This window comes from Lithobates pipiens, unplaced genomic scaffold (assembly GCF_037356315.1).
Source record: "Lithobates pipiens isolate NorthernLeopardFrog02 unplaced genomic scaffold, aLitPip1_a1.2 Scaffold_28, whole genome shotgun sequence".
NCBI lineage: Eukaryota > Metazoa > Chordata > Amphibia > Anura > Ranidae > Lithobates > Lithobates pipiens.
Window position 1 is genome coordinate 37,414,245 of NW_027507789.1, and position 72,089 is coordinate 37,486,333.

The 72,089-nt window shown below is 45.5% G+C and overlaps 2 long non-coding RNA genes across 4 annotated transcripts; one reads left to right on the plus strand and one right to left on the minus strand.

Annotated features, from left to right (window-relative positions):
- Window positions 1-24,509: 24,509 nt before the first annotated feature.
- On the minus strand, window positions 24,510-26,456 carry LOC143935317 (uncharacterized). Of its 2 annotated transcripts, XR_013263490.1 has the most exons (4): window positions 26,134-26,456; window positions 25,898-26,019; window positions 24,939-25,197; window positions 24,510-24,851 (listed from the first exon to the last, which is right to left on the minus strand). It is a non-coding gene; the product is annotated as an uncharacterized LOC143935317 (long non-coding RNA). The 2 variants fall into 2 exon arrangements; XR_013263489.1 differs by having other exon boundaries at window positions 24,510-25,197.
- A 58-nt stretch (window positions 26,457-26,514) lies between these two features.
- Window positions 26,515-28,381, plus strand: LOC143935318 (uncharacterized). 2 transcript variants are annotated; one of them, XR_013263492.1, is made up of 4 exons: window positions 26,515-26,837; window positions 26,952-27,073; window positions 27,749-28,025; window positions 28,113-28,381. It is a non-coding gene; the product is annotated as an uncharacterized LOC143935318 (long non-coding RNA). The 2 variants fall into 2 exon arrangements; XR_013263491.1 differs by having other exon boundaries at window positions 27,749-28,381.
- The last annotated feature ends 43,708 nt before the right edge of the window (window positions 28,382-72,089 follow it).

Sequence of the window (72,089 nt, forward strand, 5' to 3'; positions counted from 1 at the left end):
TATATGGTGATCACTGGTGAAAGGGTTAACTAGGGGGCAATCAGGGGGCTTTATGGGGTAGTATATGGGGGTCCCTGGCGCTATAAAAAGCTGCGGCGAACCTAAATACCTACCTGCCTAACTAGCGTCACCTGTGACACTAATACAGCGATCAGAAAAACGATCGCTTATTAGGCTGGGTTCACACTGGAGCGATGCGGGAACGCCACGAATCCACGGCGGGTTCCCGCATCGCATGCCTCCCGGTGGCAGTTCACACTGCCCTATGCGAACTGCTGGGAGTGTCAGTGAAATGTTAATGACACCCCCAGATCAGTTCGCATATCGCAGTGCGATCTGCAAACTTGGATCGCATGGTGTGAACACCCATGCGATCCGATTCTGCTGCGGACCAAAAAAAGGGTCCCGTGCGAATTTGCGGCGGGTGCGGCGAATGGCTGAACTCGAATCGCACAGAGATCGGATGTGATTTGCACTGCAGTGCGGTGCGAATCACATCCGTTCTCATAAACCGCTGCAATGTGAACCCAGCCTTAGTGACACTGGCGACGGGGGGTGATCACGGGGTTAAACCTTTATTGGGGGGGTTAGGGGGGTACCTTAGAACTAAAGGGGGCTAACCCTAACTGCCCTAACAGTTATTACAGTCACAAATGACACCCGCCGGGTGATCAGGGGGTTAAACCTTTATTAGGTAATAAATGGCGGGTGCCCTGAAACTATAAAAAAATAACTAACCAACCAGCGTCACCTGTAACAGTTATATGGTGATCCCTGGTGAAAGGGTTAACTAGGGGGCAATCCGGGGGCTTTATGCGGTAGTATATGGGGGTCCCTGGCGCTATAAAAAGCTGCGGCGAACCTAAATACCTACCTGCCTAACTAGCGTCACCTGTGACACTAATACAGCGATCAGAAAAATGATCGCTTATTAGGCTGGGTTCACACTGGAGCGATGCAGGAACGCCACGAATCCGCCGCGGGTTCCTGCATCGCATGCCTCCCGGCGGCAGTTCACACTGCCCTATGCGAACTGCTGGGAGTGTCAGTGAAATGTTAATGACACCCCCAGATCAGTTCTCATATCGCAGTGAGATCTGCAAACTCGGAACGCATGGTGTGAACACCCATGCGATCCGATTCTGCTGCGGACCAAAAAAAGGGTCCCGTGCGAATTTGCGGCGGGTGCGGCGAATGGCTGAACTCGAATCGCACAGAGATCGGATGTGATTTGCACTGCAGTGCGGTGCGAATCACATCCGTTCTCATAAACCGCTGCAATGTGAACCCAGCCTTAGTGACACTGGCGACGGGGGGTGATCACGGGGTTAAACCTTTATTGGGGGGGTTAGGGGGGTACATTAGAACTAAAGGGGGCTAACCCTAACTGCCCTAACAGTTATTACAGTCACAAATGACACCAATGCAAAAAAATAAAAAAAAATTAAAAAATGCAATTGGTGTCACTGTGACTGGGGGGGCAGGGGTAATTGGGGGGTGATCGGGGGGTAAAGGGGGGGTGTGAGTGTGCCTGGCATGTTCTACTGTGAAGTGTCGTGTTGGTGCAACTCACCGATCCTCTCTCCTCGGTGCCGGAACGAAAAATACCGACACGGAGGAGAGATTACATCACTTCCTCTCCTGTGTTTACATTACAGGAGAGGAAGTGATGCAATGCTTTACTCCCATTCGTCAGGAGCGATCGCGAGGGGGTGGCCATGAATGAATGGCCGCCCCCTCATCCCGGATCGCTCCTGCACGGATACCGACCGCCGCTGGCACCGGGGGGGGGCCCAATCGGGCCCCCCACCCGCGGGAAGGCAGGGACGTACAGGTACGCCCATATGCCTGCCCGTGCCATTCTGTTGACGTACATCGTCGTGCGGCGGTCGGCAAGTGGTTAAACACATTTTTTATCTGTAAAAAATCATAATACTATATATATATATATATATATATATATATATATATATATATATATATATATATATATTTATATTTATATATATTTACAGATATCCACTGAAATTAAGTCTGAATATCTGAATGACTTCAGAAGTGCTCCAAACTTACGTCAAAAATAATTTGCAGATCACAGTCAATTAACCATGACCCCCCCAAATCTGTCTTAAATTGAGCCTCCTGTGACCCCCCTCCACAGCAACACTTGGAGAGAGAAGGGTAACAGTCTGAGCCAACCATGCTTTATAGTAGTGGTCTCCAAACTGAGGCTCTTGGGCTCTTTGCTCATCTTTATCCGGCTCTTGGGGCTTTATTCCTCTTACTGACACCAACAATGAGGCACCATTTCTACCATTGACACCAACAATGGGGCATAATTCCTCCCATTGGCATAAATAATGGCGCACTATTCTTCCCACTGACATTAACGATGGGGCATTCCCCCCACTAATACCAATGATGGGCGCTATTCCTCCCACTGACAACAATTATGGTGCACTATTCCTCCCACTGACACCAACGTTTGGTGCCATTTCTTCCACTCACACCAGCAACGAGGCACTATTCTTCCCACTTATACTAATGATGGGACACTATTCTTCCCACTGACACCAGTTATGGGACACTATTCCTAACACTAACACCAATGTTAGGAACTATTCTTTCCACGGACACCAATGATGGGACACTTTTCTCCCCACTAATACCATTGATGGGGCACTATTTATTTTCCTACTAACCATAAGTGCTACATATTTTTTTTACTCCCAATGACCACCAAGCCTGAGGCACTGTTTGCTCAAACTGATGCAGGGGCATTTTGTAACCCCACTGGCCACAGCCCCTAAAGTCTGAAGGATAGTGAACCCTTCCTTTTCTTAGAAAGTTTAGAGACCCCTGCTCTACAGCATTCTACTGTCCTGGAAGTTTCTGATCCTATTCAAACTCAAAGTGGAGTTCCACTCACTTTTCCAACTTTGTCTTAAAGGAAAGACAACTCCTACGCCACTCGATTTTGGATAATTTTTTTCTTCTTTTTTTCTTACCTACCTTTTATAAAGTATCTTTCATACTTCTGTCCCAGCCTTGCCGCGCCCCAGTGCGTCACGTCCTCTTCTCCCCCGCTACCATCTGGGACCTGTGTGTGTCCCAGAAGACTGCTGGTTTCCCTTAGTTGGAATGGCTGTGCCTGCACCTGATCCAATGGATGGCCTCGGAGGGAGGGGGGCGACATTGCGGGCTCCCTAGAAACACAAAAGGGAGGTGCCTCTAAGTGCAGAATTGATAGCTATTTATTTTCCCCAAAAAGATTAAAAACACTTACAAAATCTGGCAAATTAAAAAGTCTATAATCATTAATGGTGCAGATGGTCTGGCAGGCAAGGGGGTCCTCAGTATGTGGATACTCTCACGATTATAGCATATGATGTGCCAAAAGCATGGAACTACTGGTAAGCCAATGAGTAGACACAGAGACCAAGTCCATGATGGATGGAGATACCAGAAGTGACGTCAGCAGTGATAGACGGGAGCCAGCGTGGACCGCAAACCAGATGTAGTCATCAGTAAGGGACGTGTTTCGGAACATATAGTATGTTCCTTTTTCAACCAGTTTGCGAGAGCCTCTACATGCCGGGGACCCCCTTGCCCGCTGGACCATCTGCACTATTAATGATTATACGCTTTTTAATTCGCCAGATTTTGTAAGTGTTTTTAATCTTTTTGTGGAAAATAAATAGCTATCAATTTTGCACTTAGAGGCGTCTCTCTTTTCTGTTTTATTTCCTGTTAGCCCTTGTACACACGGTCAGAGATTCCGACGGAATGTGTCCGATCGGACCGTTTTGTCAGATATTCCGACTGTGTGTGGTCTCCATCGGACTGTTTCCGTCTGAGTATCCGACGGACCAAGTTTTCCAACTTGTTGGTAAAATTTTCTGACAAAATGCTCAGATCGGACATACTCCGATCATGTGTAGAGAATTCCGATCGGACAAAGTGCCACGCATGCTCAGATCGAATTCCCACACCAAAGCTATTGGCTACTAGCCTGAACGTAGTCCCGTCGTAATGAAATAACGTCATCACGTTCTGAACGATAGTATTTTCCGACAACTTTGTCTGACCGTGTGTATGCAACAGTTTCGGACAAAATCCGTCGGACAAAATCTGACGGACAAAATCCGACGGGTTTGGTTGTTGGAATGTCCGACCGTGTGTACGTGGGCTTAGAGATTGCTTCTCATTGTGAGTGCAGCCCTCAGTGTTGGAGGTACATCATTGGACATCCGCTTTTTATAGATACTGTCTGCTTGGTCCTCACGCTCAGAGCACCCTTATATACTGTCCCTGGACAGGTAAGTGTCCTTATTAAAAGTCAGCAGCTACAGTGTATGTAAAAAAATAAAAAATGTTGCGGCTGGAACAATGCTTTAAGGGAGAAGAGAGCAGAAGGATGATCTCATCAGTGTACTGTAGCTGGGGAAGACTTTGACCAAATGTATTATTACTGCAGGTGTGGAAAAGTGAGGTCACTACTCTGACTATGCTGTCTGGCAGGAATCTCTAAATTAGCTAACTGATTTACCAGGATTACTAATATTTTGGTAGGTAAGCCGTAGGTGTATTTATACTGTTTGGCAAGAGTTCAGATTCAAGAAGAAAAAAAACTAGATGAATGATTAATGACTATGGTTATACATTTGTAGATATCTGGATGCTTACAAATTGCCTTCCTTGTAGCAAATTTAGCTTGCCAGATTTGCTTTCTATTGTTTGTTTGGCTTTTGTATCTCAGAGGGATAATGGAAGTAGTTGTAAGATCATTGGGCAGATTCTGCATCCTGTGCATTTGCTCTGTTCGTGGTGCATTCATAAGCTGATTGTTAAAGAATATCTTAAAGTGGTACTGGATTTGGGAACACAACACCCCACCCTTCCCAAACCATACTGTAATTAGAGATGCAGACCATAGATAAGAAGCTTGTATTTTGGCAGCCGCCAGACCCACAGTGCTTTGGCTTTGTTTACTAGAGTTTCCCCGAGCTGGCACAGTTGCAATGTTTGCTCACTGATTGGTTTGTTTCACTTGTTTTCTGGAATTGTTCGTTGGCACCCCTGTTACTTTGGAAGCCTCATTACACATAAAACAGCTGCTACCTTCTGATGGAGTTTAGGCTGTCAGGAGTCTTGTACTTGGTTTAGTAAGATAAAGAGAGTCTGTTACTTTGCTCATTCAGGGCACAGTGACAGCCGCAGTGTAAATCTACCTTCAACCACTTTATGCTTTCCTCTCCAGTGCCTCCTCCCAGCTGTCACTAAAATACCCAATTTTGGCCAGTGTTGGACAGGTGACATCACCCTCTGTGTCATGAGTTAGTGCTTCAGCCATTGGGTGCTAGGCTAGGGTGACCAGACATCCTCGGTTTCCAGGGCCAGTCCCCGGATTGAGGATACTGTCCCTGGACCAAGTCTGTCCCCCGTTTTGTCCCCGGATGGTATTTAAACAGTGGCTGGGGCAATTTCAAAGACAGTCAGTGCAGAATAAAAACAAAAATCTGAATTACAACCCCCCCCACCTCCGTTGCTCCTACTAGCTTGGGGAAGTGTACTTCTTTCCATTATCTGTGCCCCTTTCTGATGATCATGTGCTGGTCAGAACAGAGGGAATATTTCTTCAGTTTCAGGTGCCTGCCCATCCAGCTCCACTCACATGTTTTTCTGCCTTGGCTCAAGTTCCGGTCAGCCGCCTGCCTGCTTATCTCCTTGCCTTCTCCGGTGGAGTGATCTTCCTCCGCTCCCCACCCAGTAGTACCCGGGGCCCCGAAGAGTAAGACTTGACAGGCTGTGAGGTGGGCGGCGATGGGTAGAGAGTCGCTGATTTCCACCATTACTAGTAAAAAAAAAAATATGTCCTGGATTTCATTTAAAAAATCTGGTCACTTTATGCTAGGCTCAAGCACTGCATATTGGAGGACGTTAATGCAATACAAAAATAAATAGATAAATAAAAGGGCTCCACTCTAAACGCAATTAAATGATGTACATAACCACCCATATACCGAAAAAAAATTTGACAGCCACTCAGGAGTATATAAACATCAAGTACTAATTGAGGGTAATACTGGCAGTTACAAACAGAAGTCAATAAAAGTTAGTGACACAGATAGCCCCAGACACTAGACACATGGCTACCACAACTCAGAGACAGTCCTTTGCAGAATGGACAGAAAAGCAATTAATTCTGGGTACATGTAAATGTAGCGCTACGCCCGAAGAAGCTGTTGTAATTTAACAGATTCTTTCCCAAGATTTGTGCAGAGGCAGCCAGGCACACAGCAACAAGTAGAATCTTCCCATGTTAGGAGTTAACACCTTGCTGCCCGATTGAAAATACTCGAGAACTGACAGCAATTTCCTTGAAACAAGCACTTCCACTATAAAAAGGAATGCAGCAATGCTCTCCTGCATAACATACACCAGACAGTTCACAGAAACACCCCAGTTCTTGATCCTCTCGTTGGCTGCTACTGGCAACAGCCACATGCTCATGATGGAAATCCCGGATGAGCCCCCACATGTATCACTACCCAATCTGTTCTTTCTCCAAGATTAGTGCAAAGACAGGCAGGCATTCAGCAACAAGCAGAATCTTCCTGTGTTGAGAGTTAACGCCTTGCTGCGCAATTGAAAATACTCCTGAATTGGCAGCATTTTCTTCAGTGAAACAAGCACTTTCACTGTAATAAGCACAGCAGCAATGCTCTCCTGCATAACACGCACCAAACAGTTTACAGAATCACCCCAGTTCTTGATCCTCTCATCGGCTGCCACTGGGAACTGCTGCCTGCTCATAAGGGAAATCCCAGATAAGACCCCACATTTATCACTACCCCAGAAAAGTAATTTAACCAGTTCTTTACCAAGACTAGTGCAAAGATAGCCAGGCATACAGCAACAAGCAGAATCTTCCCGTGTTGGGAGCTGACTCCTTGCAGCCTGATTGAAAATGCTCCTAAACTGGCAGCAATTTCCTCAGTGAAACAAGCACTTCCACTGTAATAAGCATCGCAGCATAACATGCACAAGACAGTACACGGAAACACCCCAGTTCTTGTTCGCTGCTACTGGGAATGTCTGCATGCCCATAAGGGGAATCCCGGATGAGCCCCCACATGTATTGCTAACCCTGAAGGAGCCACTGTAATTTAATTGGTTCTTTACCAAAACTAGTGCAAAGACAGCCAGGCATACAGCAACATGCAGAATCTTCCCATTCCAGGAGTTAAGTCCTTGCTACCTGATTGAAAATGGTTCTGCACTGGCAGCAATTTCCTCAGTGAAACGATCACTTCCACTGTAATAAGCACTGCAGCAATGTATAACACGCACTAGCCAGTTCACAGAACGACCCCAGTTCTTGATTTTCTAGTTGGATACTACAGGCAATTGCCACATGCATGTAATAAAAATCCCGGATGAGCCCCCACATGTATCACTACCCCTGAAGGAGCAGCTGTAATTTAAAGCGGGATTCCACCCTAAAGTGGAACCTCCGCTGATCGGATCCCTCCCCCCTCCGGTGTCACAATTGACACCTTTCAGGGGGGAGGGGGGTGGAGATACCTGTCAAAGACAGGTATTTTCACCCACTTCCGGGCATAGACTCCCGTGGGAGTCTACGCCATTTCCTGCCCTGCCACGCTGTCTGCTGGGACACACACGGGTCCCAGTGACAGCGCGGAGATTTCCTATTGCGCGGCGCGGCTCGCGCATGCGCAGTAGGGAACCGGGAAGTGAAGCCGATTCGCTTCACTTCCTGATTCCCTCACCTAGAATGGTGACTGCAGCAGCCGAGAGCCGAGCGATCGATCAGCCTCGGCTGCCGGCATCGCTGGAACCCGGGACAGGTGAGTGTCCATTTATTAAAAGTCAGCAGCTGTAGTATTTATAGCTGCTGGCTTTTAATATTTTTTTTTTTGGTGGAATCCCTCTTTAACTGATTCTTTCCCAAGATTAGTGCAGAGGCAGCCAGTCACTTATTCAGTAATCAGTCTAGGGGATGTTGTTTTAGAACTTTCTTTTTATTGCTGAAGAAAGTGGATGGGGTGTAGGGTGATATAGGATACTACAGATTTACCAAGTATTTTATCATCTCATATAACCTGATAGGGTTATGCATATTTGGTTGTATTTAGGCCCCCTTGCATTGCTACAGCTTCTGTACTATTATTATTAAGCCTTATTGAATTGTCCTTCACCTTTTCCCACAGTGGCTTTCATGTGATATTGTCACATCCTCACACTTGTTGTTTGGCTTTTATTGATTGGCGCCCCTGTACCAACATTTTTCCTATAGCAGAGTCTGTGTAAGTATATTATGAGGTTATGTTAGCCTATAACACTGATGGCGAACCTTGGCACCCCAGATGTTTTGGAACTACATTTCCCATGATGCTCCACTACACTGCAGAGTGCATGAGCATCATGGGAAATGTAGTTCCAAAACATCTGGGGTGCCAAGGTTTGCCATTATTGGCCTATAACAATGGACTGTATTGTGTCCAATAATGTATATTACCTTCTTTTTCTCTTTTGACTGTTTTTTGTAGCCTGGTCCCTGTATGCCCTCTGTGGCCACACAGAACCCCCTCCTCTGTGGTTTGTGGACCGTCTTGGTGTGTGCTCCTTGTGGGGTCTCCCTGATAAGTTTGGTGGGAGTCATGGGATGGGGGAGCTTTGAACCGTGACACATGATTTGTTTTTGTTTCATTTAATTTAACCATATGACTATTAAATCCCTGTTATGTATTTACTACTATTACAGCCTTTCCTTTGAACACTGGTGACCTATACATTTCCCTGAAGAAGCCATTGATGGCGAAACATGTAAGGAAGTGATATTCCTCAGTGATCATTTCATGTACATGGATACCTTGGCCAGTTCCAAAGTCTGTATATTTTTTATGAACCCTATTTTGTATTGTACCTTTGTAATAAAACATATATATTTTAGCTTGTAATCTTTCTCCAAATGTGGCACCCTTATAATCCCCAAAAAAACCTTTGTCATCAATTCCCCCATACAAAGGTGACAATGTATTCTTAAAGTAATGACAAAGGCTAAACTATAAACCAGAAGTTGCCTGCTCATTGCTCCCCATTGCCCCACATAATTTTTTTAATAAATTGCTAAATATCTTTTTAATCATTTTACTATGCATTCACATGACGTCAGGTTTTTACTGCCTCTTACACCCTCTTCTATTTGTCCTGATGACCATTATATTTGGAACTGAATGTGATGGAAAGTCCATCATTTGGGGATTGGTGCCAGAAAATAAATAGAAGGGAGAACTTCCAATGAGGATACCCGTTTTGGTAACAATTATCTAAGAGGGGTTTCCCCATGCATTAATGAGATTTTCTCTCACTTCCTGTTGTGCAACCAGAATAGGGTTTTTAATCATGTATGGGGTATTGTCCAATTTTAGGCCTAACCAAAAACCCATTACCCTGAAATAAACAATACCAGACACCTGTATTTGGGTTTAAATGGCCATAGCAGCCTTTTATTAACCAAACATAACAAAACACTTTAAAACATTAAACTCAAAATTACCAGAAACCATATATATATATATATTGCCGAGGGTTTTTGAAGGCACCAATGACATTTCTTTTCTGTATCCGGCACACCCTTTTGCCTTTTACCCGGCCCCTAGCCGTGACTTACGCCAGCACAGAGACAATAATTGGCAAAATTCACCCAGCCGGTACAGCCACCTCTCACTTCTGCCCTCCTTAGGGCAGATCCACTTGTTTCAGTGATGGGCCCAGCCCATCTTCCCCGAATACCTTTTACATCCCCGCCTTCAAAAACCCTCCGACCACCGCCAAAGCCGGCAGGCGTGACACCTTAGGCCCGGCCGGCCCGCCACACTGCTATGGCCCGTTGAATGCCTTCCTCCAAACTCAAAAACCACATATCAATTCCTACAGCATTCAAATGTACCCCGTCCCCCCGAAGGAACAGCCAAGGCTCCTTCTCCAATTCCCGGTGTCTAACTGCCAGACCCCCATTACGGACAACGAACTTAGCAACTGCTTTATTGACCTTTATGCGGGCCCTATTCACACCTTCCACTGACACTGCCAGCCTCCAAGTCGCTCTAGCTATCATGTCGGACCACACCACCACTGTGTCAGGGAACACGGTCCGTAATCGCAGGAAATCATACTTAATATCCCTACACAATTCCCGGGATGCCCGCAACCCAAGGTCATTACCCCCCACATGCAGAACTAGGACATCGGGGGGCCTATCCAGCCTGGCATAACGGTGAACCTCCGGGAGCACCCGTGACCATAACATCCCAGGAACTCCGATCCACCGAACCTTCACCTGGTCCCTCGGGAAACCCAACTGGCGCCCTTCAGGCCTAACATCTGCCCGCTTGGCTCCCCAGAAAACAAATGAGTGGCCCAGGATCCACACCAAACATTCCGTACCTGCAAAAGAAAACGGACATTCCAGAACAAAAGGCCCTGACACGAACAAACCACAACATCAATAACACAAAACACTGAGACAAACATAGAAACAATAACAACCACCATCACCCCTGTATAAAAAACCAGAGCCAACACCAATCACTAAGCTCACAACAACTGCGGCCGTACGTACGACCGAAAACGATTTGACTCCCAACGCCCTATGCGTTTAACCAGCTCCTCCTCAGCCCCCCAGCGGCACGCCTCCGTGGCCGCGCCAATCCGGAAGGAATGTGAAGAGTAGTTCTGCACATCTATACCGGCCGCTCGTAAGCATTTGTGAAACACCGCCCCGAATTGGAAACGAGACAAGGCCGACCCATCCTGGTGAACCAACAACGGCCCAGGCCCCAACCCTCTAACTCCCAACCAATGGCGCAAAACCTGAACCGGGCATAAATGCGACCCCGGGACCAACGCCAAAACCACCCACTTACCTTTTCCGTCCCGATCAGTCTTGGAAAAGGGGATACGCATGGACAACACCTCCCCTCTGATACGCACATCATCCAAAGCCATACCCCCACCCCCTTTCTTGGATGCACTAACCAATTCCCCCAAGCGAAACGCACCAAAAAACGCCAAAACAAAAGCCGTCCGAAAAAGAGTAGTCTCATAAGCCGAAGAGCAAACCCTTTCCAGGGCATTATCAACTGTGTCCAGCAACTGAAAGGACACAGGGCGGCGCCGGTCCCGGGCCACCCTGCCCCTGCGGTATCCCCGCAGAACCTTCTTCACCAAGGCACGCTTGGTCACGTCCTCGACCCCCGACACCTGAAAAAGAAAAGCCAAACCCGCTATTTTCTTCCCTAAGGCGGATAAAGAAATTCCGGCTTCCGCATTCTTTCCAATGAAGTCCAACAGCAAACATAATCGCTCTGTATCCGAAAAACAACCCCCTTTCTCAAAGTCCAAATTGTTCCATTCGACCCAAACCTTCTCATAAGCAGAAAAAGTAGCTGCACACACCGACCTTTTCAGCAAACCCGCTACCGTTCGAAAACGACGTCCCACAAGAATGCCGGGCAAGGAATTCCGTGCCGCTCCGCTGCCGGTGCCAACACTCGAAATCTGTCCCACTGTTGACGAGACAACGCATCAGCCACAGTATTACGGACACCTGGCACATGTACAGCACTGACAAAACAATTAAAACACAAACACTGGAACACCAATTGCCTAAGCAGCCTGACTACCGGAGGTGAAGAGGCCGACACTTTGTTGACCGCCTGCACCACGCCCAAATTGTCGCAATGAAAACGCACCCGCTTATTCCTGAATTCAGTTTGCCAAATCTCCACTGCCAAAACAATCGGGAACAGTTCCAAAAGCACGAGATTACCCAACAAACCTGCCTCCCTCCATGAATCAGGCCAACTAGTAGCACTCCAGTGCGTACCCAAAATGGCCCCATAACCCACTGCCCCCGCAGCGTCTGTGTACAGTTCCAAGTCCCAAGCCGAGACCCATTTGTCCATCCATACCGACCGCCCATTAAACTGTTCCAGGAACAACAACCACACCCGAAGGTCGGCCTTGAGCTCCTTGGACAGCCGCACGAAGTGATGTGGCGCCCGAATCCCAGACGTGGCCGCCGCCAGACGCCTACAAAAAACCCTGCCCATGGGCATAATTCGGCACGCAAAATTCAATTTACCCAACAGAGACTGAAGGGCACGCAATTGAATCTTGGGGCCTTTTAGAGCCAGCGCCACGGAGGCCTGCAACTCCTCCACCTTATCCAGTGGTAACCTGCACTCCATCCGGAGCGTGTCAATGACAATTCCCAGGAATTTGATCGTCGTAACCGGGCCTTCCGTTTTTTCGATCGCGAGCGGCACACCAAACGAACGAAAAATGTACTGCAAAGAAGCCAAGAGGGTCTGACAAACCCTGCTCCCCGCAGGGCCGATCACCAAAAAATCGTCAAGATAATGGATTATGGAGTGCAACCCGGACACGTCCGTCACCACCCATTCCAGAAATGAGCTAAAAGCTTCAAAGAAAGAGCACGAAACGGAACAGCCCATTGGCAAACACAAATCCACAAAATACTGGCCCTGCCACTTGCATCCCAGCAGCCTCCAGCTACTGGGATGCACCGGAAGAAGGCGGAAAGCCGACTCGATGTCAGTTTTTGCCAAAAGCGCCCCTTTACCAAACCTGCGGACCCATGCCACAGCTTTGTCAAAAGAGGCGTAGGAAACTGCACAAGACTCCCGGTCAATGCCAGCATTGACCGATGAGCCTCTTGGATGGGAAAGATGGTGAATCAACCGGAAGGAATTAGGTTCCTTCTTCGGAACCACCCCCAGCGGCGAAACGACCAGGTCCACCAGGGGGGGCTCCCCAAACGGACCAGCCATCCTACCCAAGGCTACTTCTTTCGCCAGCTTCGCCGACACCACCGCTGGGTGTTGCCGCGCAGACATCAAATTCTTGGGAACAGGCGGGACCGCCGCTATCTCGCTAGGGATGACAAAACCAAAAGAAAAACCCCGCCACAACAAATCCGCCGCCACCCTATCCGGATATCTACTTAGGAAGGGGGCCAATCTTTCCACTTTCACCGGCGTCCTCCCTCTTTCCAGTTTCACCTGCTCTACCTTTCGCTTTGCTAAAACACTTGGAGAATGGGTGCGAACCCCCGCAGCCGGAGCATTCATGCCGGAATCGGCAGGTACCTCCAAATTTGCAAGTCCCGTCGTTAAACTGCCAGCAGTAACCTTTCCGCTTTCCGGCCGATGACGACGAGGTTCCTGCAGCGCCACCAGCCCCCCCTGAAAAGGGGGGACCGGCCGGTCTCGCCTGCGTCATCAAACGCATCCACAAGCTAATATCCTTGTGGTCCCACCGAATAGAAGGCCTCACAGCCTTCCGTTGTCAGAATTGCTCGTCATAGCGCAACCACGACAACCCCCCATACACACGATGCGCCTCCCCGATAGCATCGGCGTAGCAGAAAAGGGCCGAGCATTGCTCCGGCGCCTTTTCGCCAATCACACTGGCCAAAATATTAAACGCCTGTAACCAAATCCCAAACGTGCGTGGAATCAGTCGGAAACGCCATTTTTCCTCTTCCTCCCGTTTGCTCTCCTCCGGTCTAACCTTATCCAGGTTAAACTTTTCCAGAGGCAAGAGGGAGAAAATCTCAACATACTCACCCCGCCAAATCCGTTCCTTCACGTCCTGCTTCAGGTGAGCACCCAGCGGGCCCTCGAAGCACACATATACTTCGCACCTGGCCGCATCCGCCAAACGTAAACCCTCCGCCTCGCAGGACCCTCTCACCACTGGCTCCTGACCCTGGTCCACGGCCTGACCCGAGCCCTCTTGCGCCACACCACCCACGACCTGCTGCCCCATCCCACCCGGGGAAAGTGAGCACAATCTCTCCCCCTCCCCAAGGCCCGCAGCAGACTGGGCGCCGAAGACTGCAGCCCCTCTACCCCTTGGAGCAACCGTGGGCACCACCCCCCAGGCCCCCGCAGGGCAAACTCCACTCGCGGTACCCCCAGGCGCCTCACAGCGAGCCAACGCTTCGCTGAAACTTGCCAAGAAAGTACGCAAAAGCCCCATTGCACCCCCCTCAGCAGCAGCCGTCCCCGGCAGCGCCTGCTGTGAAACCCCCCGGAAAGCTACCTCGGACCCCCCGTGTCCAGGTGACCCCTCGGCTGACACACCGCCATGAGAGCCTCCCTGTACCGCCTGCTCCCCCCTCCCCAACACTGACATAACAGGCAGCACATTAGACAATGAATTAACAGGCAGCACAGTAGACAAGGAAGTAACAGGCAGCACATCAGACAAAGACATACAAGACATTGCACACTCACCAGGCTGCCCCTCCTCCGCAGCCGCAGATCCTGAGCCATGCCGACCGTCTGCACCGCTGGGCTGAATGTCCTCTTCAGACGAAAGCTCCCCTTCCGACCGTTTCTCCGGATCAGCTGGAGCGCCCCGGGCACAGCGCATGCGCGGCGAATGTCTCCGGTTGATGACGTCACTCCCCGCCGTCGCTCCATCCACGGCGCGTCCTCTCCTCTCCCGCTGCGCTCTCTGCATCCGCTCCCCACAGGTAGACGCCGTAGGCACATCCCGGGCCACAGCACGATCGGCGGCCTTGCTTCCAACCGCACCTCCGCTTCTCCGCTGGCCAGCCCCGGCCGCCCCAGGTAACAGGCCGGCGCTGGGTGACCTTCTCCTCCTCCGCTGGGCACCGCTGCTGACGGGTAAGGGGTCAGCAGCGACCGGCTGGTCCGGGACTGCAGAAGAGGGGGGGCACGAGCGGGCCAACGATCCACTGCGCCCCCCAGGGGCACGCCTCAGATGGGGATTCCTCCCAGCCCCCCCGGCCTGCGAGGGCGTCCTCTTAGGCGCGGAGGCTGAAGGGTCCTGAACAGGGCTCCCAGCGCGGCGACAACCCCTTGGGGTCAATTGTGGGCTTAGACGCTCAGGAGGCCTTGACCTCCTAGCACGTTGTCGGACAGGGGCAGACGGGTTAGCCACCTGACCTGACCCCGGCAGCATACCCTGTAATTGGGCACGCAGCCACTGCGGCCCGTTTGCGACCGCAGCCTCTCTAAAAGTTGACAGCATGGCCTCCAAATCCTCCATACCGAAAGTCTAACTACTGGCTGAGGAGAATGTCCCTGGATGGCTGTCCTGACTGCAACTGCCTCAGTCTCCCCTCACCCCACATAGCAACCCCTTAGGGACCACCCTGCCCCACCCTCCCACACCCTATCCTCCACCAATGACCTTTTACTTAAGATCACCCCACCTTTTTAACCTCCCCTTACTCCTACTACTTGATTAACCCTTATCTTGCTGCCTTTTCTGTCCAAACCCCATCATGCAGGCCCTCCCCTACGTTTCACTACAGTTCCTGGCCTATACTTTCCTTCTCTATTGAAATCTGGAAAAAATATTTTAACTGGAAAATTGTGCCTTTAGTACAGTTGTCTTATATCGAATCATCCTACCTACCTGAGTTTGCCTTAGTCTGAGCATGCATGCAACGGCCCTATTCATTCTTATGGGCGAACCTTAATCCAGTGGAGTACGACTCACCCATAGGACTGAATAGGAATGTGACATGCATTTGCAGTAATGCCGCGTACACACGACTGGACTTTTTGACAGCAAAGGTCCGACGGAACGATTCTGTCAGACAATTCGATCGTGTGTCGGCTCCATCGGACCTTTGCTTGCCAAAAATCCGGCGGACTTTAGAAATAGAACATGTTTTAAATTTTTCCACTCCGGACCGAGAAATCCGTTCGTGTGTATGCTAGTCTGACGGACAAAAACCAAGGCTAGGGCAGCTATTGGCTACTGGCTATGAACTTCCTTATTCTAGTCCAGTCGTACGTCATCACGTTCGAATCCGTCGGACTTTGGTGTGATTGTGTGTGGCCAAGTCCGTTCATTCGGAAAGTCCGTCGAAAGTCCGTCGGAAACACTGTCAGACCTAGTCCCTCGAAAAGTCTGGTCGTGTGTACACGGCATAAGAAGTGAAGTCAACCAGGATGTTTTTATTGCAAAGGATGTTTTGCACTGTGAGGATTGCACAAATGGGGAGAAAAGTAAGTATTTTGCCAGGCCGGCTGCACTCTGGTGGTGGGGTTATTCTAGGTTGACTATACCAAAGTCATTTCAGAAAGAAAATATTAAAGTGGTTGTAAACCCTTACAAACCACTTTGATCTACAGGTAAGCCTAGATTAAGGCTCACCTGTAGGTCCAAGAAATATCTCCTAAACCTACACAGTTTAGGAGATATTTGCCGAAAGACAGGCACCGCTGTCCACAGTGCATGCGCCGTAGACAGCGGCGCGCAGGCGCACTGATCGCGCTGCTGTCAACGGTGATATGCCGCGAGTGGCGGCTCCCGTGCACATGCACGGGAGTGACGTCATCGCAGCTTCGCCGAATGACAGCGGCGGAGCAGCGAGACCCACCGAGAAGATGGACTACAGGGGACAGCGGGGACTTCGCTGGCTCCTGTGTCAGGTAAGTGACACATCGCATAGTAGTCCATTATGCTTTACCTTTGCAGGGAATCAAAGAGGAAGTAAACTCATCAGGGTTTACTTCCTCTTTAAAGCTCAATATGCAGGGTTGATGTACATGGGTGTCATACCTAAACGTGATCTCTGGCACAGAGAAATTTTTATTTTCCTCAATAGCCACATAGGATGTAAATCCACTTTGTGTGCACCAAACGCCTTTGCAAACCTACTTATAAACTTGTACATGAAGTGGTGACATCATCACAATGCTGTACATAGCCTGTACAGAGAGAAGAACTATGGGAGTGGCTCAGCTGGCCCCACCCACTAAAGGCTGCCTGCAGAAAACGGCAGGAGGGGGGTGGAGACGAGACCAGTCATCGTGCACAAAGAGAGAGAGCTGCAGTCTTTATTGCTCCTGCACAGAGGCAGTTTCACAGTGGATTACTGCACAGTAATAAAACACATTACTCCAGAAATAAAACACAAAATGCATTTAAATGTCTGAGAATTTTCTTCTTTTATGCAATTTCGTTGTGAATTTTTTATTCCCAATGACAATAAATCTGATCTATCTATCAAAGTACTCCACGATTCAAGTAAGAATACACGTCTCTTGGATTTAAACGGAGTTCAGCTTTAAAAGCAACAAAAATGCAGCATGTTTTTCGTTTTTAGTTTTTTGAGAAAAAATAACTGTTTGTATTTAAGATGATTTTAGACATGTTTGGGACGTGTTCACAATGACTAATACCATGAAAAAAAAAAATGAAACAATATATTTACGTGTACACTGCCGCATTCTTTTCAATACAAAATGTACACTCCGCATGGTGGATGCTTCAAAAATGCTTTAAAAATGCATGTCAGAAACAAAACAATGCAGCAGGAATCTGAAGGAAAGTCTGACAGGAGGAGGTCTGGCAGACCTAAGGATTTTGAGTCAGAATCATAAAACAAGTTTCTGAAACAAAAATGTGTTTGGCTGGTATGGTAACTTTTATGAGGTCAAATTGAGGATTACATTTTATAAAACTATTTTTTTTTCTTTTAACCACTTGCTTACTGGGCACTTAAACCCCCCTTCTGCCCAGACCAATTTTCAGCTTTCAGAGCTGACGCACTTTGAATGACAATTGCACGGTCATACAACACTGTACCCAAATTACATTTTTTTTATTTTTTTCACACACATAGAGCTTTCTTTTGGTGGTATTTAATCACAGCTTGGGTTTTTATTTTTTGCTAAGAAAACTAAAAAGATGGAAAATTTTGAAAAAAAAAAAAAAGTTTCATAGTTTAGCCTAAAATTTTGCAAACAGGTAATTTTTCTCCTTCATTGATATGCACTGATGAGGCAGCACTGGTGGGCACTGATAGGCTGCACTGATGGGCACTGATAGGTACAGATAAGGTGCCATTGATAAGCATAGGTAAGGCGGCACTGATGGGGACAGATAAGGTGGTACTGATGGCCACTGATAATGTGGCACTGATGGGACCTGGTGGGTGGCACTGATGGGCACTGATAGGTGTTACTGATAGGTACCACTGATAGATGGCACTGATAGGTGGCACTGATGGGCACTGGTAGGTGACATTGATGGGCAGCACTGTTTATGAGGCACTGATTGGTGACACTGATGGGTGGCACTGTGGGCACTGATGGGTGGCACTGGTAGGTGGTGCTGGTGGGCACTGGTAGGCGGTACTGTTGTGCACTGATAGGTGACACTGGCACGGTGGCACGGGTGGGCACAGATGAGCTGGCGAGAGCTCTCCTTGATGTCCCTCTGAGAGCCTCCGGTGATCAGCTTTTTTTTCTCCTCGCGCTACTGGCTCTGTTTACATCACATGATCAGATGTCATTGGCTGACAGTCGATGACATGGTAAGGTATCGGGATCGACCCCCTACTCCGATCTGTGATCAGCCAAGTCTCATAGACTTGCTGATCACAGGGCACGCAGGCCATTCGGGCACATGAGGACAATAGACGTCCTCCCAGAAAAGTATGTCTGCGCTTCAGCCGTCATTCGGTTATAGTGCGGATCTGAAGCAATTCATCGTAAATTGTTTATTTGCTGTGTTTCAATTTCAGACTACATTGACTACGTAAAAGTATACCTAAAGGAAAAACTTTTTTAGGTTTTGTGGCTAGAGTGGATACATTTTTAAGAAAAAAATAAATAAATTATTTTTACATACTGTCACCAGTCAATATAACGGGGGAAGGGTAGAAAATTGGAACTTACAATGAGATATACACATGGTAATGTGTGCCTCCATTACTGGTTCAAGGGAACATAAAAAGAAAGTTGGGACTTTGTGTGAGGCAAGTGGCAACTGAATAAGGTAATGTGTACATAGTAACTTAATTAAATTATTGTCATAAAGAGGGTATAAAATCAAAATCAGTCTGAAATACTGAATAGTTCATATGTGTATAACCTTAAAAACAGTGTAGCAGCCCATTCCAGTTAGCACTCCGTGTAAGGGAATAAGGAATGTGGCAAAGATTATGAATAATTGCAATGATGATAGGTTAAAACAAGCTTGCATCCTGTCAATGCTCAATGCGTTTCGTGTAAAGACACTTCATCAGGAGAGGATGCATCCGTTGGTCTGTAAAAATATATATATAGATATCGATAAGCATGAAGCGTCCGGCGGGACGCCAATGCCTCTATACTTCACTGGTGACCGAATGTAAAAAAATAAATACATTTGAAAAAAAAAAAATGTTATTTCAATTCTTTATTTTCCAAAAAAAAGTGTGACAAAAAATTGCAACTTCAACTTTTACATTTTAGAAAATAAATGTATTTGATTTTTATCAGCACATGGATTATCAGCACAGCCCCACGTGAGAGGTGCCCACCACAGCTGCCAGTCAGTGCCCACCACAGTGCCAATCAGTGCCCATCAGTAACACCTGTCAGTAATTCATCATCAGTGCTGCACATCAGTGCCATCTATAAGTGACCATCAGTGCCACCTGTCAATGACAATCAGTGCCGCTTGTCAGTGCACATCAGTGCCGCCTATCAGTGCTGTGTATCAGTGGCCATCAGTGCTGCATATCAGTGCCACCTATCGGTGCCCATCAGTGCTGCATATCAGTGCCACCTATCAGTGCCCATCAATTCTACATATTAGTGCCTCCTCATCAGTGTCACCCTATCAGTGCCACCTCATCAGTGTCCATCAGTGCCCGTCAGTGAAGGAGAAAACAACATTTTATAACAAAGAAAACCCTTTTTTTTTCAAAAAAAGGCCATTTTTAGTTTGTTTAGCAAAAAATAAAAAACGCAGAGGTGATCAATTGCCACCAAAAGAAAGCTATATTTGTGGGAAGAAAATGATAAAAATGTTTATCAGAGCCCATCATCAGTGCCCATTAGTGCAGCCATATCAGTGCCCATCAGGGGCGTACCTAGAGCATTTGGCACCCGGGCGGATCCTATATCTGGCACCCCCCACCTTAAAATGTAAAAACACCCCACTGTGCCCCCTGCATACCTCTGCATCCTTCAATATCTTTTTGTCACTACTGTGTACCCCCCCTCTCCACAACTGCACCTCTGGACCCCTTTAAATTACACATCACCCTGCACCTCTGGACCCCTTTACATTACACAGCACCCTGCACCTCTGGACCCCTTTACATTACACAGGACCTTGCACCTAAGGACCTCTTTACATTACACAGCATCCTGTACCTCTGGACCCCTTTACATTACACAGCCCTTGTACCTCTGGACCCCTTTACATAACACAGTACCCCGAACCTCCTGACCCCTTTACATTACACAGCCCTTGTACCTCTGGACCCCTTTACATTACACAGCTCCCTGCACCTCTGGACCCCTTTACATTAGACAGCACCCTGAACCTCTGGACCCCTTTACATCACACAGCCCTTGTACCTCTGGACCCCTTTACATTACACAGCACCCTGCACCTCTGCACCCCCTGCATGTTACACAGACCCCCTACAGTGCAGACCTCCCTACCGTACAGGCCCCCCATCTACAGTGTAGAACCCCCTACAGTACAAAATCCTCACCTACAGTGCAGACCCTCCTACATTACAGACCCCTACACCCTACAGCGCCGGCCCCCCTCTACAGCACAGACCCCCCTACAGTACAGAATCCTCCCCTACAGTGCAAACCCTCCTGCAGTACAGACCCCTCCACCCTACAGCGCAGACCCCCCTACAGTACAGACTTCCCTACCCCCTACTGTACAGAATCCTCCCCTACAGTAAGAACTCCCCTACAGTAAGAACTCCCCTACAGTACAGACCCCCTTACAGTGCAGGCCCCTCCCCTGCAGTACAGACCCCCCTACAGTGCAGAATCCTCCCCTACAGTACAGACCCCCCCTACAGTGCTTACCCCCCTACACTGCAGACCCCCCTACAGTGCCAAATCTTCCCCTACTGTACAGAACTCTCCCCCTATAGTGCAGACCCCCTATAGTACATACCCCCCTACAGTTAAGGACCCCCCTACAGTGCAGGACACCCCCCCTACAGTGCAGGACCCCCCCTACAGTGCAGACCTCCCTACAGTGCAGGACCCCCCTACAGTGCAGGACCCCCCCCCACAGTGCAGACCCCCCCCCCCCACAGTGCAGACCTCCCTACAGTGCAGACCCCTCCTACAGTGCAGACCCTCCTACAGTGCAGACCCCCCCTACAGTGCAGGACTCCCCTACAGTGCAGGACCCCCCTACAGTGCAGGACCCCCCCCCCCCCCCCCACAGTGCAGACCCCCCCACAGTGCAGACCCCCCCCCCCACAGTGCAGACCCCCTACAGTGCAGGACTCCCCTACAGTGCAGACCCCCCTACAGTGCAGACCCCCTACAGTGCAGACCCCCCTACAGTGTAGGACCCCCCTACAGTGCAGGACTCCCCTACAGTGCAGGACCCCCCTACAGTAAAGAACCCCCCTACAGTGTCAAATCTTCCCCTACTGTACAGACCCCTCCCCCTATAGTGCAGACCCCCCTACAGTACAGGACCCCCCTACAGTGCAGGACCCCCCTTACAGTGCAGGACCCCCCTACAGTGCAGACTACCCTACAGTGCAGACCCCCCCACAGTGCACAGACCCCCCCTACAGTGCAGAACCCCCCCCACACAGTGCAGACCCCCCCACAGTGCTCAGACCCCCCTAACAATACAGCCCCCCCCCCCACAGGCCCATAATGTACCTGAACACACATGAAGAGCCCAAGGCAGTGACATTGTAGGGAGGAGGTGCGAACAGCACCCGAGTGGAGTGACACCTGACGGCTCAGTGATCCGGGACCCGGCACAATAATCCCCGTCTCTCTGTGGTCGCGTGACTCACATCGCGCCGTTCTGATCAGTCTCAGCAGCGGCTGTCACTCACAGCCGAGCAGAGTGAAGCCGCCTCCCCCTCCTCCTTTACGTCTACACAGTGCTGTGCATGGAGGAGGAGGGGGGAGGCGGCTTCACTCTGCTCGACTGTAAATGACAGCCGCTGTTGAGACTGATCAGAACGGCGCGACGTGAGTCACGCGACCACAGAGAGACGGGGATTATTGCGCCGGGTCCCGGATCACTAAGCCGACAGGTGTCACTCCACTCGGGTGCTGTTCGCACCTCCCCCCTGCAATGCCGCCCACTGCCAGTGCCTCGGGCTCTCTGTGTGGGCTGCGAACCCACGGCGCTGTCTCCTCTTCACTTGCGGAGGGGGAGGGCGCTGGCCTGACACCCCCCCCAATGTGTGGCACCCGGGCCGGCCCGCCCCCCCGCCCCCCACTTAGTCCGCCTCTGGTTCCCGTCATTGAAGAAGAAAACATACTTATTTGCAAAAGATTTTAGATTTTTTCAAAAAAAATTTTTTATTTGTTGCACAAAAAAGTAAAATCGTAGAGGTGATCAAATACCACCAAAAGAAAGCTCTATTTGTGGGAACAAACTGATAAAAAATGTGTTTGGGTAAAGTGTTGCATGACCGCACAATTGTCATTCAAAGTGCGACAGCGCTGAAAGCTGAAAATTGTCCTGGGAAGGAAGGGGCGAAAGTCCTCGGTATTGAAGTGGTTGAAGTATAACTAAAGGCAAACCAATTATTTTGTTTTTGTGGTTAGAGTAAAAAAAAAAAAAAAAAAGGATGAATTTTTTATTTATTTTTTTACATACTGTCACAAGTCAGTATACCTGATCACCGCCACATCAGTTATATGATGACACTGTAATGCACTGGTGACATTATGTATAAAAAACAAATGTTATTTAATTTCGTCTGGAATTTTAGGGCCTCAATTTTAGGGCCCCATAGTTTGTAGGTGCTATACATTTCACACAGACTAAATAATATACACTGATTTGGGTCATTCTAACCAGACATGTAACAGACTACATTTTGGCCTAAATTTATGAAGAAAGATTGTTTATTTACACAATTTTAAAACAGAAACTCAGAAAAACATGGCTGAAAACAAGTTTAGCGCGGCTGTGTGTCCATGTGGCTCAGTGTGGTGGTTGATCATTTGTATTCCAGCTCAGCAGCGATCAAAGTGAAAGCCGTTTAAATGATTCTATTTTAGAACACTGCGCTTTCTTGCATATAAACAAAAGGATCTATTTTATGATTTCGCTGAAATCTGTAGATGTTGTTTTCGGAACTCGTATCTCCAAGACGGACATGTTGCCTGTTCATAACAAGAAACAAGTCTGTACTCAGTTAAGACGTGTCCTCGTATTCCTATGTGTGTCCTTATAGGTGCTCAAACATGCATTTGTTTCCCCGTCAGTATCTGCATAATTAGAGTAAATGTCTTAGGCTTTTATCTGGCTCGTTAGTGAAACATCTGCAATTAGTAAGTGGAGGGTCTGACGGCCGACCTTATTTTTCACTCTTAATGAGTATTTTAATTTAACAAACGAGGTTCGGTATCAGCTGCCTGCCCCAAGGATGAGAGACTCTTCGGGGATGTTGGGAAAGGATCCCTGAAGGACAGGAAAAGGCAATGTGCTGAGAGCGGATAATGTTGAGGAGTAAAGAGGCGAGAGAGATAGAGAAAAGTAAGACAGAGAGGACTAGGACAGAAAGAGTGTGGCAGAAAAAAGCATGCAAAAAACAAGTTAGCCAAAGGAGGATAACTATATCACTGGGATACAGGAATGCTCTTTATTGAATAGAGTAAACTTGAGTACAAGCGCCTAGCCTTTTTGCGCTGCTCCTACCACTTTCTCAAAGAGCAAAACGTGCAAGAGCATTTTTGTATCATCCTCCTTTACATGCTGGTAAAGAAAAAAAAAAGCCATATGAAAGGCGGAAGAGCTACTGAAAGTCTAAAATTGATGCTGTTACTGGACTCCATCCAGTTAGCCTGCTAGTTAGGCTGAGATTGGAATCCCAACTAATGCACCTCCATCCTCAGGATTCTTTTGCAGCCTAGGAGGATTCTGCCACCATGGACTCAGCCAGATATGGACTTTTTCCTTTGCAGGTACGCAGGGACAACCACAAGCTTGAGTTAGGGATTCGTTTAGGGAAAGACTGTTGCCTTTGTTTAAAGTGGTTGTAAAGTCACAAGCAGGAGCGGATTGATCATTCGGGCACTCGGGCACTGCCGAGGGCCCCATGCCACTAAGGGGCCCCATCAGGGTTTCCAGCCTCAATAAAATCAGGGACAGTATGTAAAAATCTGTGTTTATTTAAAAAATCCCAAGATTATAGCTGTCCCGCCTCCGCAGTACCTTTTCAGTGTGTGTATGTGTATTCTGTGTGTGCATACTGTGTGTGTATATTGTGTGTCTGTGTGTGTATACTGTATGTGTGTGTGTGTGTATACTGTGTGGCCCCATAATCTATTGCCTGGGAGCCCCATAATCTCCTATTGCTCGGGTCCCCATAATCTCCTATTACCCAGGGGCCCCATAATCTTTTCCTATTGCCCGGGGGCCCCATAATCTCCTATAGTATTGGAAGGAACACACTGCTAACAAGAGCAAAAAGGGTGCTGCTCACCCCTATGAATCAGAAAAATAAAACGAATTCCCCCACCAACGGGATTTTTAGGCAGCAATAAACAGTAAGCGTAGCATACTATATAAAAAAGATTACTTTATTGTGTGGTAAAAACATGAGCTTCACCCAGGTATTTAAAATAAAAAGATATAAATAGAACCAAGCTTGTACATACAAAAATTGCAATGACAATTGGGCATACACTAAGCAGACCTAACTATAAATATACTGTATAAGATTAGTAACAGCAAAAATAAATTTATAGTTCTAACGCGTTTCAACCACTAGGGTCTTCTTCAGAGAAAGTCTGTTGATAGAGAGACAAGATACAACTTAATAAATCTATCGAATAGGATTAGTATTAAACATATTCTAGATTTGTCAGTGTAATTACCCAGTATGGTATTGCCGAGAGGTTCATACAAATTATAGTGCTTAATGGTGGAGTTTACCCAGGTTCATGCTTAGACGTCCTTCACAGGTTACAAAAGATATATGGTCCATACATCTCGCCACAGAATCCAGCAGTGGGGTGAGGGTCGGAAGCCCAGAGGCGCGGCTCACGAGCGGTCACACGACAAAACCCTATGCCCCACAAAGGTTGTAGGGAATAGGTGCAAGCGTAGGCAGTCTGCCTGTATGGTAAGTCACGCCTGTGATGAAAATCCCAACATAGTCGCAATTAGACATATATATTTATATATTTGTTTTTTATATTCTATATTATATATATATAGACCCACATATGGGGTATGGAGATATCTTATATATGATTTGTGTGCATATAAAGGGAATATCCCCAGATATCTGTATTCACATCCAAAAAAAAGAAAAAAAAAAAAAAAAAAAAAAAAAAAAAAGGGGGGGGGGGGGGGGGGGAAGGGGAGGGAAGGGGGGGAAGGGGAGGGAAGGGGGGGAAAGAAAAACAAAACTCAAAAGGCAAACACGTATTAAAAAGAAGGAACAGAAACAGCAAACGTGGTTGAAATCAAAAGAAAACAAACGTGAGATGACATGTGATAGGAACAGTGTGTGTGATGACAACCCGATATTGGGTGACTATAGTGAATGAGTGAGTGAATGATGTGCAGGTGAAGTGAATAATGAGGTGAGAAGTGTGGGTGTTGGTGTGATGAAAAAAATTAGAGGGATAACATGTTAGGAAATCAGAGTGACAATGGGAGGAGTGCATAGGGGTGCTAGTGACGGATAGAGGTAAAAATGAAAATGCATGGAAATGCTAATGTTGAACTGGTGAAAGGTGACAGAAAAGAAAAAAAAAAAAAAAAAAAAAAAAAAAAAAACCATTCAGATGTGATAAACCATGTTTATACTGAAAGTGATAACAGTTACCTGGATTGCTGGGCTGAACAAAAGATTCCCAAAATGGAAAAGGAGAGACAGTAGCTGGGAAACTATCCCGGGAAGAGTGCCAGATACGGTCAATGACTCCTAGTCCATAGGGGCACCCCCATCTAAGAATAAATAGAATGATAAAGCGAGCTAGCTGTTAGAAAAGCTAGTTTTTCAGAAGTTTATTTAAGTAAAATGGGGGCATGTCAGCCAGGTTAGCAAATAGTCAAACTTACCAACCAGGGATTCAAAGGTACGAGAGTCCTTGTTTGTGTACAGGAGCTGATGTTTGCTGCCAAGTGTACTGTGTTATATAGTGCCCCGGGATTGCATCACAGGCATGGCCGCCCACCCATTGGCTGGAACCGCCTATTATTGCTTGGCCGCCTAAACAGGTCGACCTCGTGTGAACGCCCCGGCGTCCCGGAAGGTCGTAAAGCGACCCCGAAACGACGTCACTTCCGACGCAAATGCACGACGTGATTGCGTCACGTCCGTCCGTACGAAGGGTCAGACGAACGTGAGGCACGTCCGGAAGTGTTCAGGGACGCCACCGACAAGGAAATACGTGTCTCCAATGGCTGGGCGGGACCAGCCATTGGAGACACGTATTTCCTTGTCGGTGGCGTCCCTGAACACTTCCGGACGTGCCTCACGTTCGTCTGACCCTTCGTACGGACGGACGTGACGCAATCACGTCGTGCATTTGCGTCGGAAGTGACGTCGTTTCGGGGTCGCTTTACGACCTTCCGGGACGCCGGGGCGTTCACACGAGGTCGACCTGTTTAGGCGGCCAAGCAATAATAGGCGGTTCCAGCCAATGGGTGGGCGGCCATGCCTGTGATGCAATCCCGGGGCACTATATAACACAGTACACTTGGCAGCAAACATCAGCTCCTGTACACAAACAAGGACTCTCGTACCTTTGAATCCCTGGTTGGTAAGTTTGACTATTTGCTAACCTGGCTGACATGCCCCCATTTTACTTAAATAAACTTCTGAAAAACTAGCTTTTCTAACAGCTAGCTCGCTTTATCATTCTATTTATTCTTAGATGGGGGTGCCCCTATGGACTAGGAGTCATTGACCGTATCTGGCACTCTTCCCGGGATAGTTTCCCAGCTACTGTCTCTCCTTTTCCATTTTGGGAATCTTTTGTTCAGCCCAGCAATCCAGGTAACTGTTATCACTTTCAGTATAAACATGGTTTATCACATCTGAATGGTTTTTATTTTTTTTTTTTTTTTTTTTTTTTTTCTTTTCTGTCACCTTTCACCAGTTCAACATTAGCATTTCCATGCATTTTCATTTTTACCTCTATCCGTCACTAGCACCCCTATGCACTCCTCCCATTGTCACTCTGATTTCCTAACATGTTATCCCTCTAATTTTTTTCATCACACCAACACCCACACTTCTCACCTCATTATTCACTTCACCTGCACATCATTCACTCACTCATTCACTATAGTCACCCAATATCGGGTTGTCATCACACACACTGTTCCTATCACATGTCATCTCACGTTTGTTTTCTTTTGATTTCAACCACGTTTGCTGTTTCTGTTCCTTCTTTTTAATACGTGTTTGCCTTTTGAGTTTTGTTTTTCTTTCCCCCCCTTCCCTCCCCTTCCCCCCCCCCCCTTTTTTTTTTTTTTTTTTTTTTTTTTTTTTCTTTTTTTTGGATGTGAATACAGATATCTGGGGATATTCCCTTTATATGCACACAAATCATATATAAGATATCTCCATACCCCATATGTGGGTCTATATATATATAATATAGAATATAAAAAACAAATATATAAATATATATGTCTAATTGCGACTATGTTGGGATTTTCATCACAGGCGTGACTTACCATACAGGCAGACTGCCTACGCTTGCACCTATTCCCTACAACCTTTGTGGGGCATAGAACCTTTGTGGGGCATAGGGTTTTGTCGTGTGACCGCTCGTGAGCCGCGCCTCTGGGCTTCCGACCCTCACCCCACTGCTGGATTCTGTGGCGAGATGTATGGACCATATATCTTTTGTAACCTGTGAAGGACGTCTAAGCATGAACCTGGGTAAACTCCACCATTAAGCACTATAATTTGTATGAACCTCTCGGCAATACCATACTGGGTAATTACACTGACAAATCTAGAATATGTTTAATACTAATCCTATTCGATAGATTTATTAAGTTGTATCTTGTCTCTCTATCAACAGACTTTCTCTGAAGAAGACCCTAGTGGTTGAAACGCGTTAGAACTATAAATTTATTTTTGCTGTTACTAATCTTATACAGTATATTTATAGTTAGGTCTGCTTAGTGTATGCCCAATTGTCATTGCAATTTTTGTATGTACAAGCTTGGTTCTATTTATATCTTTTTATTTTAAATACCTGGGTGAAGCTCATGTTTTTACCACACAATAAAGTAATCTTTTTTATATAGTATGCTACGCTTACTGTTTATTGCTGCCTAAAAATCCCGTTGGTGGGGGAATTCGTTTTATTTTTCCATAATCTCCTATTGCCCGGGGGCCCCATGAGTTGTCAGTCCGCCCCTGGTCACAAGGTTTTTCACCCTAATGCATTCTATGCAATAAGGTGAAAAACCTTCTGTGCTGCAGCTCCCTCCCCCCCAGACCCCTTAGGCTTTCACACTGGAGTGAAAGGAGACACTTTTTTTCAGGCGCCATAGTGCCGGAAAAACGCTGGAAGTGTGAAAGGGCTCTTCTAAATCTGACTTGGTAACAGCCTTTGACAGGTCTTATACAGAAGGGCTCCATATCTGTCATCATATCTTTCAGTATTGTTCATATCGTGTTGACCCTTCCCCTCATGACTGTGTCCAGGCCCGACATTTGGCTGCTTAGGCTCAGGCACTGCACCTGGGAAGGAAGGAAAAAGGTCCCCTTACCCACCCATACCTAGAAGTATTGTGCTGCAGGTAAGCAGAGGAAAGTTTTATCAAATGGATCAATATACGAGAATTTTTGTGGTCTCTATAATTAGATTCCTAAAAGTAAATATAGATAAACTTGTACCATCATCCAGAATTTCTTGAGATAAAAGGATGGGAACCTGGTCCCTGGCCAGGTCACCACAGAGTATATGTGGGCAATTTGGACTATCGTGGTACAGTAAAACAATAAAATGTAAATCAATAGCGAGTATAAAATAAAAAAGAAATTTTATTAATACAAAAATAGTGGTCAGTAAAAACATGACAATAATTCATATATGTCACCAAAACAATTAACCCCGAATTGGGGGGATCACAGTGGGACAATTCATCGCAGAATACAGCTCAACTAGTTTCGTGGACCATAGCCGCTTCATCAGGAAAGTATCTGTGAATTAATTAACAAATAGTCAAGAAACAATATAAATGCCCACATATCCTCTGTGGTGACCTGGCCGGGGACCAGGTTCCCATCCTTTTATCTCTATCAAATGGATCAGATGAAATGACCACATGTGAGATATATTTTAAAGTTTGTGGCAATTGTGTAAAAGACAAATTTGCAAAAATTATAGTACAGTAAAAATACCTCTTCGTATTGTGTGTTAGAAGTGGGTTTTTACTAGGTGTCTATTGAGGAGAGCTACCGGTAGAAAAGGTACTATGTAAAAAACAGAGAGAGGGTCTATTACATTAACTTTAAACTTTGTTTTTTAAAAGGAAAATAGGTTATCATACTCACGAACCAATAAAAATGACTTGCTCATCTTAAATATCTACATGGAAAACCTCCAGGACCACTATATAAGCTTCTTATATGTTGTAAATAATGATGCGTTTCGAGGGGCATCCCCTCTTCCTCAGAGCTTTGATGACTAGGGGACTCTCCTTGAAAAGTACTATTAAAATAGTACTCTTTAATGTTAAAAAAAAATTATTTCACACAATAATAATTGTTTTTGTGTACCCAACAAGACTTAAAAAAGAGAACTCTTCTCTTAGACAGTTGTTACTAAAATAAGCGTCTCCATTGACTGATTTCCCCTCTATTCAGTCCTGGTGAAAGTCAGTAAACAGAGGAGTGAACCGTCCCAGCAGAGACACAGGCAACAGTAAGGGCCCAACATTGGATTTAACCTTTCAGTGCGCAATGCAAAAAAATAAAAAAAATGGCTTTAGATACAATCATCAGCAAGACATTCTCTAACATGGCAACTCCTCTAATGGGGCAACATGATGATCTCTAAATAAGCATACTTTAGTAACATGGCGGTCTACATAGCAGCACTCCCTTAAAGGAGACAAATCCTTTACTTCAGAGATAAAATGATAATCCTGCAACTTTATAAAACTCTGGTACGGCCACATCTGGAGTATTCTGTCCAGTTCTGGTCACCAGTCCTCAGGAAGGATGTGCTGGAACTAGAAAGTGCAGAGAAGGGCAACAAAGTTAATAAGGGGTTTGGAGGACCTCAATTATGAGGAACGGCTACAAGCCCTAAATGTATTCTTCCTGGAGAAGAGACGCTTGAGAGGAGATATAATAGCGTTATACAAATACCTCAATGGTGATCCCAGATAGGAAAAAAATAATTGAGTATCAGGAAATGTAAGAGGACACGTGGACAGTTTTTCACTGTCAGAGCAATAAGGATGTGGAACTCTTGTCCACAATTGGTGGTGTCAGCAGGAAGTATTGAGGGTGTTCTTGGACTTGCACCATACAGGGATATGAACACAACATACAGGGATATGGGAAATGATTATTGACACTGACACATGTACACCTATACAGGTTCAACTGGATGGACTATTGTCTTTATTCAACCTTACCAACTATGAAACCACCCCCCTTTATTCTATTATTCTCATCTTTGACTTCTGTGATTTTCTAATAAATCCGGACTTTCAAAGTGGGAGAAAAATAAATACTGAGATAGGGAAAGAGATGGAGAAAGGAAAAAATAGAAAGGAGAAAAAGAAAGAAATTAGAATGAGAGAAGGACAGAGAGAGGGGAGAAAGGGAGAGAGAGAGAGAGAGAAAGGAAAGAACAAAAGAAAAAGAGAGGAAGGGGGAGCAAGAGAAAGGAGAGAGAGAAATTGTGAAGGAGAAGACAGCTAAAGAAAAGGAGAAGGAGCAAAAGGAGAGAGAGAAGAAGGAAAGCAAAAGGAAGAGAAAAGAGTGATAGACAGTGAGGGTAAAGACAGCTAGAGAGACATGGAGGAGGGAGTAGGCAAGAGAAAGAGAGAAAGGGGAAGAATAAGAGGGGGAAAGAAAGACAGTGAGAGAAGGGTTGGGGGGACGTATATAATATAGCGGTAGAGCTTGGGTATAAAACTTTTATATTTGTCAGTAATATGGAGTTGTCCCGTCTCTTCAAAACCATGACCATTAATATGAAGCTGTCCCCTCTATCCAAAAAAGCATGAGCCTTATCATGGAGTTGTCTCCTCTTTTCCATTGTGGCTCCACTCTTCTGGGGAGACTTTTCAAAAATGTTGGAGTGTCTTTGGAAATGTGGGCTCATACAGTTAGAAATGCATTTGGAAGGTCAGATATTGATGTTGGACAAGAAGACCTGGGTCATAGGCAGTATTCAACTTTCTCCTGAAGGTGTTCAATAGGGTAGGGGTCAGGTGTCTGTTCAGGCTCGTCAAGTTCTCAGATTCACCAAGCCATGTCTTTATGAAGTGGACTTTGTGCACAGGGACAGTCACACTGGAACAGAAAAAGGCCTTCCCCAAACTGTTGCTATAATTACCTAAAATGTTTCTGTGTGCTGCAGCACTTAGACCTCATACACACGATTAGATTGTTGGCCAACAAAACCGTGAAATTTTGTCCAAAGGGCATTGGCCCAAACTTGTCTTGCATACACATGGCCACACAATTGTTGGCCAACAATTACAAATGTAGTGATGTACTAGACGTACTACATGGTTTTTCAGCTCTTTAGCGCCATCCTTTGGGCTCCTTCTGCTAATTTCGTGTTAGTAGAAGTTTGATGAGTGTTGATTTGCGCTTTTCTTTTTGCGTTTTTCATTTAGCGCTTTTCATTGCACGCTTTTCAGTTTGTTTCTGAACGGCCGTTCATCAACCAGACATGTTGCGGAATCGGAGGAGAAAACATGTTATTTATTATTGGCCTTGGAGTTATTGCTTTGACATTATTTTTTTGGTTGAATATTGATGTGATTTGGTATATTTTTGGATGCATAGAATGCACTTTTTGGTTAAGTTCTATTGGCAAATAGCATGTCTACTTTTATTTATTTTCTTTTTTTAATGCACAAAAAAAAAAATTGTGTAGAATAATACTTGGCTATGTGTTTAACTTCGAATGACAGTTTGGGAGTAGGCAGTTACATTTTAAAAAAATACAATGTAAAATTAACAAGGGACAGCAACATAGTTTGATCTTAAAAACTACGGGATAATGGTGTTGTGGTAACTTGCCCCCCCCCCCAAAAAAAAAGAAGCAAAATAATATTATTCTTGATACCACTAGAAAAAAAAAGTCTTTGAAAATGAGTTTGCAATAACTCCATCAGTATCACCAGCAAAGCAGCTTCATTATTACCCCATTAAAGAAGAAGAGAATTGTGCTCTGCATTTGGAGATTTCATAATTTCATAATCCGACAACACACATTTGTCCGCGCAAAATTTGAAAACCTGCTAGCCAACATTTGTTGGCGGAAAGTCCCACAACAATTGTCCAATGGAGCATACACACAGTTGGATTTACCACCAACAGCCTGACATTGAACATTTCCCATCGGAAAGTCCGATCGTGTGTACGAGGCTTACTGGGAAATACCGGAACTCAAAGGGTTAGCTCACAAAGGCTTTCCATGCGTTCAGAGAGAAAGGAGAAAGTAACAGAAAGTGGATAGATGAGAGAAAGGTAGCACATAAAAGAACAAGAGAAAGGAGAGGAAAAAAAAAAAGGAGAATTTTGAATGAGAGATAAAGAATGATAAATTAAGGTAAAAGCACAGAAGAAGGACAGCGAGAATGGCAGAGAAAGGAGAATTATGCCTGGTTCATTGAGCCCCCCTCCTTTACTTTCAGCAGTGTGTGCGCAGGGCAGAAGAGGTGACTCCGAGCTGTGTTCACTATTACACAGGGATTAGAAGCTTAATGGCCAGCAGTTTTACAGGCTCTGTGGGGAGCAGCAGAATCAATAGCTAATCCAGTGCACTACCGAGCTCTTACACTGCCTGATACCAATACACTCTCTGCCAAAGAGGCCGACACATCGCCTGCACTGCCAGAGAGGCCAGAAAATTAAATATCTGTCCTGGCAGGATGCTATAACACATGAGCTATAATAATACTTAAAAGCTCTATATGTATATAAATAAACAGAGATCTCAGAAGCAGTCACAGTCTGACATACTCAGTCTTAAAAATGAACTCCATGCAGATATTAAAAAATGACAAATGAATACATTTGCATATTTATAAAAGTAAGTAATCAGATCTACTTCTTAAGATCAACTATTGTATGTACCTAAACTTGGATTGACCTTCACTTTGTTGAAAGGGAGGAACCTGTTCCTTGGCAGCAAATGGGCGTGCAGGACCCCTGAATGGCTCAAGTACTGTCCTTCCATTTCTTATGCCGCGTATACACGGATTTTCCGGCAGACTAGGTCCGACGCTCTTCCCGACTGACTTTTTGGCGGAGTTCTGTCTGACTTCTGAACGAACGGACTTGGCCACGCACGAGCGGACTAAGTCTGTTCAAAAGTCCGTTTGTTTTGAATGTGATGATGTAAGACGGGACTAAAAAGGGAAGTTCAATAGCCAGTAGCCAATAGTTCCCCTTGCGTCGTATTTGGTCCGTTGGACCAGCACACAGAAGAACAGTTTTCCCAATAGGGATTGAGTCCGTCGGACAGATTTGAAACATGTTCTATTTCTAGGTCCGTCTGATTTTTTTTTTTTATGAAAAATTATCGTATTAGCCCACACACGATCGGATTGTCCGATGGACTGATTTCGTCAGACCTAGTCTGCCGAAAAGTCCGGTCGTGTGTGCGCGGCATGAGTCTAATGCCGCGTACACACGATCGGAAATTTCAGCCAGCAAAAGACCAATGAGAGCTTTTCATCAGAAAATGCGACCGTGTGTATGCTCCATCGGAATTTAGCTGGCCAAATTCCCGCCAGCAAAAATTTGATGTTTGATGTTCATGTTTTTAATTTTCCTGATGGAAAAACTTTCTATCGGAAATTCCGATCGTGTGTATGCAATTCCAACGCGCAAAAACTCACGCATGCTCAGAATCAACTACGTGATGGAAGCTATTGGTTACTAGGTATTGAACTTTCGTTTTTCTAGTCCCGTCATACGCGTTGTACGTCATGTGTTCTTAGTGGTGGGAATTTGGCATGACCCTGTGTAGGCAAGACAGTTTGAGTGGAAAACCATCAGAGCTATTTCCCACGAGAATTCCGTGTGTACGCGGCATAAGTGCTGCTGTACAGGGGATTAAAAAAGGATGAAATCAAGTCAAATACAGTTGTTTATAAGAGTGGCATTTAAAATGCATGAAATACTTTTATTGATACGTAATTGAATTTGATTGTAAATCTGTCTGAAGTTCAGCTTTGTATGTATGTTGTTGTGAATGCGTGGTATAAAACTGAAACATGATAAATATGGAGAATATTTAATTAAATAAAAATGAGGGACTTGGCGAATTGTAAATTATAAATAAAAGGGTGGTGCCTGAATTATAAATATAGTTGATAGACAGTGCCTCCAGCCGATTGTGGCAATTAATAAATAATTTAATAACAATATGAATTTTTGTTCAGAGACTCAATAGTATACCACAACAATTTCCTGAGTTCTTTAATCTATAGTGATTTCTTACCAATGTAAAAATATCTCCCAATTAAATTAATAATTAAATATAAATTTATTAAAATACAAGTATAATTATACAATTACATACAAAACTGGGATTACTGGTGATTAATATGATATAATATAACAATCAAATACATTAATACAATAGTAAGGTCATTTCTATTAAATTTCAAAGACAAAACCCGGAACAGCAACGACTAACTATAAAAGGGTGATCAACTGAGCTTTAAAATATGAAAAAATAAGAACCCTGAACACTCTTAAGACAGTTTCTTACTCTCCATGGCTGGAGCAGGGAAAGAAACATATATTGAAGACCAAAAATCCCTACACATGATCAGATTTTCCGACAACAAGATGTGAGCTTGTTGGCGGAAAGTCCGACTGTGTGTATGCTCCATCAGACATTTGCTAGCAGACTTTCCACCGACAAATGTTGGCTAGCAGGTTCTCAAATTTTTAGCCATCAGATTTTTGTTGTCGGACTTTCCGATCGCGTGTACACAAGTCCGTCGGACCAAAGGTCCACACATGCTCGGAATCAAGTATGAGCCAGAAACGCGCTCGGTCTTGTAAAACTAGCATTCATAATGGAGATATCATGTACGTCTTGTTGGCCAACATGTGTGTGACCGTTTGTATGCAAGACAAGTTGGAGCCAACAACCAACAGCTGAACAAAAATCCACGGTTTTGTTGTCGGAAAGTCTGATCATGTATACGAGGCATAAGTCGAAGAGTTGAAGCAGTTATAGCTGCAAAGGGTGGGCCAACTCAGTATTGAACCCTACGGACAAAAACTGGGATGCCATTAAAGGGGTCGTAAACCCTCTTTTTTTTTTTTTTCTTAAATAACAAACAGGTCATACTTACCTCCACTGGGCAGTTTGTTTTGCACAGAGTGGCCTCGATCCTCGGCTTCTGTAGTCCCACCGGTGGCGCTGGTAGCTCCTCCCCGCATTGAGTGTCCACATTGGAGAAGACTCTCGTAAGGAGGACACCCGTGCAGGCATGCTTCCGATTCCTGTGTACAATCACCCCCTAGTGCCTGCGTCATTGGATTTGATTGACAGCAGCAGGAGCCAATGGCTGCTATCAATCTATCTAATCAAGAACCGAGACAATGGGCAGGGAGGAAGAGCGTGCCTCCCCGCCAAGGGAACAAACAAGCTCAAGTGAGTAAAACAGGGGGGCTAGGGGACCAGTGAGTGGCAGAAGTTTTTTCACCTTAATGCATAGGATGCATTAAGGTGAAAAAACAGGAGGGTTTATAACCCCTTTAACCACTTGACCACTGGGCACTTAAACCCCCTTCCTAACCAGACCAATTTTCAGCTTTCTGTGCTCTCACACTTTGAATGACAATTACTCAGTCATTTCTTTTGGTGGAATTTAATCACTGATGGTTTTTTGATTTTTTTCTATAAATCAAAAAAGACTGAAAATTCGGTAACAAAAAAAAAATGTTTCTGTTAAAATATATTGCAGAGTATTGGGGAGTATTGGGGAGTATTGGCAGAGTATTGGCGAGTATTGGCAGAGTATTGCAGAGTATTGGCAAAGTACTGGCAGAGTATTGGCAGAGTGTTGCAGAGTATTGCACAGTGTTGCAGAGTATTGGCAGAGTATGGGCAGAGTACTGCAGAGCATTGTCACAGAGCAGCGGTGTGGGCACTACACATCCAGTCCACAGCGCTGCTGCAACCTCTCCCCCTCCCCTCTCACACTGTACTGATTGGTACAGAGAAGGGAGGAAGGAACCGGCGTCACATTACGCCGGTTTGATTACAAGTGATCGCTCCGTCATTTACCGCGATATGTGATGCGTCGGGTCTTCTGGACCCGGCGGTCACAGATGTTTGTGGGCGCGCAAGAGCAAGATTCTGGGAGGACGTCCTCCCAGAAAAACCTGACTGTGCTATAGCTGTCTTTCGGCTATGGCCCAATCGGCAAGTGGTTAAAGTTCATGTGCGTGTAAAGGCAGGCGTCCCAATACTTTTGGCAATACAGTAGTGTATATTTGAAAATCTGTGTAATTAAGCCTTCTACTTTTAACGTGTATTGTTAGACAGGGTCAATTTGTTTTTTTTTGCAGACTTTGCTGTTAAGTGTGCAGGGGAATTTTCTGTTGGTTGTGATGCCAAAAACAGGCATACATTGCTGGTATCATTGTCTACATCCCATGCAACCCACAAAAAAGACAAGAATTGCCTACAATCAAGTACCTGTGCACTAAGCCATACGCATCTGTTTTACCGTGATTTAATAGATACAAGCAAGAAAATGTTCTTGACATATTGCAGTATGTAATAAAATTAACTGTTTGCTGTCGTCCTTGTAAGCAGACAAGTCAGGCTTCCACACGGCTGAAGTCAATATGAATTATAGGCAAGATTACACCAGAGCTAAATTACATGGCGATCAATTCCAATTTACAGATAGTGGCAATGCATTTCCTACATCTGTCATTATATTATTATTGAAACGTTTCTCATTGTGCAGCAATAAGGTTAGCCACTCAAACTGGGTAAAATAGCATTTTTTTCTTACATACAACACATGGTGGGAATAATTATGATTCATTAAGGGAAACTGAAACAGTTGATGTCAAATTAGGGATATGATACATAAATGATGCAAGGGAATCAGATGTTCTCTGCAACAGTTAAAGGGGTTGTAAAGGTTTGTTTTTTATTTTCTAAATTGGTTCCTTTAAGCTAGTGCATTGTTGGTTCACTTAAGTTTTCCTAAGATTTCCCTTCTAAATGTTTTTTTTCTTTGTTTTCTTTGTCTGAATTTCTCACTTCCTGTTCCTCCTCAGTAAGCTGTTCTGGCTGACTAAACACCGCTCGGATGATGGTGTGAAGTTTACTGAGGAGAAACAGGAAGTGAGCAATTCAGACAAAGAAAAAAAACATTTAGAAGGGAAATCGAAGGAAAAAGGTAAGTAAACCAACAATGCACTAGCTTAAAGGAACCTATTTAGAAAATAAAAAACAAAGTTTTACAACCCCTTTAAGGCCAAACTTGAGTCACACATCTAAAAAAAACATTCTTAAAATATATACAGGGGAGCTGTTTTGCCTGCCCATAGTTTTTAATTCTGCCCAATTATTCCCTTGAGATAACAAAGCCAGACTGGTGACTTGACTTTTCTACTGCAGTTCACAATGCAGTTAGGTCACATTCCTCCCCCAGCTTATGACTGGACAGTGAAGGAGCAGCAGCACAGTAATAAGTCATCCCTCTGCTCACTCAACATTTTCCCTTGTTAGAACCATTAAGCTCATGTGGACTGATTGGCTCCTAGTGCTGCTCCTCCCTGCCCCAGTCTGAGTGCCGCTGCACATAAGATTGATTTTAAAGTAGAATTCCAGACTAACACTAATTAGTCTTAAAATGTTCCCTCACCCTACACCTACACCTATTCTGTCTAACCTGTGCAAAAAAGTTGTGTATACTTACCTATTTCTAGTCCGCTGTGGTCCGATCACGTGATTCACAATTCTGACTCCCTTTTGACAGCCAGCGGCAGCTGCAGGGAAGAGGATGGAGGGTCGACAACAGCTGGGCTATGGGAGAATATGAGCTATTTCACGGTTTCAGGAATTCTTTGCTGTTGTCAAGGGTTCCCTCCTCTCCCCTGTAGCCGCTGCTCAGTAACAAGGGGGATCACATGACTGGACTGAACTTGGAAATGAGGAAAACGGGATTATCACGGTGCCAAAGACAACTCAATACAAATGTTATAAAATAAAATAAATGATTACAATACGATTTAAAAACCAATAATGTAGTGTATGCAAACACATATAGTAGCGGAGCAGGTAGCGGTATTCTGTTGACCAGAGGAAAGATGGTAATAATATCAACGGGTCAATTCTTCCCAACTAGTTTCACCAAGGCATTGGCTTCATCAGGGGAATAGAATAAGGCAGAAAATAGTAATTGACCTATAGAGAAAAGAACAGAAAGTGTAACTAATGAAAACAAGTACACAAAATAACAATTTATACAACAATGAGCGATTAAACTGCCAGCAAAAACATACAGTGCCTTGCGAAAGTATTCGGCCCCCTTGAACTTTTCAACCTTTTGCCACATTTCAGGCTTCAAACATAAAGATCTAAAAAAAATTTTTTGGTGAAGAATCACCAACATGTGGGACACAATTGTGAAGTGGAACGAAATCTATTGGATTTTTGAAACTTTTTTAACTAATAAAAAAATTGAAAAGTGGGGCGTGCAAAATTATTCGGCCCCCTTGCGTTAATACTTTGTAGAGCCACCTTTTGCTGCAATTACAGCTGCAAGTCGCTTGGGGTATGTCTCTATCAGTTTTGCACATCGAAAGACTGAAATTCTTGCCCATTCTTCCTTGCAAAACAGCTCGAGCTCAGTGAGGTTGGATGGAGAGCGTTTGTGAACAGCAGTTTTCAGCTCTTTCCACAGATTCTCGATTGGATTCAGGTCTGGACTTTGACTTGGCCATTCTAACACCTGGATACGTTTATTTGTGAACCATTCCTTTGTAGATTTTGCTGTATGTTTGGGATCATTGTCTTGTTGGAAGATAAATCTCCATCCCAGTTTCAGGTCTTTTGCAGACTCCAACAGGTTTTCATCCAGAATGGTCCTATATTTGGCTGCATCCATCTTCCCCTCAATTTTAACCATCTTCCCTGTCCCTGCTGAAGAAAAGCAGGCCCAAACCATGATGCTGCCACCACCATGTTTGACAGTGGGGATGGTGTGTTGAGGGTGATGAGCTGTGTTGCTTTTACACCAAACATATCGTTTTGCATTGTGGGCAAAAAGTTCGATTTTGGTTTCATCTGACCAGAGCACCTTCTTCCACATGTTTGGCATGTCTCCCAGGTGGCTTGTGGCAAACTTTAGACAAGACTTTTTATGGATATCTTTGAGAAATGGCTTTCTTCTTGCCACTCTTCCATAAAGGCCAGATTTGTGCAGTGTACGACTGATTGTTGTCCTATGGACAGACTCTCCCACCTCAGCTGTAGTTCTCTGCAGTTCATCCAGAGTGATCATGGGCCTCTTGGCTGCATCTCTGATCAGTCTTCTCCTTGTCTGAGCTGAAAGTTTAGAGGGACGGCCATGTCTTGGTAGATTTGCAGTGGTCTGATACTCCTTCCATTTCAAAATGATCGCTTGCACAGTGCTCCTTGGGATGTTTAAAGCTTGGGAAATCTTTTTGTATCCAAATCCGGCTTTAAACTTCTCCACAACAGTATTACAGACCCTCAGATGATGTCAGTAAGACGAAACGCGTCAGTGTGGAACCATATGAGGTTGAACACAGCAGGAGTGACAGGAGTAAGAAGGGGAGAAGCGCTAAGCCGAGGAATATCAGCTGAGTGATCTGTCGCTGAGGGCGGTAGGACCATCGTTTAGCCTAGCTATCTCTACCTGACCCTAGCTGCCAATCTGCATATTGAATTTATGCTTGAAATCTCTTTACGTTTGTGAGTGCAATGTTTGTGGGTTTTTAAATCTAATAAAGCATTCATTGGTTTTACGGAATTACGCTATATGCACTTTTCTTTCTAATTATACCTTCGACGGAGATTGAGTGGAGGAGTATATGAAGGAAGAAAGGAAGACGCCTGCATCTTTCGCCTATGAGGATTTCTTTATTAACTGCGAGAAACCAGCCAACGTCTGGTAAGAGTAATACCTAAGGGGGACTATCTCTTTACTGGCAACAATCTCGGGCAGTGTTTTACATGTATGCACGTGTGGAGGTGCATGTCGGGCAATAGTGCAATATAAGACTATATATAATTTCCAATGAACTATGTTGAATAATTGTGAGATCGATATCTCCGTTACCAAGCACTAAATTTCAGCTGGACATTGGTTTAAATGGACACAATATAAAACATTGAGCTTGGAAATCATTTAGCATTTTTTTGGTTTGAATATTATGAGGAGATTTTTAAACTATGTGAATGCTTATTATTGTTACTGTCTGTATTTAGAAATAATACGCGCTGTTTTTAACTCTTTCTTGATGGATTAACTCACCTTTTGTAGGAGTTGAACCATTTTTTCAGAGTTTTCTTTATACAGTATTACAGACCTGCCTGGTGTGTTCCTTGGTCTTCATGATGCTCTCTGCGCTTTCAACAGAACCCTGAGACTATCACAGAGCAGGTGCATTTATACAGAGACTTGATTACACACAGGTGGATTCTATTTATCACCATCAGTCATTTAGGACAACATTGGATCATTCAGAGATCCTCGCTGAACTTCTGGAGTGAGTTTGCTGCACTGAAAGTAAAGGGGCTGAATAATTTTGCACGCACCACTTTTCAGTTTTTTATTTGCTAAAAAAGTTTAAAATATCCAATAGATTTCGTTCCACTTCACAATTGTGTCCCACTTGTTGGTGATTCTTCACAAAAAATTAAAATGTTATATCTTTATGTTTGAAGCCTGAAATGTGGCAAAAGGTTGAAAAGTTCAAGGGGGCCGAATACTTTTGCAAGGCACTGTATCCAATCCACTCCCCCATAAAAATTCCCTCAGGGAAAGGAGCTTCCATAAGTAGTAAAAAGTCTCAACCATTCCCATCAGATCGGCCAAACATACCCTGAGTGCCCGGCAAGGCAAGGCAGATGCGATTCAGTGTCTGGACTGGACTAAAAATAGGTACGTATGTACATCTGTTTTTTACACAGGTTAGGCAGCATAGGTAGCAGGAAAGGGTGGTGATTGGAAAGGCTTGTTTTGTTTTTTTTTTATTCTAAAAAAAACAAACATGTTATACTTACCTCCTCTGTGCAGTTGGATTTACACAGAGCAGCCCAGATCCTCCTCTTCTTGGGTCCTTCTTCTGAACTCCCTCTGGTGAGTTCCCCATCAACCAGAAGTTTTCTACAGGGGGCACCCAAGCAGAGTCAGAGCTCCGTGTATCCATTCAGACATGAAGCCTTGCCACGGCCCCGCCCCCTCTCTCCACCGATTGGCTGATTTTAATTGACAGCTGCTGGAGCCAATGGCGCCGCTGCTGTGTCTCAGCCAATCAGGAGGAGTGTCTGGGAAAGCTACGGCACTCATGGACATTGCTGCAGAGAGAAGGGGCACAGGTAAGTAATTAGGGGGAGGCTGCCACACACACAAGGGTTTTTTTTTTAACTTAGATAAAAAGATTAAAAAAAACTTCTGCCTTTAAAACTCCTTTAACCACTTGAGATCCGCGCTATTGCCAAATGACGGCATTAGCGCGGACCTACATTTCCAGGACTACGTCTATTGACGTCGTCCTGGTTACGAGCGGCCTGCGCGCCCCCTGAGGGGCGCGCGCGGCGCGCTCTGTGATCGGCGAGTCCATGAGACTCGCCTGATCACCGATCCGTGTAAGGGGTCGATCCCGACCCCTTATCACGTGATCAGCTGTCAGCCAATGACAGCTGATCATGTGACAGAACGGAGCTGGTAATCGGCTATTATTCCTCCTCGCGCTGACAGCGCGAGGAGAGAAAAAAAAAGCCGATCACCGGCGGCCGTGATCGGGACATCAGTCCCGATCACGGCCAGCAATACAGCTGACCACCTGCCCCCTGCCAGTGCCCACCTGCCCACCGCAGTGCCATCCTGAATGAAAGTAAGTGCCCCCCATCAGTGCCACCCAGCAGTGCCCATAGTGCCCCCAGCGCCACCCACAGTGCCACCCACAATGCCACCCACAGTGCCATCCAGCAGTGCCACCAACAGTGCCACCCACAGTGCCCACAATCTGCCGCAAAGGTGCTGCACCCCAGTGCCGCCCATCAGTGCCCAGCAGTGCCGCCCATCAGTGCCCAGCAGTGCCGCCCATCAGTGCCCAGCAGTGCCACCTATCAGAGCCACCTATCAGTGCCACCTATCAGTGCCCATCAGTCCCATCTATCAGTGGTACCTATCAGTGCCCATCCGTGCCACTTATCCGTGCCACCCATCCATGCCATCTTATCTGTGCCCATCTTTGCCCATCAGTGCCGCCTTATCTGTGCCGATCGGTGCCGCCTTATCTGTGCCTATTAGTGCCGCCTTAACTATGCCTATCAGTGCCCACCAGTGCAGCCTATCAGTGCCCACCAATGCAGCCTATCAGTGCCCACCAATGCAGCCCATCAGTGCCCACCAATGCAGCCCATCAGTGCCCACCAATGCAGCCATCAGTGCCGCCTAATCAGCGCACTTCAATGAAGGAGAAAAATGACCCGTTTGCAAAATTGTATAACAAACTATTAAAACATGATTTTTTATTTTAATTTTTTTGCATCTTTTTTTGTTTGTTTAGCAAAAAATAAAACTCCGAGCTGTAACTAAATACCACCAAAAGAAAGCTCTATTTGTGGGAAAAAAATGATAAAAATTTCATTTGGGTACAGTGTTGTATGACCGCGCAATTGTCATTCAAAGTGCATCAGCGCTGAAAGCTGAAAATTGGTCTGGGACTGAGGGGGGTTTAAGTGCCCAGTAAGCAAGTGGTTAAGCCCAGTTAGCATTAAGCTGGCCATACATTATACAATTTTCTTATTTAATTTCCTTTAGATTTACCCTCAACTATGTAGTGCAATGGCCTGCCTGATTGCACACAAATTGAAAGTGTTTAGATTTGACCTCATATTATTTGGTAAATCTAAAAGAAAACTATCAAAGAAAATTGTATAATGTATGGCCAGCCTTAGGTGGAATTCCACTAATTATCTTAATGAAAATGTAACCACATTGACTGTTTTTATTTTGTACCCGGAGTTCAGCTGTAAAGTAGAGCTGAAATCTATATTACTCAAATGGGCTACTTGGAGCAATAAATTGTATTCCATAACGTCACCAGGAACTCAAGTCTGGGCTTGACCTTTTTCTACCTCTTTAGGTTCCAGACAATGTTTCAGCTAATGGCGAAAATACAATTCTGAACATTGATCAACTTCCCCTGAATCTGCATGCCTTAATAGGAATAAAAATCTCAGCTGTTGGTATTCCTTGTATGTGTTGGTACAAAGGAAGAAAGTGTAGTTCTACCCCCGCTTCAATTTTTTTTGGATGCCCGGGCCTCCCTCTGTATAATCCGTAGCCAAGAACAAGGTATTTTCTCACACAGCCAGGTGCACACACTCTTCTGCTTGTTATCTCTAATAACCAGTCTAGGGGATGTGTTTTTTTGCTTATTTTGGAAAACGTGGATAGGAGAAGAGATTTAGTAGGATATTCCAAATTAACTATTTACATACGAGGACAACTTTCTTATGCCGCGTACACACGTAGCGGACTATCCGACGGACTTAGTCTGGCGGACTTCCCGCCAAACTGTCCGTCGGACTTTCCGAACGGGCTACTTGCCCACACTCGGCACTTTTTCAGCGGACTAATACGGCGTACTAAGTCCGCCGTACTATCCGCCCTACTTTTGAAATGAACGGACTCGCCCACACACGCGGAGGAAAGTCCGCTAATTTTGAGCGCGTCTCCAGGTAGGCGGGGCCCGCGAAGGAGACGTCGCTGGCCCCGCCACCTGGTATGGACTTAGAGGGGAACCCCAACGCCGAAAAAAAACGCCGCCGCCGCCTTCCGTTCTTCTTCTTTTTCTTCTTCTTCTCCTGGAGATGTTGACTCGACGCTCTCTCCGGCCGCAATGCCAGGAACGCGCTGCGCGGCGACTTATATAGGGACAAGGGGTGGGGTCATCGGTTGATGCCACATGGGTTGATGTCACATGGGTTGATGTCACATGGCGACAGTCCCAGCATCCTCCGGGACTGTGACACCGTAAGGGGGCGGGGTCACCGTGTGACATCAACCCATGTGACATCAACCGATGACCCCGCCCCTTGTTCCTATATAAGTCGCCGCGCAGAGCGTCCCTGGCATTGCGGCCGGAAAGAACGTCGAGTCAACATCTCCAGGAGAAGAAGGAGAAGAAGAAGAAGAACGGAAGGTGGCGGCGGCAGCGGCGGCAACAGAAGAACCGAAGAGGGGGACAAGACCCCCGAAGTCGGAAGAAGAGGCCGGCGGCGAGGAAGAAAGCCGGGCTCCTCCGCTAGTAAAAGAGCTAGAAGAAGATAGCGGAGGAGTCCGGCGAGAAGACCCCCGAAGACGGAAGACCCCCGGAGCTGTGCAATAAACTATTTTATCTTATGTGTTGTGTTTTTTTTTGTACTTTATTTTACAGGTGAATGGGTAGGGGTACATTGTACCCCACACTCATTCACATAGGGTGGGGGGCCGGTATCCATGGGCCCCCTTATTAAAGGGGGCTCCCGGATTCCGATAAGCCCCCCGCCCGCAGACCCCGACAACCAACAGCCAGGGTTGTCGGGAAGAGGCCCTTGTCCTCATCAACATGGGGACAAGGCACCCCCCCATGTTGAGGGCACGCGGCCTGGTATGGCTCAGGAGGCGGGTAGCGTGCTCGGACAAGGGTCTGATGTGGGCCTGGGGGAGCAGCAGACTATCAGTAGGACTATGTAGCAGGCTGTACAGAATAGAGCAAAGTCCTTTTGTAGTAGAAAGAATATAGTGGACCTTGCTTTTTCAAGACACCAGCCGGTGTCCCTTTTAACCGCTTAAAGTAATTGTTATTTAAAAAAAAAAAAATACACTTACAAACATATCATACTTACCTCCACTGTGCAGATCGTTTGCTCTTCTGGGGCTCTCAGGGCTCCTCCCCACATCTGATAACCTCCTGCAGAGAAGCGCTTCCGAGGGGGTTACCTTGCAGGTGTGCTCCCGAGTCCAGCATTTGCGTCCACAGACACGAATGACGAACTTGGCCCCGCCCTCTGCGCCCACGTCATTGGATTTGATTGACAGCAGCAGAAGCAAATGGCTGCACTGCTATCAATCTATCCAATCAAGAACCGGGAGCCTGTGGAGAAGGAGCCAGCATGTCCCTGCTGACTGAATGAAGGGGATCAGGCAGGTAAAAATGGGGGGGGGGGGTGGGGGGCTAGGGTGCTTCTGACTGCCAGGTGTTTTTTCACCTTAATGCATAGGATGCATTAAGGTGAAAAACACATACCTTTACAAACACTTTTTGCTACAGGTAAGCCTAGAATTAGGCTTACCTGTAGCTACACTGGATATCTCCTAAACCTGCATGGTTTAGGAGATATCCCCTGTATTTGCATGTGCCGACGTCATTGGCACATGCGCACTAAAGCAATGGCAGTATGTGACGTTGCTTCAGTTAGACTGTGCCATTACCGGTGGCTCCCGTGTGCATGCGCGGGAGTGACATCATCGCAACTCCGGCCAATCACAGTGCCGAAGCCCTGTTTTGCTTGTGTGTATCTAGCAAGGTTATTCGGTTGTATAAGCAAGGAAGCTTCGACTTCTGCAGTGTGTAAATGTGCTTTTACTATACAAAGATGCTGTACATGCAAAACTATTACAATATAAGGAATACAATTGACAGATATCTATAACAAGCAAAATGCCTAGCACAGCCTATGGTCTATAAAAGTACAAATACACTTAAAAGTTACTTATCTTCTGTTACTGTATGTTCGTGATCTCCATTGGCAACAATTCTTCTGGAGGATCAGGCAGCTTTCTTCTATCATGAGTGGCTTCTGATGTTACAGCATCATGATGATGTGTGTGTTCCCCCGTCTACACATCCTTTTTATTTGTACAAGTTTGTTACCAAAAGTTAATGGTGACAAACTTGTTTCCATAACAACTGACTAACAGTCATTCTTTCAGTTTGAGAGCTGAAAGAATATCAAACAAGTAAGTCTCTTTTTGTTTACTGTAGCTATAGAAACAATAGCCTATTCAAACTGTAATACAACAATGGTATCTACATACCCATTGTCTACTCAAGTCAAAACCTGACAGTATTTACTATTGTATGAAATTTGTTTGAGAAATCTACTAAAATCAAGCCAAAAATCTGACCAACTCACTATTGTAATATTGTCCCATGTATCTTATATTTGATTAATATAAAAAAATGATATTTTTAACAAACACAACACAGGCCCATGATACCCAGTAAGTAACTGCGGTAGCGATGTTGGCTGCCGGAGCGAGGCACAAGGACGGCTGCAGGGGCTTCAATCTCAGGTAAGTAATTCATAATAAGATAGTATGCTGTGCATACTAGCTCATTATGCCTTTGTCTTGCAGGTTTTTTTTTCTAGGGTTTACAAGCATTTTAAAGACGGAGCCTCTTTCTAAAATTTGTTGTTTACAAGTTAAAAAAATATTTTTTTTGCTAGAGAATTACTTAAAGCCCCCAAACATTATATATTATATATTATATATATATATATATATATATATATATATATATATATATATATATATATATATATATTTTTTTTTCCCTAACACACTAGAGAATAAAATGGCGGTTGTTGCAATACTTTCTGTCACACCGTATTTGCGCAGTGGTCTTACAAGCACACTTTTTTTGAAAAAAAAAAAATAGGACAACAGTAAAGAAGTCCAATTTTTTTTTATATAATGAAAGATAATTTTACACTGAGTAAAATGATACCCAACATGTCACGCTTCAAAATTGCACCCGCTCGTGGTATGGCGACAATCTTTTACCCTTAAAAATCTCCATCGGCGAAGTCTAAAAAATTCTACAGGTTGCATGTTTTGAGTTACAGAGGAGGTCTAAGGCTAAAATGATTGCTCTCACTCTACCAATCACGGCCCCATCAAATCATTCTCTGCAGCTGTTACCTTTTGTACCACCACCCCCTCCCTTTAGAAGCTAATCTCTACAAGCAGGGCCCTCCTGTACCTTTTGTATTGTACTGTAATTGTGTTGTCCCCCCTATACATTGTAAAGCGCTGCGTAAACTGTTGGCGGTATATAAATCATGAATATAAATAATAATAATGTGTGGTTTTAACACTGTTTTCATATGCAGGTGCTACTCACATATGCATCCGCTTCTGCATGCGAGCTCAGTGGGACAGTACAGTTTAAAATTTTAAAACATTTTTTTCGTATTTATTTTACCTTTAATTTTTTTATTTTTACACTGTACTTTTAAAAGAAAAAAATGGTGTCACTTTTATTCCTATTACAAGGAATGTAACCATACCTTGTAATAGAAAAAAGCATGACAGGACCTCTTAAATATGAGATCTGGGGTCAAAAAAACCTTAGATCTCATTATTTACTAAAATACAATACAAAAAAAAATTGTCATAAAAAAAAAAAAAATACAAAATGGTCCTTTAAGAGCTATGGGCAGAAGTGACATTTTGATGTTGTCTCCGCCCTGCAATGTTATGGAGACGGGTGGGGGCCATCTTCCTCTAATGCCACGTACACACGATCGGACTATCCGCCGGACAATTTGATCGCGTGTGGGCTCCAGCGGACTTTTTCTCCCCAAAAGTCCGGCAGACTTAGAAAGAAGACTTGCTTCAAAATTGTCCGCCAGACTCGGCTTTTAGCAGACAAGCCGTTCGTCTGTGTGCTAGTCTGGCGGATTAAAACCGATGCTAGGGCAGCTATTGGCTACTGGCTATGAACTTTCTTATTCTATGCCGTTACGTTTGATTCCGCCGGACTTTTGGATTGATCGTGTGTGGCCAAGTCCGTTCGCTTGAAAGTCCGGCGGGCCTCAGCTGCAAAGTCCGTTGGACTTGGATAGTCCGATCGTGTGTATGCGGCATTACTCTTCTCTATACCCAGCAAGGGTGAAGATCTGATCGTCTCTGCCTAGAGTTGCCATCTCATCCCTTTAAACCCAAACACATATGAATTACAAGGGTTCTGAGGCTAGTTTAATGCAGATAAGGCACCAAGTGAATTTAATTACCACCTTAATCAGCCACAGAACCTGTGTAATTCATATGTGTTCGGGTTTAAAGGGATGAGGTGGCAACCCTACCTCTGCCGCTGCCAACGGCTCCGGTAAGCGACGGTGGGCATCAGAGCGCGGCAGGAGGGGGGTCATCTCCCGCCGCCGATAAAAGTAATCTTGCGGCGAATCCACAGCAGAGACCACTCTTATCAGAAATCGGACCGCCGGTCAAAGAAGAGGATACCGGGGTAATTGCAGCTAGCTGCTGCCATAACTACGATATTCCTCTTAAAAAGCTTAGGAACGTTTACATTTTTTTTTGTAAATGATAGTTTTAAATATTTTTTGGGCAGCATTCTTAAATAGTACCATTATTCTATAAAAAATTACTGCAGTAAGGGTAGGGAGGACAAAATATACTTAATTTAATTTAGGATGTGCTTCAGCTGTCTTTGTTTGTATCTGAGCAACAGACCTAGCCTAATTAAAGCCTAATTTAAACTGCAGAGATAGATTTTCAATCAGGTAGATATTGTAATAACATGCTATTTTTAAATGTTTACCTCTGCTTTCCTGTTACAGCAGTTATGCTTTGTGTCAGACAGAACATGATTGTGCAATCCAATAAGCAACAGAGTTTGAGCATGCTGCCGAGTGCATGCTGTAATCTAACACAGTGGTCATCAACCCTGTCCTCAGGGCCCACTAACAGGCCAGGTTTGCAAGATAACGGAAATACATGACAAGTGATATAATTTGCTGCTCAGTGATTGCAGTATTCTAGTCTGCATCTCCCCAAGGTAATGCATAAAACCTGGCCTGTTAGTGGGCCCTGAGGACAGGGTTGATGACAACTGATCTAACATCTGGTCAGATACACTTTCTTTTCTTAAAAGAGAAGTATGGAATTTTTTTTTTTTGCAGATTTTATACTTACCTAGGTGGATGCAGCATTGGTCTGATACTACATCTGTCCCCCGCCAGCTCTAAAGCCTCGTACACACGATCGGATTGTTGGCCAACAACACCGTGGAACTTTGTCCGAAGGGCGTTGGCTCAAACTTATCTTGCATACACACGGCCACACAATTGTTGGCCAACAAATACGAACATAGTGACGTACTACGTTGTTTTTCAGCTCTTTAGCTCCCCACCCTTTGGGCTCCTTCTGCTAATTCTGTGTTAGTAGAAGTTTGGTGAGTGTTGATTTGTACTTTTCATTTTGTGCTTTTCAGTTTGTTTCTGAACGGCCGTTCGTCAACCAGCCATGTTGAGGAATTCGGAGATAACATGTTATTTATTACTGGCCTTGGAGTCATTGCGTTGAAATAATTTGTTTGGCTGAATAATGATTTGGTATATTTTCTATATTTTTGGATGCATAGAATGTACTTTTTGGTTAAGTTCTATTGGCAGATAGCATGTCTAATTGTATTTGTTTTCTTTTTTTTATTGCACAATTAAAAAATTGTGTAGAATAATACTTGGCTATGTGTTTTACATCAAATTACAGTTTGGGAGTAGGCAGTTACATTCAAGAAAATACAATGTAAAATTGACAAGGGACACCAACATAGTTGTATCTTTGTTCTTAAAAACTACGGGATAATGGTGTTGTTGTTGAAAAAGGTTTGGAAAATTCCCCATTGTTTTTTTTTTTAGCAGCAATAAGGAACGAAATCTTCATAAAAATTATTGTTTTTATTATCAAAAAAGGCGTTGACATTATTTTTGAATATTAAAAATGATCCATCTGCTGTATCAACAGAAATGGAAGAACCTCCTGAAGAAGACCATGATCCCTAAGGGCGAAATGCATTGCGGCGTTTCCATACATTAAATGGCGCTACAGTCTATTATAGGGAATCAATGTATGATACTCTTATCACAGCAAGTAAATTGTGTTATAATGAATGTTTTTTCTTGGTCTATTCTGTTTCGCTTTATGTAAACCAGAGCTCATATTTTAATTCCTGTACTGTAATTATGTCCAAGCGCCTTTTTTGATAATAAAACCAATACTTTTTATGAAGATTCCGTCCCTTATTGCTGCTAAAAAACCCCATGGGGAATTTTCGGAACCTTTTTCAATTACTTATTTCGTGTCTTTCCATGCTAGAATGGTGTTGTGGTAACTTGCCCAAAAAAACCCCCCAAAAAAACATAATATTATTCTTGATATCACTAGAAAAAAAAAAGCCTTTGAAAATTCGTTTGTAATAACTCTATCAGTATCACCAGCAAAGCAGCTTCATTATTATCCCATTAAAGTGGTTGTAAACCCTTACAAACCACTTTGACCTACAGGTAAGCCTAGATTAAGGCTTACCTGTAGGTCCAAGAAATATCTCCTAAACCTACACGGTTTAGGAGATATTTACCTGAAGACAGCCACCGCTGCCTACGGCGCATGCGCACTGGGCAAGCCGCAGATCGTGGCGATATGCCGCGAGTGTTGGCTCCCGTGCGCATGCGCGGAAGTGACATCATCGCTGCTCCAGCGAATCACAGCGCCGGAGCAGTGAGACCCACCAAGAAGATGGACGCTCGGAACTACAGGGGACAGCGGTGACTTCGCTGGCTCCTGTGTCAGGTAAGTGACACATAATGGATACTATGCGATGCATAGTAGTCCATTATGCTTTACCTTTGCAGGCAATCAAAGAGGAAGTAAACCCATCAGGGTTTACTTCCTCTTTAAAGAAGAAGAGAATTGTGCGCTGCATTTTGTGATTTCATAATTTGCCATGTCGCAAATGTTCATTTTTCCATTACGATCATTAGTTTACAAGACTGATCGCATGCGTGTTTGTACTTTGGACTTTTGTCCGAAGGACTTGTGTACATATGCTCGGAAAATCCGACAACAGACATTTGTCCGTCAACAATTGTCCGATGGAGCAGACACATGGTCGGATTTACCGACAACAGCCTGTCATCGAACATTTCCAGTCGGAAAGTCTGATCGTGTGTAAGCAGCTTGACACTGAGAACCGAGCTATCTAATACTGCCAATCGCTCAGTTCTCACAACTCCCAAGCAGAAAGCTAGTGACTGTCAGTCAGCAGCTCTTTGCTCTGACCGCCCCCCCCCCCCCCATGCTCACTGGAGTGCTGGGCTGTGGAGGGGGTGGGATTCACCCGGACAGTTCGGGTTTGGAATCATCACACTGCCTGAAACCCGGACACATGATTCAGACTGGACTATGGCTTCCCAGCAGGGTTGCTGCCTGCAGTTGTCTAAGCTGAGAGTGTCTGTTACATTCTCTTTCACACTGCCCAAAGCCAGCAACAACCTAGAAACTCCCTCAAACACACACAGACGGGAGAGGAGAGAGGGCTCGATCTGCACCCTTTTCCTCCCGCCCCTACCTGTCTCTTTTAGACCATACTCCAATCCCTGATGCTGTGCCTCAGAAAAGAAACATGGGGGGGGCAGAAATTTGAAGTCCAGCAGCCTCAGATACATCTGGATGAGTGGTGCTGACTGTCAAGGGGTGAGTGAGCTCACCATCCATCCCTGTCAGTGACTCAAGTCCTGAAAGTCCTTCTCTCTCCTGCCTCTGAGTGAGTACACTAAGGTAAATCAGGGTTCTCAGAGCACCCCTTACATCAGAGTTTCCCTTTACTCCGGAGGCCACAGTGTTTACCCTTACATCAGAGTCCCCAGTGTTCTCCCTTACATCAGAGTCTGCAGAGTCCCCCCTTACAGTGAAAGGCAACTCTGCAAGTTAAAATGTAAAAGGGGTACTGTGGACTCTGATGTAAAGGGGGACTCTTGTTATTAACTTCATATGATTAGAAATGTTATTTAATAGTAAAAATATGTATAGTTTATAAATCAATCTTCAAGATGCTTATCCACCACCTGCTCCTGTTATATGCACTGCACTCACTGGATGCCAGTGACCCCCTTACTGTACAGCAAAAGGAGTGAATAGCGCTTGTTTGGTCAATATGGGACCTTATCTTGATGTCTCCATCCGCCTCTGTCCTGGATCCAGTCCCCTTCTAAAAAGTAGTCCTGGGGTTACTTCACTCAAATTAAATGGCCAAAATGGTCATAAAAAAAGAAAAAAGCCAATAAGCAGCAGTTATGTTGATGAAAATGCCTTGTTGATGTCAGATGTCAGAGGAGAATGGGCAGACTGGTTTGAGATGATGGAAAGGCAACAGTAACTCAAATAACCCCTCGTTACAACCAAGGTAAGGGGAATACCATCTCTGAATGCCCAACACATCAAACCTTGAAGCAGATGGGCTACAGCAGCAGAAGACCACACCAGGTGCCACTCCTGTCAGCTAAGAGCATTAAACCGAGGCTACAAATCACACAGGATCACCAACATTGGACAATAGAAGATTGGAAAAATGTTGCCTGGTCTGATGAGTCTCAATTTCAGCTGCGACATTCAGATGGTGGGGTCAGAATGTGGTGTAAACAACATGAAAGCATTGATCCATCCTGCCTCGTGTTCAGACTGGTGGTGTAATGGTGTGGGGGATATTTTCTTGGCACACTTTGGGCCCCTTAGTACCAATTGAGCATTGTTTAACCACTTCAATACCAGGCACTTATATACCTTCCTGCCCAGGACAAATTTTCAGCTTTGAGAGCTGTTGCAATTTGAATGACAATTGCGCGGTCATGCTACACTGTACCCAAACACATTTTTATTCGTTTGTTCCCGCAAATAGAGCTTTCTTTTGGTGGTATTTGATCACCTCCGCGATTTTTATTTTTTGCACAACAAATAAAAAAAGACTGAAAATTTGGAAAAAAATCGAAAATCTTTTGTAAATAAGTACAGTTTCTTCTTCAGTGACGGGCACTGATATGGCTGCACTAACGGGCACTGATGAGGTGGCACCAATGAGGTGGCACTGATGATGGGCTCTGATAGGTGGCACTGGTATGCGGCACTGATGGGCACTCATAGGTGGCACTGATGGGTACTCATGGGTGGCACGGATGGGTATTAATGGTCACAGACAGGTGACACTGAGGGACACTGATGGGTGGCACTGATTGCACTGGTGGGTGGCATTGCTGGGCATCACTGATTTTATTAGTTCTATAATGGTGCCAGTCAGTGCCCATTTGTGGGCACTGATTGGCACATGTTGGGCATAAGTTGGCACATGTATATATCCATGGGGGATGTACCTGGCCGTCCACATGTTAGGGGCTTCCCTGGTGGTCCTGGCAGCTTTCCTGGTGGTCCAAGGAGGGGGCTGCACTGATAAACAATCAGTGCAAACCCCCCCCTCTCAAGAGAACCACTGATCGGCTCTCCTCTACTCTAATGCTCCATGTCACAAAGCTCAAATCATCTCACCACTGGTTTCTTGAACATGACAGTGAGGTCACTGTACTTCAATGGCCTCCACAGCCTCCAGATCTCATCCAATAGAGCGCCTTTGTGATGTGGTGGGAGATTGGCATCATGGATGTGCAGCCGACAAATCTTTAGCAACTGTGTGATGTTATCATGTCCAAAATTTTATTCAAAACCAAAATCTCCCAAGTTCTGAAGGCAAAAGGAGGTCCAACCCGGTACTAGCAAGGTGTACCTAATAAAATGTCCGGTGAGTGTATATATATATATATATATATATATATATATATATATACACAGTACAAACCTAAAGTTTGGACACACCCTCTCATTCAAAGAGTTTTCTTTATTTTCATGACTATGAAAATTGTAGATTCACACTGAAGGCATCAAAACTATGAATTAACACATGTGGAATTATATACTGAACAAAAAAGTGTGAAACAACTGAAAATATGTCTTATATTCTAGATTCTTCAAAGTAGCCACCTTTTGCTTTGATTACTGCTCCGCACACTCTTGGAATTCTGTTGATGAGCTTCAAGAGGTAGTCACCTGAAATGGCTTTCCAACAGTCTTGAAGAAGTTCCCAGAGATGCTTAGCACTTGTTGGCCCTTTTGCCTTCACTCTGTGGTCCAGCTCACCCCAAACCATCTCGATTGGGTTCAGGTCTGGTGACTGTGGACCCCATCACTCTCCTTCTTGGTCAAATAGCCCTTACACAGCTTGGAGGTGTGTTTGGGGTCATTGTCCTGTTGAAAAATAAATGATGGTCCAACTAAACGCAAACCGGATGAAATAGCATGCCGCTGCAAGATGCTGTGGTAGCCGTGCTGGTTCAATATGCCTTAAATTTTGAATAAATCCCAAACAGTGTCACCAGAAAAGCACCCCCACACCATCACACCTCCTCCTCCATGCTTCACTGTGGGAACCAGGCATGTAGAGTCCATCCGTTCACCTCTTCTGCGTTGCACAAAGACACGGTGGTTGGAACCAAAGATCTCAAACTTGGACTCATCAGACCAAAGCACAGATTTCCACTGGTCTAATGTCCATTCCTTGTGTTCTTTAGCCCAAACAAGTCTCTTCTGCTTGTTGCCTGTCCTCAGCAGTGGTTTCCTAGCAGCTATTTTACCATGAAGGCCTGATTCACACAGTCTCCTCTTAACAGTTGTTCTAGAGATGTGTCTGCTGCTAGAACTCTGTGTGGCATTGACCTGTTCTCTAATCTGACCTGCTGTTAACCTGCGATTTCTGAGGCTGGTGACTCGGATGAACTTATCGTCCGCAGCAGAGGTGACTCTTGGTCTTCCTTTCCTGGGGCGGTCCTCATATGAGCCAGTTTCTTTGTAGCACTTGATGGTTTTTACCACTGCACTTGGGGACACTTTCAAAGTTTTCCCAATTGTGCGGACTGACTGACCTTCATTTCTTAAAGTAATGACGGCCACTCGTTTTTCTTTACTTAGCTGCTTTTTTATTGCCATAATACAAATTCTAACACTCTATTCAGTAGGACTATCAACTGTGTGCTGTATCCACCTCCTGCACAACGCAACTGATGGTCCCAACCCCATTTATAAGGCTTGAAATCCCACTTATTAAACCTGACAGGGCACACCTGTGAAGTGAAAACCATTTCAGGTGGACTACCTCTTGAAGCTCATCAACAGAATGCCAAGAGTGTGCGGAGCAGTAATCAAAGCAAAAGGTGGCTACTTTGAAGACCCTAGAATATAAGACATATTTTCAGTTGTTTCACACTTTTTTGTTCAGTATTTAATTCCACATGTGTTAATTCATGGTTTTGATGCCTTCAGTGTGAACCTACAATTTTCATAGTCATGAAAATAAAGAAAACTCTTTGAATGAGAAGGTGTGTCCAAACTTTTGGTCTGTACTGTATATATATATATTGTAAAGTTTGGGGATACTAGCTCCGCGGGATTAAGTGCATAAACCGTTGTCAGGTGAAACCAAAATATATTTATTTATAATTAAATCAAAAATAAAGCTTTTCTTCAGCACAAAATAATACAAAAAGAAAAGCACCTACAGTTCTGTAGACAGGTCTTCACCAAAAAGAGTCCTTGCAGAGATCTTTTTGCAGCCTCCAAAACAGCAAACACGGACGGACGGACGGACAGACAGACAGACAGACGTTCATCTCCTTCTCCTCACCACCACCTCTCTACTACTTCCTGTCTTATAGGCTGTCTGTCTTCCTGGAGGCCATTAACTCCCTGTGGTCAGGGAGGGAGGCTCTTTCCCACCCAAATGTCACTTTAGAGCCTCCCAAATTCCGGGTCCCAACTATCTCTCTTAAAATATAGAGAGGACCGCGAATCAGTCTTCTCCCGAAAACTATCCCCGGAATCTGTCACCCATTTTTGTGTGACCCCCTGAGGCCTACCATGATTCCCTTAAAGGGACCACATCCCGAAATATAGGCGCCACATAGTACCCATCCAGGACCCAACCTTGGCGTCCTGTACATATCCCCCCCTCTGCCTCAACGCGGAGGTGTTGGAGGCACCATTTGACACCATACAGTGGACCCGGGAGAGGGCATCGACATTCTGATATAGTCTCCTGGGTCTGTGCTCAACCACAAAATTGAATTCCTGGAGAGACAGGAACCACCTCGTTACTCTGGCATTCGTGTGTTTATTCTGCCTCATCCAGGTCAGCGGGGCGTGGTCAGATACCAGGCGAAACCTTCTGCCTAGGAGGAAATACCGCCCACTTAATGGCAAGACACTCCCGCTCCACCACCGCATAGTTTTTCTCCGCTGCCGTCAGCTTTCTACTCAGGAAAACGACGGGGTGCTCTTCCCCATTGATTACCTGCGACAGGACTGCTCCTAACCCCTCATTTGAAGTGTCTGTCTGTACTACAAAATTCTTATTAAAGTCTGGAGCAACAAGCACCGGATCCTGGCACAATGCCGTCTTAAGCTTCTGAAAAGCTTTTTCGGCCTCGTTATTCCATTTTATCATCACCGACTTTCTGCCTTTGGTCAGGTCCGTCAAGGGTGCAGCAATGGTGGCAAAGTTGGGGATAAACCTCCGATAGTAGCCAACTATGCCCAAAAACGCTCAATGTACCCTAGGTACTTGGCTTCCTCCACCCCAACTGCACATTTTTCTGGATTTATGGTGAATCCTGCTCTTCTCAGGGAGTCTACGACTGCCTGAACTCTGGGAAGATGTGACTCCCAATCAGGGCTGAAGATGACGATGTCATCCAAATAAACCGAAGCGTACCGATGATGTGGACGCAAAGTTTTGTCCATGGCCCTTTGGAACGTAGCGGGGGCAGAGTGTAAACCAAACGGCATTCGTTTGTACTGGAAGTGGCCTTCCGAGGTAGAGAAGGCCGTTTTCTCCCTAGCTTCTTTGGTCAGGGGAATCTGCCAGTACCCTTTCGTGAGGTCCAGCGTGGTAATATACCTGGCAGGCCCCAATCTCTCAATGAGCTCATCTACCCGTGGCATGGGATAAGCATCAAACTTGGATATTTCATTCAGTTTTCTAAAATCATTGCAGAAGCGAAGAGTGCCGTTGGGTTTGGGTACCAACATGATTGGACTCGACCACTCGCTCTGCGATTCCTCAATGACATCAAGCTCGAGCATTCTTTTCACCTCTTCAGACACTGCCACTCTATGAGCTTCTGGGATACGGCTTTAACCGCACTTTTACCTTGGGGTCAGTTACAATGTCGTGCTCGATGACATTGGTGAGTCCTGGCAACCCTGAAAACATGTCCCTATTTCTTTGAAGAAACTCCTTTGCTTGCTCGGTTTGGGGTCTAGTTAAGGTAGCAGCCACCTGCACCAGGTCGATCCCTGCATGGTCTCCTGACTGTACCGCTACCACCGCGGATACCTGGTCTCTGTCTCTCCAGGGTTTCAACAAATTTACGTGGTAGATCTGGTATGGTTTCCTTTTGCCTGGCTGGTGTACCTTGTAGTTTACCTCCCCCACTTTTTCCACTATCTCAAATGGACCTTGCCACTTGGCCAAGAACTTGCTCTCCACTGTGGGTATTAGGACAGCCACCCGGTCTCCTACTTGAAATTGTCTAACTTTCGCAGACCAGTTATACACCCTTCGTTGGGCTTCCTGAGCCCTCTGCATGTGCTCCCTCACCAGTGGCATCACCTCAGCCTCCCTCTCTCACATTTGAGAGATATGCTCTACTATGGTTTTGTGTGGTGAGAACTCACTTTCCCACGTTTCCTTTACCAGATCCAGCAACCCCCGAGGCCGTCGCCCATACACTAACTCAAATGGGGAGAAGCCCGTGGACGCTTGTGGAACCTCCCGGGTGGTAAACAAAAGGGCGGGGAGTAACATATCCAAATCCTTCCCGTCCTTCTGGACGACTCTTTTTAGCATGGTCTTTAAAGTTTTATTAAACTTCTCCACTAGGCCATCGGTCTGCGGGTGATAGACGGACATCCGCAACTGCTTAATTTGAAACAGTTTGCACAGGTCCGCCATCTCCTTTGACATAAAAGGGGTGCCCTGGTCCGTTAATATCTCTTTGGGAAAACCAGTTCGCGAAAACATTTGAAATAGTTCCCGGGCAATGGCTTTAGAGGAAGTTTTCCTCAAAGGGACTGCTTCTGGGTACCTGGTTGCATAGTCTAGGATGACTAATATATATTGGTGCCCCCTTGCCGATTTTACCAGGGGTCCCACGAGATCCATGGCGATCCGCTCGAATGGAACCTCAATAATTGGCAAGGGTACCAGAGGGCTTCTATAGTGGGGCACTGGGGCAGTTAACTGGCAAACGGGACAAGATGCACAATATCTTTTAACCTCAACCTTCACCCCTGGCCAGCAAAACCGGTCGGTTATCCTGGCCTCTGTTTTCTCTGCCCCCAAGTTTCCTCCCAGTGCATCGTTGTGGCCATCGTTCAGCCACTCAATAAATCAAGTCCTCCTTTAACGCAAAATGAGGAAACCTCTGATCTGCTCCCGGCATTTGTGGGACCCCATCCACAACAGTAACCTGCTCTCGGGCATTGACCAAGGTAGGATCCCGCAACTGGGCCGTGCCAAACGCACCCCTGGGTACATCTAGATCTGGGTGAACTGGCCTTGAGGATGTTTCCCCTTCACTTTCCTCAACCGGGGACTGCAATGGGGAGAGCTCCTCATCATCCTCCCCCAGCATAACCTGTAACGGAAAGACTTCCCTCCCCTCAGAGTTTAACTCGGTTTTGCAATCTGAAACAGTCACATCCTTCAACTTAATATTCTCTACAGTATCATTATCAATAACGGGTATCTCTGTATCAGTGGGGTGGGTTGTGGGGGTTTCAGGCCCAGGTTCCTCAGACTCTCCTGGCTGTCCTGGCAGCCCCATCTGTACCTGGCTCCACAGTTCAAAAAATAGTGGACAGTCCCGCCCCACTATAATGTCATGTATTAGACTTCTCACTACCCCAACCTCTTGGGTCACTGAGGTATGGCCATAGGACACAGTCACCGAAACCATGGGGTATTCCTTGGTGTCCCCATGGATGTACACTACCCGTAGGGTTTTCCTTACAGGGCCAAGTCTCCCAATCACCCTGGCATGTACCAATGTTACCATGCTACCAGAGTCCAGTAGCGCCCTGGCAGGAAGGTGGTTCATCCACACTTCACACTCAAACTGTCCTGCAATTGGATCCAGGTGAGTGGTGCAGACTCTTTGCACGTAGAAGGAGCTTCTCCGACCAATCCCGCAGTCCATAGGCTCCTCCTGAAGTGGGCATTGCACCCGGGTATGTCCCCAGGATCGACATCGCCAACATTGTAGGTCTCCTGTTCTTGGGACAGGAACCACCCTTCGAGGTTCTGTAGCAGATAATGCGGTTTTGCGGATCCCAGCGTCTGGCAGGGCTTCTCTCCTAGGCACTATGGCTGATCTGGTTGCCCTTGGTGTGGGTTCCCTACGCCTGGCAGGCCCGAGTAGGTCCTCCACCACGGTGTACCTTTCAACCAACTCCACCAGCTGGTCAGCGGTTGCGGGGTCTCCATGGCTTACCCAGCGCTGTAGGTCATCTGGCAGGGACCGCAGGTACCAGTCCATCACTATTCGTTCCACCATCTGTGGGCCTGACAGTTTTTCTGGCTGCAGCTATTTTTTAACCAGCTGAACCAGTTCATGCATTTGCAACCTGGGTGGTCGGTCAGGTTTGTACCGCCAGCAATGCACCCTCTGAGCCCGGACAGCTGTGGTCACTCCTAGGCGGGCCAGGATCTCTGCCTTCAGACGCTCATAGTCGCTGATATGTTCTGCTGGGAGGTCAAAATAGGCCTTTTGCGGGTCACCGGTGAGGAAAGGGAAGATAATGCCGGCCTATTGGTCACGGGGCCACCCCTCTCTCTCCGCTATCCTCTCAAAGGTGGTGAGAAAGGCCTCTACATCATCGCTGGGAGTTAGTTTTTGTAAAAAAAAGCTGGCCCTCACAGACACCTGGTTGCCAGCGGCAACAGCCGCTTGTTCACGTCCCTGAGCCAGCCGCTGTACTGCCTCCTGCAAGGCAGCCACCTGTGCTTGAGTGGACTCCTGCTGAGCAGTAAACTGGGCGGCTAGCAGCCGTGTGCTTTCCTGTTGTGCAGCTATGGCCTGTGCCAGGGCCTGCTGCTGCTGAGCCATTGCTTCCTCATGGCGACGGTTTGCGTCTGCTGAAGCTTGCTGCTGGGTCACGGTGGCTTGCTGCTGGGTCACGGTGGCTTGTGCCAAAGCCCTGATGACCTCCTCCATGTCATGACAGACAGACAGACAGACAGACAGACAGACAGCTCCTCAGACAGGTGTTCATCTCCTTCTCCTCCTCACCACCACCTCTCTACTACTTCCTGTCTTATAGGCTGTCTGTCTTCCTGGAGGCCGTTAACCCCCTGTGGTCAGGGAGGGAGGCTCTTTCCCACCCAAATGTCACTTTAGAGCCTCCCAAATTCCGGGTCCCAACTATCCCTCTTAAAATATAGAGAGGACCGCGAATCAGTCTTCTCCCGAAAACTATCCCCGGAATCTGTCACCCATTTTTATGTGACCCCCTGAGGCCTACCATGATTCCCTTAAAGGGACCACATCCCAAATATAGGCGCCACATAGTACCCGTCCAGGACCCAACCTTGGCGTCCTGTACAATATATATATATATATATATATATATATATATATATATACACACACACATAAATGTATATATCATATATATACATATATTACAATTTTATTAAAAAGAAAACAACATTTTCCTAACATAGATACTATCTTCATTCTTTTATTACCTGCAGCAGCCAATCAAATGTGTTACATTTTCTTCTAAATAAATGTACACCACAAGTGCTGAATTCTGATTGGTTGCTATGGCAATGCCACAATTCTTTCTTTTCTCTAGTTTCCATGAATGTGCCCCAGTGATTTACAGCTGCGTTTGAATTGCCTTGTTATCCCAGGTTGTTGTCCTGCAATGTATTGATGTACTTACTTAAATTCTGCTGCCGATTGCCATTCCACTTATACCTCTGATTGCTGTTCTGTGCTCTCCTATGGGTTTTGCTTAATGAACTTTATGTCATTCTGTGCGTATATATGATGTTGACTTTCCAAGCTACCAGCAGGCCTCCAAATGTCAGCTTTTATTCTCAAATGTGATTTAATAGCAGCTGATGACATGTTTCATGCAGCTGCTGTATGTTTTTTTTTTCTCTCATGTATAGAATTGTATATGCATATTAGGACTCCGATGCCAGAACAATATGGAGTAATTGAGTCTTGCATGTGTATCAGAGGTTTTATCTTAGAATGGTATATCACTTAGTTGCTCACTGTGTTTTCAGAACCATTTTCTGCCATATATTAAACTGGCCCTCTGGACAGGCCATTCATTTCAACAATAATCTTTCCATAAGAATAATGTTATTTGCTTGTAAAGACTATCTCGTGTAGACATCTAAATGGCTTGAGACTGCTGCTGCGTGACACTTTTTTCAAAGTGATTTTGGCAGCCCCATCGGAATCAGAGCTGTCACTTAAAGCGGAGCTCCACCCAAAAGGTGAATCTCTTCTTGTTCGCACCCCCCCCCCCCCCTTCCACTGCTACATTTGCCACTGGTTTTGACAGGTACCCGTTTAAACTTCCGGGTAAGATTTCTGCACGGCAAACTACATTTCCGGCCCCTCCTCCTTCCTCCTGATGCTTTCTGGGACACACAGAGGTCTCAGAAGATGGCGGGACCATTCAGAAAGCGCAACACGACTCCCGCATGTGCAGTAGGAACCACTGTGTAGCTGTGAAGCTGTAAACTTAATTTCCCGTTTCCCTTACTACAAATGCAAGCGCCTGCACACAAAGCAGATTGACGAATCGGCAAGGGGTGCCGACATCGCGAGATTCCCGAACAGGTAAGTGTTTTTGTATTAAAAGCCATCAGCTACAGTATTTGTAGCTGCTGACTTTCATTTATTTTTATTTTTTTACAGACTGGAACTCCTCTTTAAGTGGCACTCTATAGTATTCCTCTTTGCTCCTCCTCTAGCTGCTAAGTAAAAGTTTATGTAGTCAGGTAAGGAGCTGGGCCAATACCGACCAAAATGAAATACCTCCAAAAGCGAAGAGGGCTATGATGAGCAAGTAGGGATGGGGCCATACTAGGGAACTGATTTTTTTCTGGAGTGGTGAAATTCTGTAACAATTTTCAGGGGCGCGTTGAAATGAAAAAATCTTTATAGAAATAAAAAATACTGCATGTAAGCATTTAAAATACTTGATTATTTTAAATATGAGTTGTACATTACCTGGAATTTTGTTGGTTGGTGACAGGGTATTTTTCCTATTCTATAAGTTTTTTTATATTGGACCTTTTAGAATCTTGACAAGTGTGCATGTAGCTCCCCTTTATAACAGGCTGTTCCCCACTGAGGCCTTCAATATAATGACCATCGATGCAGCCTCATCAGTGCCCATCAATGCAGCCTCACCAGTGCATGAGGATCAGAGAGATGATAGCCGGCCAGATCACCACACAGAGTGTGGATCTCTTGCTGTGACACAGCTTTGATTTGGATTTCACGGGGGCCACAGTAAAACTTAGTCCCGGCATTGGACCAGTGTGCTGTCTATCAAAGGAGCCGGTCCAGGAGGCGGGACTTTGTTTGACAGCGACTGCCGTGCAATTCAAATTGCGGGCGATCACAGGCAGACGATCCCCATTCTGTGTGATCCGGCCAGCTCTCCTCTCTCCGATTGCTGGGAGAACAGCTCCCATCCATCCCCCTCCCCGAGGCAGCCCCACACTTGCCCTAAAGATTTTTCCACTTGCCAAATGCGAGCAGGTGAGTGGAAATTTTGAGGGCTGTGTTACTAAATCCAGGACTCTGCATTCACTATATCTGATCTCCCACTGTACACAGAACATGAAAATGCAAATATTTTAGTAATTATAAGCTGCTAAATACCTTTTCTCATCAGCCGTTATAGCACTCTTGTGACTTCTATCAGTGTCTGGTCAAGCACTGCTTAAGGTTCGTAGGAGGTGTTTTCATTCCCCTCTGACTGTCATATGAGGCTGCATGTGCCCGACTCTCTGTCTGGACAGTTATGATTGGCCCTGTGATGATCACATGCACCCTCTCAAAAAACAAAACAAAAGAAAACTCTCTAGCAATACACACCAAACTGAGCATGTGCAGAGGGCCCCCAGGCTCTGTACTATCAGGAGGTGGATTGAGAACTGTGTTAGAAGGGGAGGATCATAGAGGCCCGGATCAAAGAGTCTTTTTACACAATGCGGAAGATTATCCCCTTATATTCCACAGTGAGTATAACAAGTATACTTTACTGCATATACAACCTGATTTTACTGTTGTGAGTTTAGTAACACTTTTTATTTTTTTTTACTCATATTAGCTCTAGGGGCAATGGGCAATGGGCAGGAATCATTGCTTACACATTTATGACAGACCTATGCATTGCCAGTCTACAGGGGGTTCTGCTGAACACCCAAGGCCCATGAGACGTGTGTGCACCCAGGGGAACTTTTTCTACCACTGTGAAGCAGGCATACCCTCCTCCACTAGGTCACTTCTCATTCCCAAAGTGGTTGTAACATCCACATTTTCTAGGTATTACAACTAAATACACCTCTGTGCTCACCTCATATATACAATAAAAGCTGGGCTCATAAAAAACAATATAACTGATCTCATAAAAAATGTACATAAATTACCAAATTTGTAGTGAAAACCATGAAGTGAAAAACAAAAGCCAACCCCTCCTTTACAAAACTTTCTGTCAGAAACCATGAATCAGAGCAAGACAGAAGTACATTTAAATCACACTTGTTTAATAATAAAAGTAAATAGAACAAACGTAGTCAAAACATAGCCAAATATTGGTAACCGGAATGGATAGTCAGACAAGCCAGAAAGTCAGGAAGCCAGGAATCAGCGCAGTGGAATAGCAAGCAGGATCTGGAGCCAGTAGGAATGTCAGCCAAGCAAGTCTTTAACAGGACCACAGGAGAAAGTCTCTGTGATGTTGACTAAGGCAAAGGCAGAGATCATCTGGTCTGGACGGCTTAAGTAAGCAGGACTGATGAGCAGGATATCATTAACAGGTGAATCTCTGTGGAGAGATAGGGGCTGGCAATTAGCTGACAGCTGAGTGGCCAGCTCAGAGAAGGAAGGGCTGAGCCCAGCCCTGACAGTACCCCTCCTCAATGAACACTCCAACTCGGAGAATCACCAGGCTTGAGGGGAAAATGTCTATGGAAATCATGAAGGAGGACAGGGGCATGTACGCCTGAGAATGAGACCCAAGAGCATTCCTCTGGAGCGTACCCTTTCCAATGCACCAGGTACTGTATGCGCCCACAGAACTTATGGGAGTCAATAATGGACTGTACTTCATACTCCTCATGGTTCTCAACCTGTACGTGGTGAGGACGTGGCACCGAGGCAGTAAAGCCATTGCAGACCAAAGGTTTTATTAAGGAGACATGAAATACATTTGGAGATATGCATATTAGAAGAAGGATCTAACGTGTAAGCCACAGGATTAATCCTGCGGAGAATACGGAAAGGCCCAATAAACCAAGGTGCAAACTTCAGAGAGGGAGCACGAAGTTGGAGGTTGCTAGATGTCCCCAGCCTGATAGGGAGGGGCAGGCAGGCATCTGCGGTCAGCCTCCTGGACCTGTGCCCAAGTGGAACGAAGACCATGGAGATGCTCCCCTAACGCAGGAATACTCTGCGGGACAAAAGAGACAGGCAAGATGGAAGGTTGGAAACCATAGTTCACCATAAACCGGCACAATCGGGAAGCAGAATTCAAGGCCCTATTGTGAGCAAACTCCGCCCACAGTAAGAGGTCTGACCAGTTGTTATGATGGTCAGAAATATAGCAACGTAGGAACTGCTCCAAGGACTGATTGGCTGGTCTGTGCCACCATTAGACTGCGGGTGATACGCAGAGGGGAAAGCAAGCTGAATTCCCAACTGTGCCCAAAAAGCTTGCCAGAATCGGGACACAAACTGACAAGCCCTGTCCGAGATGATCACCTGGGGTAGCCTATATAAGTGAAAGATCTCCCGAGCAAAAATGGAAGCCAGTTCCTTAGAAGTGGGCAACTTCTTAAGTGGAATACAATGAGACATTTTTGAGAACTGGTCAACCACCATAAGGATAACTGTGTTGCCCTGGGAGTTTGGTAACTCCACAATGAAATCCATATACAGGTGGGTCCAGGGCCTCTCTCCATTGGGTATGGGTTGTAGGAGGCCTACTGGAAGCTGTAGTGGAATCTTACTCTGAGCACACACGGAACAGGCAGCTATGAAGGTGGTCAGCATGTAGACTAGGCCACCAGAATTGTTGGGAAATGACCCAAAAGAGTTGATTCTTCCCAGGGTGGCCAACAGCCATGGGAGAATAGTAAGTCTGGAGCACGGCAGTACGGAGGCTGTCTGGGACAAAGCAGTACTCACAAGGTTTCTCAGGAGGAACATGGACCTGAGCAACAAGAATTTTGTCACCCAAAGGAGAAGTGAGACTGGTGCGAACCGTAGCCAGAATACGATCTGGAGGAATCACAGGAGCCGTAAACCGACTCCATCTTGGAAGTTGAGGAAAGTTGTCACGACAAAGCGTCAGCCCTTACATTCTTAGTACCGGGTAAGTATGAGACAATGTAATTGAAAATTGACAAGAAAAGAGCCCATCGCGCCCTTCTGGGAGAGAGGCGTTTACCCTTAGACAAGAATGTGGGATTCTGATGGTCAGTAAGAATGAGAACCAGCACAGTGGTACCTTCACGGAGATGTCTCCATTCTTTCAGGGCTAAAATGATTGCTAACAGCTCTCTGTCCCCAAACTCGTAATTGCACTCCGCAGGTGACAATTGCTTGCAAAAGTAGCCACAAGGATGCATAGCGCTCTCAGAAGTAGAACGTTGAGACAAAAGGGTGCCAACTCCAGTCTCAGAAGCATCAACCTCAAGGATAAAAGGTAATGTAGGATCAGGATGTGCCTACAGAGGAGCAGAAACAAAGGCAGACTTGAGTCTCTCAAAGGCCTTAATGGACCCCGGAGACCAACTCTGTGGGTTGCTGTCCTTTCTGGTCATATCAGTCAGGGGCTTGACCAGCATGGGTTGTCAGCACCCGAGGCAAGGCAAGTAATTTGCACCCCCTAACCTGCGGACTTTTAGCACTCCCCGAGTCCCTTCAAATGCAATAGTACTGACCTACCTGATTCCTACAATGACCGTTACACACTACACTGACCAATATACTATACTGTCCACTACACTATACTGTCCACTACACTGAGAACTACACTGACCACTATACTATACTGTCCACTACACTATACTGTCCATTACATTGACCACTATACTATACTGTTTACTACACTATACTGTCCACTACACTGACCAATATACTATACTGTCCACTACACTGTCCACTACACTGACCACTATACTATACTTTTTACTACACTATACTGTCCACTATACTATACTGTCCACTACACTGAGAACTATGGTACACTGTCCACTACACTGTCCACTACACTGACCACTATACTGTTCACTACACTACACTGTTCACTACACTATACTGTCCAATACAAGCTACTATACTGTCCACTACAGTGACCATTGTACTACACTGTCCACTACACTACACTGACCACTGTACTGTCCACTACACTATACTGTCTACTATACTGACCCCACTACACTGTCCACTATACTACACTACACTGACCTGCCTACAACCTCTAACCAACCCCATGCCCCCGCCCCCCCCCCCCCCCCCCCCCCCCGGAGCCAGTAACAAGACTCTCTCTCACCTTCTTGTCCTGGCCTGCATCGGTCGGGGGGAGGAGGAGAAGACAGTGGAGGCTCAGAATTTTGCTTGTCTCCTTTGTGCTCTAGCTGCCATGTTTAATGTCCGGCCGGCGCTGTGATTAGGCATATGGGGGTGGCATGTGCGGAGGCGGGACTTCAGGGGCGATCTTGGACAGGCCAGCCCTATGCCTCACATGACCCCCATAAGCCCAATCACAGGGCGCCGGACACTTAAGATGGCAGCCGAAGTGTGGGGGACACAGGAACTTGAAATTAGGAGGAGGCAGCCAGTGATACATACTGGCGCCCCCCTAAATGTCGCGCCCAGGGCCACGGCGCCCCCTGCACCCCCACGCTACGCCACTGTTGACCAGAGACAATAAGTTATGAATAAATAGTTAATAGTTGGTAAAGCAAAGATAACGCTGCAGAGGACGTAAACCCATGGGTCGGGGCCACTGTAGGACTGCTGAAAGTTTGTCTGGGTCCACCGAAAAAAAACAGCAGTAGAAATTACATAACGCAGGAATTTAACTTGTTTACGATGGAATTCACACATCTCCAATTTACAATAGAGATGGTTCTTTCTTAGTTTCTGAAGCAAACGACCGACATCTGTGTGGTGGCTCTCCAGGGACTTGGAAAATATGAGGCTATCAATGAGATAAACCACCACACATAACTGCAACAAATCTCAGAGGACATCGTTAATAAATTCCTGGAAAACTGCCGGAGCATTACAAAGGCCAAATGGCATTACGAGGTACTTATAATGGCCTGTTCTGTATTAAATGCAGTTTTCCACTCGTCGTCCTCCTTAATACTCACAAGATTGTATGCCCCTCTCAAATCAAGCTTTGTGAAAACCGTTGCTCCCTGAGGTGGTCAAATAACTCTGTAATCAATGGAATTGGATAAGCATTCTTGATCGTGAAATGATTGAAACCCCTATAATCAATACAAGGTCACAGTTCACCACTCTTCTTCTTCACAAAGAAGAAACAAGCACCAGCAGGAGACAAGGATTTGCGGATGAAACCTCAAGAAAGTGCACCTGCATCATACTCCTCCATGGCCTTATCCTCCAAGACCCACAGCCACAAGGGGGTTGGCACCAAGTTGAAGGTCAATTGCACAATCATACGACCGGTGTGGAGGCAAACTACTGACTTGAACTTTGTCAAAGACATCACTAAAATCACAGTGCTCCTCCAGTGGGTAGGAGAGTGAATAGGTGCACAGGACTTTGGCTACCTTCTGGAAGCACGTCTTACTGCATTGTGGCGACCAAGAGAGAACTTTAGCGACCAGGAGAGAACCTGCAGCCAATCAAAAATGGGGTTGTGCCTCATTAACTAAGGATAACCAATAACCAGAGGAAACTTAGGTGAGGAAATAACTTGGAATTAGATTATCTCATGATGAAGAGCCCTTACTGCCATGGACAATGGAACAGTCTTATGAGTCACATTGGCAGGCTGTAGAAGTCTCCCATCAAGAGCCTCAATGGCAAGTGGAGTGGCACGCAGCTGCAGTGGAATCGAGTGCTTCGATGCAAAGGCAGCAACAATGAACAGGCCTACAGCCCCAGGCCTGTTCATTGTAATCCAAAAGGTAATCCTCCCTAGACCACCAGGGATGCCAGTCAGCACAATGGATGCCAATCAGTGCCCATAATGGATGCCAAGCAGTGCCCACAATGGGCATCACTGATTGGCATGCATTATTGTTTGGCACTGATTGGCATCCATTAGTACAGTATAACATCAATGCCGCCTATGAGTGCCCACCTGTGCCACCTATCAGTGCCCACCTGTGCCGCCTATCAGTGCCCACCTGTGCTGCCTATCAGTGCCCACCCATGCCCATCTGTGCCGCCTATCCATGCGCATCTGTGCCGCCTATCCATGCCCATCTGTGCCGCCCATCCATGCCAATCTGTGACAGCTATCAGTGCCAATTTGTGCCACCTGTCAGTGTCCATCCGTGTCGCCCATCCGTGTCGCCCATCAGTGCCGCCTATCAGTGCGCATCAATGCCACCTCATCAGTGCCACTTCATTGGTGCCACATCATTGGTGCCCATCAGTGCCCATCAGTGTAGCCCCATCAGTGCCCATCAGTGAAGGAGAAAACGTACTTATTTACAAAGTTTTGAAACTGAAACAAAAAAAACCATTTTTTTTTTCAAAATTTTGGGTATTTTTTTATTTGTAGCACAAAAAATAAAAACCGTAGAGGTGATCAAATACCACCAAAAGAAAGCTCTATTTGTGGGAAAAAAATGATAAAAATTTAATTTGGGTACAGTGTAGCATGACCGCGCAATTGTCATTCAAAGTGCGACAGCGCTGAAAGCTCAAAATTGGTCTGGGCAGGAAGGTGTTTAAGTGCCTGGTATTGAAGAGGTTAAATGACTTTTTTTCCTGCTGAAATGACACTTTGTGCAGGGACAATTCTAAGCACAGGAAACATGCGCCCCTTTACAGGCATACTATAGACACCCCCCAGGTATAAAATTTAAAGGAATATTACACTTTTATTGTTTCACTTATTAAAATCACTGCTCCCGAAAAAACTTCAGTTTTGAAAACTTTTTTGCATTGATACATGTCCCCTGGGGCAGGACCCAGGTCCCCAAACACTTTTTAGGACAATAACTTGCATATTAGCCTTTAAAATTAGCACTTTAGATTTCTCCCATAGACTTGTACAGGGTGTTCCGCGTCTTTTCGAATTTGCGCCGAACACCCCAAATTGTTCACTATTCGCCGAACAGGTGAACAGGCTATGTTCGAGTCAAACATGAGTTTGACTCGAATTCGAAGCTCATCCCTAGTCACCAGTTTGCTCGACTTGCCAATTATCCACTCACATCTCTTACTGGTGCTTCAATTCTGAAATTCCCACACTACCAGGTATGTCCAGGGCTTCAAGCATTTCACTCCTGACCCTTTTGACAAATTAGGCCAGCCCATTCTTTTTTTAAGTAAATCTCAGATTTGTAACAATTTCAGCCTTGGTACGTGCAACTATAGCCCGCACCTCCTTTTACATATCTGTAACGTTTTTTCAGGGCTCACCCTAAGTTGGCCTGTTCACTGAGACAAAACAAAATCATGTGACTAAGCAGCATTAACATGCCTTTTTTACAGGCTTGTTTAGCCACCCATCCGTCACCCTTGTTGAGCAAATTTTTGGTAGAAGGTTTCACAGAGGAGTTCCACACTGGGTTTGTTTCTTTGCCACTAGGCACTTTTGAGTGTCAGAATCTGAGGTCATCTTCCACAGACATGGAGGCGGTGGATTTGTTGCTTCAGTCTGAACTCGAGAAGGACTTTGCCATCGGTCCTTTTTCAATACTGCCCTTCTGGGTTTGGAGGGTCAACCCCCTGGGTCTTGTCAAAGGGACATTTTCTAATAAATTACGGTTAATTTTTGACTTGTCAACTTCTCATTGTTCACATGTACCTAGCCTTAACTCTTAGATTCCATCGGAGGAGTTTTCAATGAAGTATGCGTCAGTGGATCAGGATACAACGTATCATCAGGATGGGCTGACATAGCTGACACTTTTAGGCTTCTTCCGATTCTGCCATCACTTTGGAAGTGGCATGGAGTTAAGTGGAAGGGGTTTTATTATTTTGCCACCAAACTTACCTTTGGCTCTAATAGTAGCCCTTGGCTGTTTGATTCTTTCACACAAGCACTCAACTCGATCCTCACACACAGAGAAAGTTGTCAAGAATTTATCCAATATTTAGACAATTTTCTCCTCATTGATAGCATACCTCTCAACCTTTTGAGATAGGAATGAGGGACACCTATCAGCAAAAGTATGCAGGCATAGGACACACCCCTTGTCACGCCCCCTTAAAGAAGAATTGTACAAAAAAATAATCTTGGTTAAACTCACAAGTGCTTCTTTTTTACCACTGCTATTCCTTTATATTGACTTTTTGAACTTACAAATGCAGCAATTTAGAAATCATATGAGAGGTTTAGGGCTGGAAAACACTTTTTGATAGATAAAAAGTGCATTTTATATACATTTATATAGATCAGATCAAAATGAGGGATAAATGAGTAGGAATGAGGGACAGAGGAACATTGTTCCAAATCAGGGACAGTCCCTCTAAATCAGGGACAGTTGGGAGCTATGTTGAGAGTTCTAAACAGGCCCCCACTGACCTACACAAACTGATGCCAGTTTTTTCAGCACTTGTCATCCCACTGGCAGTTAAGATGGAAGGCCCGGTTACTAAACGTACATTCCTGGGGATCACGCTTGATACTCAGTCCATGTAGGCCAGTCTTCCTACAGACATGTTAGTAAGGATCAGAGATCGTGTACATGCGTTTACGATCTCCCAAGTCTGTACCGGGGTTGAATTACAGTCTCTGCTGGATATGCTAAATTTTGCGACAAGGATCATTCCCCAGGGGAGGGCTTTCATTTCTGGATTATTGGCTTTGTTACCCTCAGTTCCCGACTCTGATTCTCATATTAAACTAGCTCCTTCCACTCTATCTGATTTACAAATGTGGGACGAGTTCCTCCAATATTGGAATGGTGTCACCATGTTTATCCCTGCAGAGTCAGGGTTTTTCTCTAAAGTCTCAACAGATGCAGTGGCCACAAAAGGCTATGCTGCTATTTTTGACTCACACTGGCTGGCGGGGCCTTGGCCAGACAAGGTTATGGCTATTCCAGGGTTTACGGAGATGTTAGCTTTGTTCAAAATCTACCTCAAAGTTGCAGCAGCACAGATTTGGGGGCATTTTTGGGCAGGTCAGACTGTGTTTTTTTCCATGGATAATCAAGCTACATCAGAAATTGTCCA